Genomic DNA, 72,089 nt, shown 5'->3' with positions numbered 1-72,089 from the left:
TCCCTGGTTGAAATCCAAGAGGAGGAGACTCACGAAACTCATCACAAAGGATCTCCTCTATGCCATGCTTGGGGAAAGGTAAGAGACCATGATGCTTTTATTCTCTTTGACCCTCGTTCTACTCACAATTTTATATCTATAGAGTTGGCCACCAAGCTAGGCATACAATCCTACGAGATGGGAGATGTCCTACCTACAGACAATGCCTTCAAGGGGCAAGAAGCTTCAATCACTCCCTTAATCGGGAAATTGAGGCTTCATGTCCAAGGCTATGTGGACAAAGAGGAATTCTTTATCTCTCCTCTCAAGCAGGAGGATGTAATCCTAGGGGCACCATGGTTTGACCACCTGGCTGCAGATGTTAAATTTCCTGAAAGGAGAATCTCCTTTAAGTTCAGGGAAAAAGACATGTATATAGATGCTAAGGAAATGGGTAACACTATCCCCATTGTACATACACCATCTTTCAACAAGTCAATAAAGAGCTCTATTTCCGTGTACATGATTTTTGTTAAAGATTCTCAAAATGAACCTAATGCTTTAGCAAAAGAAAATAAAAGCAACCAAAAGGAATTAGAGTCATCCAATTTTCTCAAGGGGTTTCAAGATGTTTTTATTGACGACATCCCTTGTGAGCTACCTCCTAAACGAGGTAATGATGACCATGCAATTGAACTTCTTCCAGGAAGTTCACCGCCTAACAAACCTCCTTATAGAGTTTCTCAAGCTCAACAAGAGGAGATTATGCGGCAAGTGCATGAGTTAGTTGAGAAGGGCATGGTTAGGCCTAGCTCATCTCCATTTTGCTCACACGGGTGCTATTAGTGCAAAATAAAGACGGCACATATCGTATGTGTGTCGACTATAGAGCACTAAATAGGATCACTATCAAGAATAGGTTTCCCGTTCCATGGGTGGAAGACCTATTTGATAAGCTACAAGGATCGACCTACTTCAGTAGGATTGACCTAAAAAGTGGCTATCATCAGATAAGGATAGTTGATCAAGATATTGTAAAGACCGCATTTCGCACCACATTTGGTCTTTACGAATACATTGGCCTTTTGGCTTTACCAATGCACCAGCCACATTCAACCGCGTGATGGAGAAGCTGTTCCGGCCTCATCGAACCTTCACTGGAGTGTTCTTTGATGATATTATCATCTACTCTAATTCATTAGACGAACACAAGCAACACCTCCAGGTAATATTTCAAGTTTTGAGAGAGAATAAACTTTATGTTAATCGAAAGAAAAGTGATTTTTTCTTGCAAGAGATTCAGTATTTAGGTCACATTATCTCTCAAGATGGCATCCAAATGGATCCATCAAAGTTAGAGGTAATAAAAGAATGGCCTAAACCAAGGAATCTTCATGAACTAAGAAGCTTTATAGGTATGTGTGCATACTATAGACGCTTCATAGAAAAGTTCTCACAAATTGCGGGACCATTACATGACCTAACAAAGAAAAGCGTTAGGTATACATGGTCTGCTAAGGAGAACAATGCTTTCGAAAAGCTTAAAGAAAAGCTTATCTCTCAACCTGTGCTTACACTACCGGATCTCTCAAAACCACTTGAGGTCCAATGTGATGCTTGTGGTGATTGCCTTGGAGCTGTTTTACTCCAAGAAGGGCACGCCATAGGCTATGGAAGTCGAAGGCTTGACCTTGTTGAGCAAGCTCTAGGCATATACGAAAAGGAACTCCTTGCAGTTCTACATGCCTTAGACTCATGGAAGCACTATTTATTGGGAACTCCTTTCATTCTGCGAACGGATCACAAAGTCTTAAGTACTTCATGACGCAGACCAAGCTCTCCGACAAACAAATGAGGTGGGCAAATTTCCTTTCGCAATTTCATTTTCATATTGCTCACATTGCTGGCAAGCATAATCAAGTCGCTGATGCACTCTCAAGACGGCTGAGAGTGAATGCGGTTTCCATAGCAACTCACAATGATCTATCTTCAATGATAGATGAGTACGCTATTGATCCCGATTTTAGAGATGTGATTTCAGCCCTTGCATTAGGGAAGAAAGAAGAACCATTTACTTTACAAGATGGTTATCTTCTCTATGGCAATAGACTATGCGTTACTAACTCACTATGTGAGAAAGTAATGTATGAATCTCATGCTCCATCGTATGCGGGGCATAGAGGGATTCAGTCTACCTTAAAGGGAATTGAAACATATTTCTATTGGCCTACCATGAAAGTGAACATACAAGAGTATGTTTCTAAATGTGTGGTTTTCCAAAAAGACAAAATTTGATAGAGGGAAGCAACTTGGATTGCTTCAACCCTTGCCAATCCCTAATTCACCATGGGAGAGCATTTTATCTTTGGATTGCCTAAGTCTATCCATGGGAATACGGGAATATGGACGATAGTAGACAGGTTAAGTAAACAAGCTCATTTTATACCTGTCAAAAAGACTATCAAAGCCCATCAAATGGCAACCCTTTTCATTTCACAAATTTTCAAGTACCATGGCTTGCCAATATCTATAGTGTCGGATAGAGATCCTAGAATGACCAGTAATTTCTGGAAGGGTCTCTTTGAGAATTTAGGAACAAGGCTAAACTTCTCTTCGGCCTATCATCCACAAACGGATGGCCAAAGTGAAATAGCTAACCTAACAATTCTCGATCTACTAAAAGCCTATGTAACGGAAGTAGATCAAAGATCCCAATGGGAGAAGTACTTACCCTTAGTGGAGTATGCTTACAATAACACTGTACATACTTCCACAGGAAAAGCACCTTTCGAGGTAATTGAGGGAAGATCAAAAAGTCCCTTGCTACTTAAGGTACATGGGAAGATCTTCGCTGCAGATGAGTATAGTCGAGACCTACAAGAATCTTTTCAAAAGATTAAGGATGCTATCTCTATCTCATAGCAAAGGCAAAAGGCTGCTGCTGCTGGTACAAGCACAGAAGAGCCCAAGCCTTTAAAGAAAACGATTGGGTCTTGTTAAAGTTTCCCAAGGCTCGATTAAGGCACACGACGGGCAAGAATCCTACGGGCCACCAAAAGTACTATGCTAAACTAGCAAAAAAGTACTATGGTCCCTTCCAGATTCTTAGGCCAATCAATGAGATGGCCTATCAACTCAAGTTGCCCAATCATTGGCTCATACACAATGCTTTCCATGTGAGCCTATTAAAGCCTTACAAAGGAGAGCCACCTCAGAACCAACTATTGAAGACCCACCGGAGATCGAGGACCAAGAGGAGGTGCTGCAGCCCGAGTCCATTCTCCGACATGAAGACAAGGTATTAAGAGGCGGTAAGACTATCCGACGATATCTTATTAAGTTTAAGAATTATCCTTTTGAAGATGCTAGATGGATGTAAGGCATACAATTAAAGGATAACCTAAACCTTGTCAATGCTTACAATGCTTCCCAAGAGTAAGCAAATGTACAAAATGTTAAAAATGAACAAAGTTTCTTTTGTCTTATAAGACTCTCTTTTTCTTTATTGTGCACAAAAATGAAGTAGTATGCATGTTTAGATCAAGTTTGCGGAGACGACGTCTCCCAAATACCAAGTAGAGCTTGTCACTCTACTATGGAAGATAGATAGGACTAATGTGCAGACATGCTTGCGGCGGCAGCCTCAGGCTCTCAAGCGCCAAATGGACTAGTCATCCATTGTGGAATGATGTCGTAGGGTAACATAGGGATTCTCTACCCGCTAAGAAAAGGACTCATGAATATGATTTATCTTCTCTACACCATAGTCGAGGATGACTATGATTTCAAGAGAGAGGAAATGTCATTATAATCAATATCTAATTCTCCTAAATGATTTTCTCATATTAAACTGATCATTTAATGTGGGGAAGTGCCAGGGGAGAAAAAGCTAGAATATTGGTTCAGCTAGCAGACCGGCCACAGTAGGGACCCAAAGGAGGGAAAATAGGGATCCAAAGGGGGGGGCCATCTGCAAAAGAGCCATGTGCAACAATGGGCTAAAAAGACCCTAAGGTTCAGCCCATTAAGACTTCCAAAATGCTAAGGTTCCAAAATTCAAAGGTTATGTCCAAAGGTCAAACCTAGGGGAATTGGATGCTTTGTGTGTGTGAGAAAAAGTCTTTGCATATCCCTACATGGGAGGGGGCAAGTCTTTCTTCTAGGGGATGAGAGAGAAAGCCACACACACACACACACGTACAAGCTCCCTTTACACAAAGGGAATTAGGGACACATGTCAACTCCCTAGCCCAGATGCCCACAAGGAGTACCCAATTCCTATTGGATAGCCTTAGAGGTGGACCAATGAGAATTAGGCTAGAGTAAATCTAGTTTAATTAATTTAAAAACACTTAATAAAAGAACCAATGAGAATTAAGTCTCCTAGAAGACTATTGGACAGTCTCCCAAGAGGTCCAATGAGCATTCAGGAGCCCAATGGCTTGCCTAATTCCTATTGGCCAGGAGGCAAAGGGGTCCAATGAGAGTTTAGTTTAATTATTAAATTACCTAAAGCTCTCACAAAAGGGGAAAGGGGGACACATGTCAGAAGGCTATCACTTATGCTGCTTAATGATAGGCTTGACTTGGGGAGGTCCAATGAGGGCTGAGCAAGAGCAAATAGCAAGGGCTCTCCCAAGAGAGAGAGGGGGCTGATTTTTGCAAGGCATTATCACACACACACTCACACAATCTCATGTGTGAAGAAAGAGAAGACTATCTCTTCCCAAGCTTTAATGGAGAGCTCATCGCCTACTCCAAGCTTGTGAGATAGAAGCCTACATCGACACACACTTGGCTTGTGGATGCAAATCCAACCAAGAGCCAAGCTTCAATGCATGCTCATCTCCTCTATCAAGCTAATTACTAAGCTAAAGCTATGCTAATATGAGTGATTATGTGAGGAGATGTACATCTTTCTCGTAAGATACTCCTTCTTCCTCTCAATCTACTCTCATACCTTGCTAGCTCTCACCATCTTCGAAGGTGTGTGAGGTCTTGGGTCTGAGAACGGGGATAATTAATGTTGTGTTTACTAAGTGTTTTGCTTAGTGCATGAAGCTTTCATCTTCATTGCACTAGCTAGTCTTGAAGGAACACAAAGAATTGTATTGTACAATGTCTCTCTTGATGGTAGAAACCATAATACAAAGCCTTTTGGAGGGGGACCGGCTCCATGAAAATCCGGTCCCCAACTATTGTCAATAGCTTAATTTCTCTCTCTTTTGAAAGTATTGTTGATGTTATCTAACTAGGTGTTATGCTTTTTGTTGCTCTCTCCACCCAAGCACTCTTTGTAATTCTCATTAGGAATCTATTCTAATGAAATGCCCACTATGTTCATGCTAATTTCCACTACACATAAGTTTTTAGACCATTAAATGTTACAGGATATGCACTACATAGCAACATTGCCATTACAAAAAGCATTACAAAAAGAAAAATTTTAAGCGAGCCAAAAGTCACTATACCTTTTATGATTTTCTTTGTCTAAGCTCCCAGATGATAGTTGCTATCCCATGTTAGTAACATCTTCCCTTGTAGGTAGGTCAGCCTAACATGAAAGGAGAGCTCCCTATAAGATTCTTCATTGATGGAAAGCCAAATAGGGCCTCACTCTTTGTCGAAGCACTTTTGTTTGAGTATAGGGGGACTACACAAGTGGTACTTCTTTTAAGCAAGCAATATAGGGCCTCCTACTCCCTGCTTGCTTTGTTTGATAGGGGATGTTTGCTTCTTCACAACAATAGGTTGGTCCTAAACGTCCTCTCTTAGACCCATGGAACTTCTTGACCACAAATGCTAGTTTTTTATGCATGTTGCCGACTCGCCACCGCTCCCACACTAACAACAATCAAAGATATTGACATGTAATCCAAATCCTAGGCATCGTACACCTCTCTTGAAGAGCTCTCAAGTGAGCTCTCTGCATAGGATCACTGCTAATGAATTGCCAGCCAACCATAAGAGTCCTCTTTATAAAAGACTAGGCCCTGGCCATTCACACTTGACTAGACAAGACCCAAGGCTTTGGTGTGCCGGGCTACACACCTGTATGGCCACCCTAGACATCCTCAGATCTTGTGTGGACTCTACCCCCATGCTATGCACGAGCAATGTGCACTAGGCACTCTACCTGTGCGTGTTGCGTGTGCTCCATGGTCCCAATGCTATGGAGGACATGATAGATATTCAAGAAGCACTAATGAGAAGTCGGGGCCAACTGGAGCCTGGGATCGAAAGAGAGGGGGTGTTATTTTCAAGTGAGAAATTCCTAAAGAGCGCTTTTCTAACCCAAAGCGAGCTTCTTTCTAAATTATATAAAATATGCATAATTAAAAATACATAAAATTCTTCAAATATTTGGAATCCATAGATTGAAATAGCAATCTTCATAGATTTAAATTTCCTAAAGGAAACAAAAATTTCTTAGAGCTGGATATAGGCGAATGGGCAACATGTACTCCACTACTCAATATTAGGGTAGGTTCAAAAGTGACCAAGAGCATTTTAAACTTTCTCATTTTGAAGGATTGATTGGTGAATGAGTATATGCTCATTTTGGCTCAAGCATAGTACACAAAGAAACAAAAAGTATAAATACTTGCAAGCAAAATAAGGCTTTTCTTGCTCTTCGCATTATACAAAGTTAGGGTAATTGAAAAGGGATCTTTTTTAATCTTCACATTGTAGATATGGCCCTCCATTGTATTATTATTTTAAAGCAATTTGAAAATTTTGTGGGCTTTCTCCACTTGCACCACCTCCTTGATCACTCTTTCTTTCATCTCTAGTGCTTTGCGAATCCTCTTATGCTTCCTCTGGTATGGATGACTAATATCTCACATATGCCATTTTGTGTTGCTTCCACCTCCCTCCATAGAGGAAATTGCATTGGTCACTGGTGTTGTGGGTGCATTTCCGCTAGCCTCTTCAACCTTTCCAATTTTAACCCTATATCCATCCTCATGTAAGGACTTAATTTTTCCTCTATCAAGTTACTGCCAAGAGCTACTGGCCATATGCTTGATGGAGGATGAGAATGTGGATTGACATAGTGTTCCACTATACAACAATGCATCACATGATCCAAACAACATCACATCATACTCCACCCATGGACACAATTAGTGCTTGCATTAGCCTTCAAAGGTTCATGCCAAAACTCCTTTCGAGCAGCCAGCTATGATTTTTCCACACCTTCTTTTACCATTTTTTGTGCTACTACATGTTACCTTGCTGCCATTTGGGGTGCGTCATATCACCACAGAAAAAGCCTCGTTCACTCTTTGCTTCATGACATGCTCCTCCTTGCCCTTTGCCCTCCTATTGGGAGTCATTTGGGTGCCCGAACAGGCATTGATCTTCCCAAATACGCAAACATTGGATCCGCTACTGAGGGTTGCATACCTGAGCTGAAGGGTAGCAGGTGAGGACTAGAAACGAGGCTAAGCACATAGCGATGAAGATCTTGAACTTCCCCATGGTTGTTTTTTGAGTTTCAACAAACTAAATTATTCTAGGACGTCTTACAAGGACTACCAAAAGGACATTATGCATCCATGTCATCCTCTTTCATCGTGCTTGTGGCAATTGTAAGTAATTCTTGCATGTTGTGAGAATGACCATGGCTCGTATCACATCATGAAGACTTTCAAAAGACAAGAAAGCTAAATAGAAATTAAACCCAACCTTGGATCACATACATGACAAGCCATAGACATCCAATCAATGCAACATCTAGTGTGATCAAATTGATTTTATGATTGACGAAGGTTGCTAGTACCATTGTGCTTCATTTTTTGCTCACAAGGTCCATGCTGAATGCTACTTTAAACTTAACCTTGGATCATAGACACGACAAGCCATAGTCTCCCAATCTAGTGTGATCAAATTGATTTTATGGTTGACAAAGGTTTCCAGTACCATTGTGCTCCATGCTGAATGTTGCACCAATCATCGACATATTGAAAACAAAGCATTGCTTGGTCTCTTTACCCTTCCCTAAAAAATGACTCCCATGGAAAAAAGTCATAGAAGCATTGTTTTTTGAGCCTTAGCAATGCATCTAATCCTTTTACTATTGGAGAAAGCAGACTAACCGAATGAACTGATGACTTGACATCCATCTTCAACAAATGGTCCCATCTCCTATAAGATTCTTGGAAGCTCTTCTTACCCGATCAGATTTCTTGCACCTCCTTCTTTTAGAAATGAGCCCATCACAATTTATTTCGCCACACACATTTGCAGTTTGTTTAGGGATGATGGTGTGGAGAGCTACTGTCACTTAGGTTATTGTTGCCTTTACATGATTGCTTAGGATTTTAGAAGGACCATTTTGAGTGTAATACTTTGCTTTGAGCCTGCTTCTGGTAAAGTGTGTGTAGTTGGCGCAACCAAAATTTTCTATTTTCGGGCACAACTCATTCATACACTTTAGACTTCTTGCACATACATTTTTCTTGCATACTCCAAGAAATACAAAGTTAGATTTGTCCAAACGTGAGGATCATAGTTGGAATCCATTGCGTCCATGCCTTTAGACTTCTCTCACATATGTTTTTCTTGCATACTCCAGGAAATACAATGTTAGATTTGTCCATGCCTTTGCAATTCTCAATAGTTGGCGAAAACCCGTACATGACATCACTATTGTAGTCCTTTGTAATCTCATTGACTTGTACTACCTCCTTTGCATTGCACTCAATAATCTTGCATACTATATTCCTTTTGCCTAGGTTGAGTAGATAATCCACTAGACATTTTCCTTTCATAAAAAAGGGAGTGGATTGCGTGATAGACTCCAACGTTGAGCGAGGTTCATAGTTATTTAAAGTGGTCGTAGAGTTTGAACACACATTTGAAGCCTCCTAACGCAAAGCAATAGGTAGAACTTTGTAGTTTGAAGAAAGGGACTACTCCAATACAAAGAACAAATGGACATCTTCATTGGTTGTTATTGGTACTTGGACAAAAGCATCCTCGTTGTTGAATCAAACTTGTGCCTTTAAGCCCTCAAACTTCTTTGGCTTTTTTGCTTTATCATTTGAGAAAGTATTATTGATTATTATTTTACTACGAGTGAAGAATAGATAATGTTTTTAAAGGAAACTTTAGACAGTGTCATAAAATAGAGAAAGTAAAAGAGGTTTTTCTTTAAATACATTGATTTGAATTATTTAATATGAGCTCTAATCAATGATTTACAAAATCCAGTTGCAATTAAATTCTTGAATTTGAGATATTATTTCTTCCAGAAAATCTAAAGAAATCAATTTTAATAACAATTATTTGATATTTGAAATATTTTCTTTTCTCAAGTCCTCTTTAATTTTTTCCTCTTGAGCTTAAAAAAAAGAAGAGAAGGATGAATGTGGAGAGAGAGAGAGAGAGAGAGAGAGAGAGAGAGAGAGAGAGAGAGAGAGAGAGAGAGAGAGAGAGAGAGAGAGAGAGAGAGAGAGAGATATTTCTAGTGTGAATGGGAGAGAGAATGAGAGAGGGATAGGGAAAGGGAGAGACAGTGAAGGGGAAAGAAAGGTGAATTGAGAGAGAGGGACAGATGGAGGGAGTGTGAGAGAGAAAGGGAAAGATGGAGGGGGTGAGAGATTCTAATGCCACTCACCTTCTCTCTCCTCTATTCCCCCTCCCTCCTCTAGTGCTCCCTCTCTTTATCTTTCACTCTCTCTCTCTCTCTCTCTCTCTCTCTCTCTCTCTCTCTCTCTTATGCTCTATATCTTCTTCGCTTATACTCTCCTTTGCATCCTCATAGAGTTCTCTTTAACTCTTTCAATCCCTTTCATTCAATCTAATGTACTTTGTCTCTTGAAAAAATGGTTTTAACTCATGCAACGATGTGAGACTTTGGTGTACTCGATGTGATTTCAACCTCACAAGGGAGTAAGTACCTTTACCCATCCAAACTTCACAAGAGGCCACAATAAAGGAGAGCCTTCCAACAGAAGGGCTCTTGTGTATCCATCCGAGTCATTGACAAAAGGAGGAGATGAACCTATGCAAGAAGAGATTGGTTATTTTGTCATTGATTGGAAGATCACTGGATCGATAAGGATGCAAGGCTTTCACTTGTGCAAGTATACAAGTTAAAATTAAATCTCGTAATCCACGATCACGATGATCAAATTGATCTTCTGAAGAAAGCTTTATCCATAGCTACGATTATCAACCAAGCTTAGGAGAGTTTATAGTCTCACATTGCATACTAATCCAACCACCCTTTGAGCAAAGCTACTCACATTATATGTTGCCACTAAAAGAGGTCGGCATCACGTATGATGAGATGCTTCACACCCCCCAAAATTGGTGAAACATGGAAGACTATTACTTTGTGGTATGGGATGGCAAACATTGAGTGAAAGCCTGGATGGACTTGCTCAACAATGCATACATTGAGTAGGAGGTCTTCCCATACATTCATTGTGTAGTCACAAAGTTAGACCCTTCAAACATGGCTGATTTGTTGGTGATCCTACAAGCAATAAACGATTAAGTTGTGACAACTAGCGGGTAAACTTTAGGAGTTACAATGAATAGTTAAACATGCTCCTTAATACTATCATGTTTGATCAAGCCTAGGGCTTTGTTAGCATCCCTCGCACACCCTTCCATGATATATTCATGATGTAATGCTTAGGGTGTGCAAATCCACCTCCATTGAGCCTCCACCATGTCACGTCTATAGCCCAAATTACGTGATTGGACCCAAAAGCACATCAAGATCAAGATCCAAAATCCAAGGTACTAATCAATCAAACTGGGTGCAAATTCCTATAGCATTTGTTGTGCAACTAGTATGGGAGGTATGCTATCCTCTAAACCATTTTCCATGGAAATTACAAGCTTGTGAGTTCTCCGTATTAATTTTGTCTGGAATCTTAAATTCGCAGGATGAGTTTATGATAGCTTACCGTGTAAATACACAAGATATCCTACATAAAGAGAGTGTTGAGTACTCCCAGAAGTGGGATGAGTATGATGCTAGGAAAGAGAGAATTCTTTTTTATGCATAGAAGACTTGCACAAGAAGGGTGTACGATTATGTGGCCATAGCCACTCTCAACAATGGCATGCCATGGTTCAAGCTATGCGTGCGCTATGACAAATGTCATGATCACACAATAGGTAAGGGTCTGCATACACCTAACATAACTTTTCATGCTGAAAAACAAGGATTGCCACCATTTGAAGCAAGGGGAGGAGGCCCTAAATTGCTTCAAAAATGCTACAATTTGTCACATGGATAGAATTTTTAGGGAGTGGCTTACACCTCATGTATATTGCTTTCATCCTTTGGTGTAATAAGTCATCCCATCATGAAGGTAATACCATTTCACAAAAAAATATATTCTACAAGCAATAAAAATTTAGTGGCTCCAATCAATGTTTGTGATGGAATTAGACTTTCAACAACAGATTTGTTCATTATTTACCACGTGAACCACCAAGTCAATAAAACATGGATTTGAATTGGATATAATAGGCATCTCTAGAATAAGCGATCCTTGATGCATTGACAATAAAACAACCAAATCATAATGACTACATGACAAAATCACTAGAGAAGTGAAGCGAGGCCAAAGAAAAATTATATTATTGCTTTGTGTTTTTGGGGTCAGAGGCCCTACGATATATAACAACAAATATAATCACTTTTTAAAAAGGGACAATTGCTTATGTTATACCCTTTTTTCTTTCAAATTAAATAGTCCTTACAACGCGGAAAGGAATGTGTTGATTCAAAAGAGAAACTAATCAACTCCTTGGTCCATTTCCCATGAGAGCATGCCTTGAAAAAATAAAATTAAAGACAACTTTTAGAAAGAAACCACTCGATAACTACAAAGCCATCTTCCATAAATGCCTTGACGAGACACAATTGAAACTCTATATTGAATGCCTGGTCAAGTGCCTTGACGAAACACAATTGGAACTCTATATTGAATACCTTCCTCACAAAATACCCCTTTGCTTAACATAATCTATCACAAACTCAACAAGAGCATGACGAGACCTTGTAATTTTTTGGGTTGTTCAATATAATTCACTCACAATTGTGAGTTTTGCTAAAAAAGAAACATAATCTATCACACAATTCTCCATTAAGACAAATCGTCTTCTAATCTTTATTGGTGACTCCAACATAAATGCTTCTATAGAAAACCCACAATACAAGCCTTAAAAACAAAAGTCCATGCACATAACTTAAATCGGCTAATACTGTCCCAATAACTATCTATAGTTCCACACTAGACAACTTACGGGCTTCACCCAAAATCAAGCTATCCATAGTTGGACTACCATTCCGTTACTTGTTTGTCCTTTCCAATTAGTACGTGATACAATTTTTAAAAAATATGGAATCTAAGAAGATGCTTGCTCCCACATTTCAAAGATGTATGCAAAACAATAGTTTGGATCTCTCTCTCTCTCTCTCTCTCTCTCCCCACCCTCCACCGTGCAACAAAGCAAGGCCTTTCATCAAGAAGGCCTTTCACACACCAGTTCCATAGCTTCCACTATGTGATTTGAAAAAAGCAAGCAAACAATGACGAGGTTGAAAGCTGAGAGCGAGAGTACGTGCAAACACAAAGCAGAATTCCCAAATATGCAACGATCTCTCTATTTCTCTCTCACTCTCTCTCTCTCTCTCACACACACACACACACACACACACACACACATACATTTGGACTGCATCTGGTTGCGAAGACCTTTAGCATGTTGGGTTGGAGAGGTGTAGAGGTTAGGGAGGGACTCCAAGGCAAGGGACGCTCCGTGCTAGTTTCACTTGTGGCCTCAACTTGGAGATAAGTGTCATGGTTTTTTTTTTTTTTTGGGGGGGGGGGGGGGGGTTCCCATGTGAATAGTCGAAACATGAATGTTGCCTCCAGTCCAACATCTATGTAACTCTTGACAAACCTGCTCAAACAAAACAGATAGTCAATAGTTTTGTAATAGCCAAGCAATTTGAGGCCAACTTGGATTGAGAGTAATCTAAGGATGAGACACAAAACGGGATTGAAGTAGGCAAGCCTTGCTAGCAGGTAGTGAAATGCTGTGCACAGCGTTCTGATGCTTCTAATAATATCTAATGAAAATAGCGCTGGCGTAAATAAAGCTTTGGCGATAGCAGCAGCGCAGAGAGCCTCGAGCTGAAACGAGAGCAAGAAGGAGTGCAAGGTATGGCCCGTTGCAGTTCATCACTACAATTGAGAGAGAGAGTGAGAAAGTGAGTGGCCTAGATAGGAGGTAGATTGTGTTTCAGGTTGGAGCACTCTGGTACGTCTCGTTGATCTTCCACTCATGTAGACTGCATTACTCTCATTGTGGATACTTGGGGTCGTGGGACATTTTGGATTGAAAGCAGGAACTTCTAAAGGAGGTAGGACTGCTACTGTATGTGTGATCTTGAATGGTTGCAATTAGAAGTTGTCAGTCCTATTCTCGGGGTTGTGCAACATTTTGGATTGAAAGCGGGAACTTGTAAAAGAGGCACGATTACTACCGTATGTGTAATCTTGAATGGTTGCAATTAGAAGTTGTCAGTCTTTATTCTTGTATGCTTTGTTCCATGATGGTCGGGCGTGGGTCATCTCGCATGGTTGCAACAAATGGAGCTCAAAGAACATGTAGAGTCTTTGCTTAATCTAGTTGATCAGGTACAAATCCTGGCAGCAAGGGGCTGTGAGCTTTGGAATGCAGTCGTATAACCAATATTGGACCTTGAGATAGATATATCGTTCTATACCCAAGCAGATGATATTGCTTATTTGGTGAGTTGGGATTCTGGTCCTTGCTTTTCCCATATCTAGTGGACCATGACTAAATTCCCTTGATTAAGGTCTTCTAGCTTAGCAGCTCAACGGCTCTTCCCGTGCAAGCATGGTCACCTTAATAGCCTTTTCTGTGAACCATTCGAACACAGCTACAGTGATTGGCCAGCTTCTTGATGAAGTGGTAGGCATGGTAGTATGGAAGCTTTTGGTGCTTCCAGGGTTGGTGTCAATGAAAGAGACGACGAAAGTCAGAAAAAGAATGCAAGAGATGAGCCTGACGGGCTGTGGAGACCTTCGTTGGAGGTGCCATTGCTGTTACAAGCTTGCAGATCTAGTCGGATAATTTTCCCTTGTCTCCTTCCTGCCTAACTATACCCGAAGAGCTCCGATTCTGAAACCATCGTAGGAGCATACTCATCGTGATCATCATTAGTTGTGTTGTTTTCTTCCCTGTCAAAACTCCAGCCACTGGAAGGCTCCAAGACTGCAAGGAATTAAATGTGTGCAGAGCAGCTCACCAGAGTGGCTTCTGTCAAAACTCCAGCCACTGGAAGGCTCCAATATTGCAAGGAATTAAATGTGTGCAGAGCAGCTCACCAGAGTGGCTTCTTTCTCATGCTCTTGCCTCTGGTTGCAAAAGATTACAACAAACAAAACAAGAAACTGTAGGCTAGACGAGCCAACTGAACCAGCTTGTTCACGTGCCATACTTGAAGTTTGTGATCTCTATTTACTAACCTATGGACAGCTTCTTCTAGACGTAGCACATTCTCCAATGGATCTTCAACCTCAACTCTCTCTACATGCTGCAAAGTGCTCTCCATCACAATAGCACCCCAATTTGGGCTCTGCTGCAGTATGCGGCCAGAATTTGATAAGTTAGGTCCTTAGGCTGATCGAGATGTCATAAAGTGCTCCCACCAAATGGTTTCGCATTTGCTTCCATCATTTGGAAATTCCAGTTGTCTCTGTCACGTACGCACTTCACTTGCGCTACATGGACATGTTCTGCCACAGTCTAGCATGATCCAGTAGCTTAGGACAGAGCCTGACACCGGCAAATTGTATGGATTTCTGGATTTTACGCTGGCTGCCGACGTGGCAGAGATGTACGGATTTTTGCTTTTGTGTTGGCAGCTTTTGAGCCCCTGATTTTGGGCCAGTTGCTTTTGAGTTTGAAAGATTTTCATGTAACTGCTTTTTATGGCCAAGGGCCTTTAAATATGAGCCAAGGGCTCATTCTCTGGCATGCTTCAGTACGAAGGTGCAGAGGGTGGAGTACCGACATTCTACTGAGTTAAAGTAATATAAAGAAATACCGAAAGGGGCGCCAAGGTTTGTGGCCAATGCTCTCTGGGGTGGAACTTCGCCACTCCCCATGTCGTCTATCTCTTTCTGTTGAGTTGTTATTTGAAATGCTAAAAGTCTGTTCAGCTTGTTCTTTTCGGTGCCCGTCTTGTGACAGTGGTATCAGAGCTTCAGGCGTATGCTTTTCTGAAAGCATACCGGTCCTACCAAAGAGCAGACAAAGCAAGGTGGCGCTTCCAGAAATTTTATTGAAGAATCTTCGTGCCCCGACCCCGGACTTATTAGCCACTTCCACCCTTACTTCATCGCGCATCGGGCGCGCTTCCGTCTTCATTGCTCATGTCTTACAAGGCATAAGCCATAAAGATCACTTGCAGAGAAGGGTCAGTTTGTTTTCGAACTGCCGTTTTTCTCAAAGGATGTCTATAGCTACCAAGCCGCATGCTCCAAGGACTTGCAAGCTTTCAAGAAAATTTTTGCCCGAAGTTACATGGTTTCTGACATCTTCCTTTGGAGTGCAACTTCTGGCAGAGTGGGGTATCTTGAAATGCTTGCCACGGAAACCCTATGTAACAAACTGTTGACGTGTCAAAGCCTAAAGAATGGAGCCAACTTGCAGATGCTGGCCAAGGGGCCTAAACCCTAAGAAGAACACGTAACAGAAGAAGAAGTCCTACCAAGTTATGGGGACCCCGTCCGATGGGGCCCCAAGTGACATAAAGGAATAAAATAAAGTAAGACCCGCAAACTTATGACATGGCAGTTTTTCCGTAAATTGCACTGACATGATGACGTGGCATGTTGTACGGATTTTCGCGTTTTGCGTTGGCATGATGGCGTGGCAGTTGTACGGATTTCCGTGATTTACGGTGGCAGCTTTTTGGAATTGCTTTTTGGACCAGATGCTTTTGAGTTTGAGGGCTTTTCACTGTAATTGCTTTTTAGGCCAAGGGCCTTTAAATATGAGGTTAGGGCTCATTCTCCGGCATGCTTCCTGGAGAAGGTGCAGAGTTTGGAGTACCGGCTTGTACTGTGTTGATGCAATATAAAGAAATACCGAAAGGGGCGCCAAGGTTTCGGGCCAATACTCTTTGGGGTGGAATTCCGCCACTCCGTGTCGCGTGTCGTTTCTCTCTATTTCACTTCAGTTGTTATTGAAGTGCTAAAAGTCTGTTCAGTCTGTTCTTTTCTATTGGCACGTGGTGCCCATCTTGTGACACCCTAGCAGATTACGACTTGAAATTTTTGGACATCTCTCACCAGGTTACTCCTTGGAGGTCTGGTGTGATTGCTATGACTTTGGACTACCATCGTCGTCAGAGGAACAATGTCTGTCCAAGAGCTGATGGACCATGCTGTGGTCGGCTACGACCTTATGGAAGGAACCTAAGCCTAATTGTTGGTGCAGGTTTCAGGATGGAAAGTTAGTCGACTTTTCGATTGCTTTTTAAGTTTGAATTTTGTATGAGAATCTGTTTGAGAACTTGTTTGAAATGGATGGTATCTGTTTTGAACCTGTCTTGGTGCCGATTTGAAATGTTTGACTTTGGTTGTAATACTGGTTTCAATGAATGGTGATTTCACTCCTCGGTGGAGTAGTGAGAAATGCTGTTTTGGTATTGTTTGAACCTTGGAATGATGCAGACGGGATGTCTGGGGAGCGTTTTGTTGTATGCTTGAAAACCTCGGAATGACATAGACGAGATGTCTGGGGAGCATTTTGTTGTATGTTGGAAAACCTTCGAACGACGCAGACAGGATATCATGGGAGCGTTTGGTTGTATGCTTGAACCTCCAAGCGACGCAGGCTCCGGTTTGGGGAGCATTTGGTTGTACTTGTCTTCTGAACTCATGGCCCGGACCTTTTTAGGTTATTTGCGGGGGGAGCGACGAGGGAGTCGTTGAGTAGCTTCATACCACAGACTGTTTGTCTCGGGGGAGTGCTCAGCGGTGTTGTTCTTTGTGTCTTGTAACATGAATATGTGAGCATTTGTGTTGCATTGTGATGTGCCAACCACTGAGTATTCCGTATCGGATGAGATACTTCTGGGAAGTCAGCGACCCAGGATATCAAGAGTTCCGATTTGAATGGGACTCCTTATTGGATGAGATTCTTCTGGGAAGCCAACGACCCAGGAAATCAAGAGCTTTGATTTGGAGTGAGAAAACTGATTGTCCCTCGGAATGACCCTCGGAAAATTTTTAACTAACTTGACTTGTTTTGCAAATATGTTGTAATCACAGACGATTACTTTCTTTCAAGGAGGGATGTCACAAATTGTTGACGTGTCAAGCCATTGAAGAATGGAGCCGACTTGCAGATCCCGACCGAGGGGCCTAAATCCTAAGAGAAGCAACAGAAGCAGCAGCAGAAGATCCAACCAACTTAAGGTTCCCGTTCGATGGGGCCTAGAGTAAAACACAAAAAAAGCGTAGAAGCTAATGACGTGGCATTCTGTACGGAATTCTGCATTTTGCGTTGGCTTGCTGACATGGCAAATTGTACGGATTTTATGTTGGCTGCTGACGTGGCAAGTTGTACGGATTTCTGGATTTTATACTGGCTACTATCGTAGCAGAGCTGTACGGATTCTTGCTTTTGCGCTGGCAGCTTTTGAGCACCTGCTTTTGGGCCAGTTGCTTTTGAGTTTGAAAGATTTTTATGTAATTGCTTCTTATGGCCAAGGGCCTTCGAATATGAGCCAAGGGCTCATTCTCTGGTATGCTTCAGTACGAAGGTGCAAAGGGTGGAGTATTGGCATTGTACTGAGTTCCAAGTAATATAAAGAAATACCGAAAGAGGCGCCAAGGTTTGGGGCCAATGCTCTCTGGGGTGGAACTTCGCAACTCCTTGTGTCGTCTATCTCTTTCCTTTCAGTTGCTATTTGAAGTGCTAAAAGTCTGTTTAGTCTGTTCTTTTCCGTTGGCACGTGGTGCCCGTCTTGTGACATCCCCTCTCTACCTTTTCCCACAACCCACTAGTTCTCTCTTCTCTAAAGCTGCGCAGACACAGGGGGAGTCTTGAGGAGATCATGCAGTGGGAGACATTGACAGAGGGAGATCACTGACTTCTTTAGAGCAGGGACTGGACAGTTAGATGAGCAAGCTTCACATCAGACTTCAGAGCCCACCTATACCAGAGGTTTATTAGTTGACAGAGCTATTGAGCTCGACAGAGCTAGACGCCCACGTCTACGAGGGCGACCACGACATCAACGGAGACTCCATCAGAGGATTGGGACTATTCTAGCACGACATGGGAGATGTCCAATATGATTATTTTTAGTCGGACATTGATGATGCTCCTCAGCAACCGATGCAATACTTTCTCGAACAATGCCCGATGCCGGGCATACTCAGGCATTATTGATGATGATGATTTTTGTTTTTCACGTTACTTCATTTTGATTTTGTACCTACACATTGTATTAGATCCTCCAAGATTGTATCAGTTTGGTCTCATAGGTCATTTTGTCCTGTTGAAGACGTTTAATATAACATTTCATTTCATTTCATCTCTCTCTCTCTCTCTCTCTCTCTCTCTCTCTCTCTCTCTCTCTCTCTCTCTCTCTCTCTCTCTCTCTCAGGTGCGCGCGCACGCACAAATCCATCTCTTCTGTGTCTAGATGCAATAGCTAGAGCTTTGTTACTACTGCTATCGATGTTTATAAGGGGAAAGTGAGCTAACGAGTTGAGGTGAGGGCAAGGAATGCTCTTATGGTTGCACTCAAGCAAGGGTTGCTTTTACAACACAATCAAATTGGGTTATGTCTATTAAGTGAACGTGTGTGAGCTCATGCATAGTGCGCAATGGGTTCTAGGAGCCTTCCGCCACTGTCGATGGTGATAAGGGGAAAGTGAGCTAAGGAGTTGAGGTGAGGGCAAGGAATGCTCTTATGGCTGCACTCAAGCAAGGGCTGCTTTTACAACACAATCAAATTGGGTTATGTCTATTAAGTGAACGTGTGTGAGCTCAGCATAGTGCCAATGGACAGCAATGGGTTCCACGAGCCTTCCGCCTTTGTCTCTCTGTGAAGCACAGCAAAATTGAAACCAGCATATCAATGGGAATCATACCTAGCCAAGCCTGGAGTGGGCACGTGCGCTCTTCAAGCCTCCAACACACATGGAAAGGAAGCCCTGTGCAATCGAAGTGATAAGACTATAGCTCCCGTTGCAATTACTGAGGTGTTGCTGGAGCAGAATAGTTGGCAAGTAGAGTTCACTAGCAAATGCCAATCTCCTCTCACACAACCATTATGCCTCTCATAGCCAAATTGGCGAATTCTCTCTCTCTCTCTCACACACACACACACACACACACATTTAAGGAGCAGGGAATGGTCTCTTTGGTTGTATGTTCAAGACTCTACTGGATTGTAGATGCAAATGAGATATGGCATGCTAGGTGCAGCGGAATGAATGTTGAACTTTGCTCAAGATGAGTGCTCCGGACTGTGCTCAAGGTTCCTTTTACTTAGGGAAGGGAGAGCCTTCTGTTCTTTAATGAGAGAGTGCAAGTGATCACAAACAAAGTGGATGAACACTGGGAATGAAGATGCTGAGACTGAGAGATAGAGAGAGAAGAGAATACGACACCGGAAAGTTGTAAAACCCGCCTCCAAGTGCCTATCTCTCGAGGTCTATGCTATTGATTGCACAATTCTGGTACAAGTGTAGATGCGAAGCTAAGTAATGCTAATGCGGGAAACTGAATGCTTCGAAGACGACGTTGATGACGACGACGACCTCTATCTGCTGCTGTGGCCTTGAAGGCTGAAAACGCTTGACTCCTTGCTATTTCCAAAAACGCTAATTGGCTGTTGACAGAAAACGCTGATTTGCTGACTGTAATTGCTTGGAAAAATGTTGATCTTGCTGCTATTTTGTTCGCTAAACTGTTGCTGAAAACGCTGGCATGGTGGTGCTGAAGCGCTGCTGCAAAAACGCTGTCCTGCTGGTCCAGAAAACGCTGGTCTTGCTGGTTCTGCAAACGTTACTGAGTGGGGCTGCTGGCGAGGGAAAAGGATGCTGAAAACGCCAGGTGTATGGGCTGGTTTGCCTTGAGGGAAAAACGCGAGGTTCTTTAGGGATCTTGCTTGAGCAGTTGCCTGTTGAGCAATGCTCTTGCTGCCTCTTCTGCCAGAAAGTGCTAGCTCTGGTTTCCTTATATATTATCTTATGCAAATTGCCCTACCTAGTTCCCAACAAAAGTCTCTTAAAAATAACAAGTGAAAAATGTCAAAAAATAGGGAAATTACGTTTAATGCACTGGAAAATGCTCTGATGGATTCTGATGGATTCTAATGGTAATGTTGATGATCGTGATGTGTGTAACTAGAGGATATGCATTACTCTAAGTGTCTGGTCATGCACGGTCTGCGAACACTCACAAAAGTGCCAAATCACTTCCTATTTTAGATCAGGAATTCCATTTCATAAAGTCATCCAGCAGAATACTGTCAGCTATCAGTATCCCTGAAGCTCAAAGAGACATCAGTGACTTTAGTATCAAAATCGAGGCATCTGTTGACAAAGGAGCGGAGTGACTCCCCTCTTGTGCATCCCACTGCACCAGATCTCCGGCCAAGCTGAATTTTGGGTTCTGTTTGGAGTAGACTATGCTAAACCAAAACATCGAGGTAAAGTTTCACAATCCGAGGAGTATCTACTAGGTCCTCCTCCTCCATCCACTTCGCATCAAATGCAGGAAAGTTCTTGAAGTTAACCAAGAACCGCCTTCGGACTTTACCTTTCTTCGTATCGTTATGTGCCAAAATCTGTTCAGGAACAAGGATCTCCTTGTTTTCTTCCAATTCGGGTTGCTCATCAGGCTCCCCATCATCAGGCACATCACCCTTAACAGGTTTCAAGAGACTCACATGCAATGCATTGTGAATCCTCCAAGTATCTGGCAGTTTCAATCGGAAGGAGATATCATTTATCTTGTCAGTGATCTGGAAAGGTCCGTAGTATCGCATACTAAGCTTTGGAAAAAGCCTCTCCTTTCCCTTTTTCTTTCGTAGGCGTGCCTTCTCAAAACGTAAGAGCACCCAATCATCCTCCTTCAATTTCAAATCGCGATGATGGCGATCCGCTGCCTTTTTCTGTCGTTCTTGAGACTCCTGCAAAGTCTCGCGAACCTTGGCAAAAGCCGTATCCAAATCTCGCGAATATTCATCCGCTTCAAATATCTAATCTTTCGTGCTCAGGAAGGATGGAACCTTCGCAGCACTTTCAACAATCTCACATGGTGTCTTCCCCGTCGAAGAGTATATCGTGTTATTGTAGGCAAATTCCACCAAAGGTAAGTTCTTTTCCTATTGAGTCTTCTGATCCGAGATACAAGACTTCAATAAATCTAAAACCACTGAATTGGCAATCTCAGATTGCTCGTCAGTCTGCAAGTGGAACGATGACGAGAACTGCAACCGCGTGCCAATGTTCTCCCAAATTGCCTTCCAAAACAAACACATAAATCTGGGGTCTCTGTCGGAGACAATCGTCTCAGACGTGCCATGTAATCGGAAAATCATCGTGATCATTTTGTGTTCTCGGGAGATCAAAAATGAAATCCATTTCAATACTTTCCCAGGGACGGGTGGGTATGGGTAAAGGCTTGAACAATCCGTGTGCCTTATGCCTGTCAAAATTGACCTTCTGGCATACTAAGCAACTGCGCACAAACTCTTCCATATTCTTTTTGAGTCTCGGCCCAAAGAAGTATCTCTCTACCCCTTTCATGGTGGTAGCAATGCCACGGTGACGCGTAAAAGGTGGACAGTGGCATTCAGTCATAACCTTTTCCCTCAACGGCTGTGTAACGCACAACATAGTCTTTTTCATCAAGTAGCCTTCCTGAAGGGAGTATCCAGCTACTGTCTCCTCATCCCGTATCCGTGTGAAAATATCTACAAAATTTGTATCTGTGGCATACTGATCGACCATATCCTCGAAGCTCCTATGATGTATCGCGGAAATAGCTAGAACCAACGGTTTCCGAGACAAAGCATCTGCCACCACATTCTTCTGTCCCTGCACATGGACAATCTGGAAGTGGAACTGTGACAAGATGTTCGCCCACCGCATCTGCTTTTCCGAAAGCTGCTTCTGTGACAAGAAGTAGCGCAAACTCTGATGGTCTGTAAAGACAGTAAAATCCGCTCCGAGTAGGTAATGCCGCCACTGAGTAAGAGCATGGATAACCACCAAAAGCTCTTTCTCATAAATCTGTGTTGTCATGTCCGGCCTAGAGAACAAACGGCTCTCATAAGCTATGACATGGCCTTCTTGCATCAAGACCGCACCCAGACTACAACCACAAGCATCACAAAATACTTCAAATGACTTTTGCAAGTCCGGCAAAGTCAACTCTGGTCCTGTAGTCAATCTCTTGTTCAATATCTGAAAGGCAGTCACCTCTGTGGATCCCCACGAGAAAGGGACTCCTTTCTGTATCAAGGTATGCAAAGGGGACGCAACCTCTGCAGACTTTCGTATGAACCGCCTATAGTACGAGCACAGTCCCAAGAAGCTTCTAACTTCATGGACATTCCTCAAGTCGGGCCAATCACGGATAGTCTCTATCTTGGCCGGGTCCATTTGCACTCCTACAATGTGTCCCAAAAAAGTGTATCTCTGGTATGAAAAATTCACTTTTCTTTGCATTAATCACTAACGTGTTATCTCGTAATGCCTGAAAGACTTGAAGTAGATGATCTCTGTGTTCTGCCTCATTCTTGGAGAAAACAATGATGTCGTCAAAGAAAGTGCCAACAAATAGCCTGTACTCTCGAAAAATCCTGTCCATCATCCGGTTAAATGTCGCAGGAGCATTGGTTAAGCCAAAAGGCATCACCAAAAACTCAAATAACCCAAAAGTCGTCCGAAAAGCTGTCTTGTAGACATCTCTTGGCGCTATCTGATGATATCCACTCTTCAAGTCAATCCTGCTAAAGCACGAGGATCCCTGTAACCTGTCGAGTATATCATCGATCCTAGGAATCGGAAATCTGTTCTTGATGGTGATTTTGTTGAGAGCTCTATAATCAATGCACATTCTCCAAGATCCGTCTTTCTTCAAATCCAACAACAGTGGAGAGCAATACGGTGAAGTACTAGGCTGGACAAGACCCTTTTCTAAAAGGTCTTTCACTTGGTTCATAATCTTTTCATTCTGTACTCGGCTCACACGGTAAGGTGGCCGATTCGGTGGCGTGCTTCCAGGTATTAGATCAATGGTTTGATCTTCAGGCCCTCTGAAAAGCAATCGGCATGAGTGTGGAGAAAAATCTTGGCGTTCTTTTGATCAGGTCAAAACATATTCAACCTTTATCGATCGTTCAGTTCTCTCCCAAAAGAATGAGTAAGAAACTGAAGTTCATCAAGTACAATCTCTAAGCCCTTCATTTATCAAAGTCACTTTCTCGGCCCGGTAGTCAACCACGGCGTAGTTCTTGTGGTTGCTTCCCCTTTGCATACCTTGATACAGAAAGGAGTCCCTTTCTCGTGGGGATCCACAGAGGTGACTGCCTTTCAGATATTGAACAAGAGATTGACTACAGGACCAGAGTTGACTTTGCCGGACTTGCAAAAGTCATTTGAAGTATTTTGTGATGCTTGTGGTTGTAGTCTGGGTGCGGTCTTGATGCAAGAAGGCCATGTCATAGCTTATGAGAGCCGTTTGTTCTCTAGGCCGGACATGACAACACAGATTTATGAGAAAGAGCTTTTGGTGGTTATCCATGCTCTTACTCAGTGGCGGCATTACCTACTCGGAGCGGATTTTACTGTCTTTACAGACCATCAGAGTTTGCGCTACTTCTTGTCACAGAAGCAGCTTTCGGAAAAGCAGATGCGGTGGGCGAACATCTTGTCACAGTTCCACTTCCAGATTGTCCATGTGCAGGGACAGAAGAATGTGGTGGCAGATGCTTTGTCTCGGAAACCGTTGGTTCTAGCTATTTCCGCGATACATCATAGGAGCTTCGAGGATATGGTCGATCAGTATGCCACAGATACAAATTTTGTAGATATTTTCACACGGATACGGGATGAGGAGACAGTAGCTGGATACTCCCTTCAGGAAGGCTACTTGATGAAAAAGACTATGTTGTGCGTTACACAGCCGTTGAGGGAAAAGGTTATGACTGAATGCCACTGTCCACCTTTTACGCGTCACCGTGGCATTGCTACCACCATGAAAGGGGTAGAGAGATACTTCTTTGGGCCGAGACTCAAAAAGGATATGGAAGAGTTTGTGCGCAGTTGCTTAGTATGCCAGAAGGTCAATTTTGACAGGCATAAGGCACAGGGATTGTTCAAGCCTTTACCCATACCCACCCGTCCCTGGGAAAGTATTGAAATGGATTTCATTTTTGATCTCCCGAGAACACAGAATGATCACGATGATTTTCCGATTACATGGCACGTCTGAGACGATTGTCTCCGACAGAGACCCCAGATTTATGAGTTTGTTTTGGAAGGCAATTTGGGAGAACATTGGCACGCGGTTGCAGTTCTCGTCATTGTTCCACTTGCAGACTCACGGGCAATCTGAGATTGCCAATTCAGTGGTTTTAGATTTATTGAAGTCTTGTATCTCGGATCAGAAGACTCAATAGGAAAAGAACTTACCTTTGGTGGAATTTGCCTACAATAACACGATATACTCTTCGACGGGAAGACGCCATGTGAGATTGTTGAAAGCGCTGCGAAGGTTCCATCCTTCCTAAGCATGAAAGATTAGATATTTGAAGCGGATGAATATTCGTGAGATTTGGATACGGCTTTTGCCAAGGTTCGCGAGACTTTGCAGGAGTCTCAAGAACGATAGAAAAAGGCAGCGGATCGCCATCGTCGCGATTTGAAATTGAAGGAGGATGATTGGGTGCTCTTACGTTTTGAGAAGGCACGGCTACGAAAGAAAAAGGGAACGGAGAGGCTTTTTTCAAAGCTTAGTATGCGATACTACGGACCTTTCCAGATCATTGACAAGATAAATGATATCTCCTTCCGATTGAAACTGCCAGATACTTGGAGGATTCACAATGCATTGCATGTGAGTCTCTTGAAACCTGTTAAGGGTGATGTGTCTGATGATGGGGAGCCTGATGAGCAACCCGAATTGGAAGAAAACAAGGAGATCCTTGTTCCTGAACAGATTTTGGCACATAACGATACGAAGAAAGGTAAAGTCCGAAGGCGGTTCTTATGGTTAACTTCAAGAACTTTCCTGCATTTGATGCGAAGTAGATGGAGGAGGAGGACCTAGCAGATACTCCTCGGATTGTGAAACTTTACCTCGATGTTTTGGTTTAGCATAGTCTACTCCAAACGGAACCCATAATTCAGCTTGGCCGGAGATCTGGTGCAGTGGGATGCACAAGAGGGGAGTCACTCCGCTCCTTTGTCAACAGATGCCTCGATTTTGATACTAAAGTCACTGATGTCTCTTTGAGCTTCAGGGATACTGATAGCTGACAGTATTCTACTGGATGACTTTATGAAATGGAATTCCTGATAATGATACTGATTTGTTTCTTCACTTCTTTTGAGTGCAGGAACTGATAGCTGAAATGACTGCAGCATTTTGGTCTGATAGATCTCGAATAGACATGGTTGCAATAGGGGTTAGTCAATTGGACATCGATGAGGTCCTGATTGGACCTAGATGTGATTGATAGCTAGATTGCCGATAAATCATGGTCTAAGATCTGAATGAATGTTGAATGTCATGTGATGTCCTGTGATGTCTAGTGATGTCCTGTGATGTCGTGTGATGTGACTGTCGATTTTGTACATGTGCTAGATGTGTGTTCCTAGTACGTAGGTACTAACAGTCAGTGTCTGATAAGACGGTTTATGGCTTTTGTCGGTTTTGCAGGCGTAATCGCGGTCGATTACAATGCTTTCAAGAGGGGGGTATGTCACAAAGTGATGACGTGGCGGACAGTAGAAACCCTAATTTTTGCCAAAAACCCTAATTTTCGGAAATCGCGGAGGTGAAAAAGCAAAAAAAAAAAAAAAAAAAAAATATATATTTTTGAAATTTTCGGCGACGCAAATCTCAGCTTTTTACTATGATTTGGAAAAAGAGAACTTGCTTTTTACTGGCTCTCATTGAGAGAGAATTTGCTTTTGCTTTCAGAAGCTCTCTGTGAGAGAGAGAAAAGAGCTTTTGCTTTCAAGCTTTTGGGGCTCTGCTTTTGGGCGTCCCTTGTAACTTTAAATAAGTGGTTTGGGCATTCACTTCTCAGAGCATCTGGACGCAGAGTCTGAGAGTGAAACCCTAACCGCTCTCTTGTACTTTGAAGATTGATTAATACAAAAGAAATACCGAAAGGGGCGCCAGTCTTTGGGGCCAATATCTCTAGGCACGGAACTCCGCCGGGCCAGTGTAAAATCTATTGTGATCTGTGAATTGTTTGAAGTGGTTATTTGGTGGTGTCGTGATTGATTCTTGACTTGGAGTGTCCAAGTCTGTTACACTATACGTTGACGACATTGTTCTGATCTTTAAGTCATAGCGACACCTTGAGGCTCTTGATGACTTGTACATAGAGAGGGCTAACAGTGAACTTGTGGAAAACCAAGGTCATGATCTTTCATACTTCCAAGGCAGGCAGGAGCGCGGCAGTTTTTATGGCTGCAAGTGGATAGGTAGAGGTGGTGGAGTCTTATGTATACTTGGGAGTCACCTTTGCCAGCCCACCCAGGCGTTTCACCATGGCAAAGGCAGCCACGGACAGACTCATCTGAGGATATGCGGGTTTGGCCATGGTACAGAGGAGATCTTATTAGGCATACTTTCAAGAGCATTGTATTAAGGGCGGCTCTTCGACACTTTGGTCACCCCAGCTTTGATGTTTGCTGTAGCAGTATGGGCTAGTGGACTATCAGCCACCTCATGGACATAGATTGAGAGACCACAGATATGTATGATATCGCACTTTGTTCCATAAGCCCTTAATGTCAAAGTCGACGATGCGGAAGCGTAGAGACTTCCGCATTAGAGACCAAGGGGAGTGAGCACGAGAGAGAGAGAGAGAGAGAGAGAGAGAGAGAGAGAGAGAGAGAGAGAGAGTCATGGATGCTTGAGAGTCAGTCGTTGCCTGCATCATCGCTAGAAGACTCTAGAAGAATCTAGAAGGATCTAGAAGATTCTAGAAGTTCTAAAAGTATCAAGGAGATTCTAGAAGTTTCTAGAAGCATGGAGAAGATTTCAGAAGAATCTAGAAAGTTTTTGGAAAGCTCTAGAAAGTTGAAGAAGGATCCAGAAGGTTCTAGAAGAACTAGAAGGATCAAGAAGGTTCTAGAAGATTCTAACCTTCTCAAGAAGAACCTAGAAAGTCCTAACCTCCTCAAGTAACCTCCTCAAGCACTAGTATAAATAGGGGTCTTGGGCCACAAGCCCCTCAGTCTTGCCAACACCAGTTGTGAGGCTCTTATGAGGAAAGCCCTCTTTTAGTTCTTGTCTTATGTTCAAGTCTTGTCCTTGCAATCAAGCCTTGTCTTGTACTCAAGTCATGTAATCAAAGTCTTATATCTAGCTCTCTTAATAAAGTATTAAGTCTTGTAATCAAGATTAAGCTTATCATCAAGTCCCAAGTTCTTGTACATTGTGAGCGCCTCCACTTGCTCTCTTCTAGCTCTATACGCGCTCATAACAGTTTGGCAAGACTCCCATCTCTTAATCTTCTCAAGCCATCATGGAGCCGACGATGGAAGGTGTCATCAACGTATTGCAAAGCATCCAAGCTCAGTTACAAGAACTTCGCGAGAGTAACTCTCAACTTCAAGCAGGGCAACCCCTAATCTTGGGACGAGCGTTGCAAAATCTTCAACGTCAAATTCAAGAGCTTCAGGACACAAGCACACATCAAGCACAAGCTGCAAGATCTAGCTATTCTCAACAACATAAGAAGGAGCCGAAGGTCAGCATGCCTGAAAAATTTGATGGGACTAGATCAAAGTTTAGACCCAACAAGTGCGTCTCTTCATTCGAATGCAGCGAGAGCGTTATCCAGATGATGCCTCTCAAGTAGGCCTTATTGGGACCCTCCTCTCGGGTACGGCTCTCTCTTTATTTGCTCCCTTACTTGAAAAAGAATCTCCTCTTCTTCATGACTTTGAAGCTTTTGTGCGGGAGTTCTCTGCAACCTTTGGGGATACTGATAGAGCAAGGGTTACTGAAACCAAACTTAGAAATCTCCGCCAAGGATCAAGATCTGCATCCGTCTATGCATCCGAATTTCAACAGCTCACTTGTGATCTGACTTGGCATGAAGAATATTCCATAAGCCAATTTCGATAAGGATTAAAGGATGACGTAAAAGATCTTTTATTGACTATGCCAAAGGTTCACACTCTAAGCGAGTTCATCTCTCAAGCAATAGAATGTGATAATCGACTATTTGAGAGGAGACAAGAGAGGCGTCTTGGGACACCATTGCGACCCCAAACAGAAGTGACACATAATGGCTACACATCTCAACAGGGCTATGAATCAAGCATTGAGCCCATGCAAATTGATTCAGCACGGTTTCAACCTCTCTCAGCCCAGGAGAAGCAAGGGCGACGCATTAATGGCTTATGTATGTATTGTGGAGAGCAGGGGCACATAGTTCAACAATGTCCAAGGAAGAGAAGAATGAAGGTTCATGGTGCAATGGCCTCAACGTGTTCGGAAAACATGGACGTCCAACCCCAATAGAGACCGACTGGTTGGACAAAAGACAAGCAAAAAAAGGTCTCTTTCTTCCCGTTGATTCCACTTCAAGTTTTATGCTACCAGTCAAGATCCATATGCCGGGTAGGCACATGGATTGTGAAGCAATACTAGATTCAGGTGCAACAGCGTGCTTCATGGACAAAGAATTTGCAAAAGAACAAGGCATACCACTTGTGGAGAAGTCTAATCCAGCAACTGTAGAAGTCATTGATGGTCATTCCCTCACTTCAGGGGATGTTAGGTATGAAACTCGCCCCATAGAAGTAACATTGCAGGAGCATGTTTCAAGAATAGCGTTCAATATTATACAAAGCCCAAGCAGTCCAATTGTTATTGGGCTACCGTGGCTTGAATTACATAATCCTGACATCGATTGGAGGGCTCGGAGAATTGAACCACGAAAAGTCCAAAAGAAGAAGGGAAGGCATAATAGGCCTATATATCTTGGAGCCAAGGTCTTCATGCGTACAGCCAAAAAGTATCCAACTTTCTTGATATTTGCAACACCAACCGACACGTCGACAACAAAAATCATGGAGGCATTGCCACGTCAATATCAAGATTACATTGATGTTTTTGAGAAGAAGAATGCAGACCTCTTACCGGCGCATCGACCCTATGATTGTGCTATAGAGCTTCAGGAGGGAACCCAACCCCCTTTTGGCCCAATATACAAGCTATCTCAAGATGAATTGGTAGAATTACGGAAAAATATTGATGAGAATCTTGCTAAGGGGTTCATACGACATTCAAAGTCCCCAGCAGGAGCTCCAATACTCTTTGTAAAAAAGAAGGACGGAACTCTCCGGATGTGCGTGGATTATAGGGGCCTAAACAAGATCACCGTCAAGAATCGCTATCCCCTTCCCTTGATCCCAAAGCTTCTTGAGCTTTGGCAAGGCAAGAATATTTACAAAAATAGATCTTCGTGGTGCTTACAACCTAGTCAGAATCAAAGAAGGTGATGAATGGAAGACAGCCTTTCGGACAAGGTATGGCCACTTTGAATATACTGTCATGCCATTTGGTCTCACAAATAGCCCATCTGTTTTTCAACATTTAATGAACGATACCTTTCGGGAGTATTTGGATTATTTTGTGGTAATATATTTGGATGATATCTTGATATTTTCCAAGGATCAAGAAGAGCATGAGCACCATGTATGATTAGTGCTTGAAAAGCTTCGTGCATCATGGTTATATGCAAAGTTGGAGAAGTGCTCTTTTCATCAATCTAAGGTGGAATTTCTTGGTTATGTAATTTTTGAAAAGGGAATCTCCATGGATCCATAGAAGGTTCAAACCATCCTTGATTGGGAGATACCCACCTCGGTAAGAGATGTTCAATGTTTCATCGGATTTGCAAATTTTCATCGTATCTTTATATAGGGATACTCCAAGGTGGTTACATCACTCACAAGGTTGACAGGCCATAATAAGTTTGTGTGGGACTCAGAGGCCGCGAAAGCATTTCAGACTCTCAAGCAAGCTTTCACGACCGCACCCATTCTAATTCACGCAGATCCTACAAAGTCTTTCATCCTAGAAACAGACGCTTCAGATTTTGCCCTTGGCGCTATTCTATCCCAAGTAGGAGAGGATGGTCGAGTACATCCAGTGGCTTTTCATTCTCGCAAGTTCTCAGCTGCAGAAATCAATTATGAAATCCATGACAAAGAGCTCTTAGCAATCATCGACTCCTTCGACACTTGGCGTCACCTACTTGGAAGGAGCTCCTCATAAGATCACTGTCTATACAGATCACAAGAATTTGGAATACTTCATGACATCCCGCGTCTTGAATCGTCGCTAAACCAGGTGGAGTGGTATCCTATCAAGGTTTGATTTTCTTATCTCTTATAGACCTGGCCGTCAACAAGCTAAGCCAGATGCCTTATCAAGAAGATCCTACCTTGCACCTAGAGAAGGCGATGCAGCATTTGATCAACAAGAGTCAGTGATTTTGAAACTTGAGCAGCTTAAGCTAAACGCCACCATGAGCCAAGCTCCTGAAGATTCTACTTTTCTTTCTAAGGTGAAGACGCAAATTGCAAAAGACCCACTTGCTCAGAATATTAGACAACAACTACAAGGACAAGAGGTTAATGAGGACTTTCAAGCAATTGATGGACTAATTTACTATAAGGGTCTTCTCTATATTCCGCGAGGACCAACACGCTTGGAGGTACTCCAGCAATGGCATGATCTTCCATCAGCAGGGCATTTTGAGGTTAATAAGACAATTGAGCTACTCTCCCGTGACTTTTGGTGGCCTCAAATGTGGAAGCTTGTCAAGGAGTATGTAGGCACTTGTGACACTTGCAATAGATCAAAGGCCCCTCGTCATCGTCCTCATGGGTTACTCCATCCCTTGCCCATTCCAACCAAACCATGGTCATCCATCTCCATGGATTTCATTGTAGAGCTACCCTTGTCGCAAGGATTTGACTCCATTTTAGTAGTCGTGGATCGGTTTACAAAATGGCACACTTCATTCCAACCACTAAAACCATCACCAGCGAAGGTACGCCCAAACTCTTTCTAGAACATATCTATCGTTATCACGGATTACCGGATGACATAGTTTCTGATCGAGGCCCACAATTCATCTCTAGCTTTTGGAAAAGCTTATTCAAGCTACTCGGAGTACAAATCAACCTCTCCTCAGCCAATCACCCACAAAGTGATGGACAAACACAGAGAGTAAATCAAGTTTTGGAACAGTATCTCCGCTGTACTATCAATTATCACCAGGATAATTGGGTCGAGCTCCTACCGCTAGCAGAATTCTCCTATAATAATAGTTTTCATGCTTCCACCCGTCACACCCTATTCTTTGCTAATTATGGTCAACATCCCAAACAGGATATCCACAGACACTATCAAGTCAAGAATCCAGCTGCTATTCATCTTACACAACAATTATCTGCAATTCACAAAGAACTTACAATTCATATCAAAGAAGCTCAATCCAAGTATAAGGTAAGTGCAGATCTCCATCGCATGCAGCATCCAAAATACAAAGAAGGGGATAAAGTGTGGCTCCTCCGATGTGATCTGCGTTCATCTCGTCCCTGTCAAAAGCTTGATTATCGAAGGCTTGGTCTGTTTAAAATTATCCGTCAAGTCAATCTAGTTACCTATCGACTCCGATTGCCCTCATCCATGAAAATCCATCCGGTCTTTCATGTCTCAGTTCTAGAACCTTGTCACACATCTAAGATCCCAGGAAGAGCCCTACAACCACCTCCTTCGGTTGAGATTCAAGGACATGACGAATATGAGGTCGAGAAAGTCCTAGATTCTCGAGTTTCGTGTGGCAGGTTACAGTACTTGGTGCATTGGAAAGGCTATGATGTTAGTGAACGAACCTGGGAACCACTGGGAACCAGCACACAATCTACAACATGCATCTCTCAAAGTCCAAGAGTTCCATCAACAACATCCATGGAAGCCCAACTCAAGGAACACCATTGCTCCTCGTGGAACTCGTCGCTGGAGGAGGGGGTATTGTCATGGATGCTTGAGAGTCAGTCGTTGCCTGCATCATCGCTAGAAGGCTCTAGAAGAATCTAGAAGGATCTAGAAGAATCTAGAAGGATCTAGAAGATTCTATCAAGGAGATTCTAGAAGTTTCTAGAAGCATGGAGAAGATTCCGGAAGAATCTAGAAGTTTCTTGAAAGCCCTAGAAAGTTGAAGAAGGATCTAGAAGGTTCTAGAAGAACTAGAAGGATCAAGAAGTTTCTAGAAGCTTGGAGAAGATTCAAGAAGAATCTAGAAGTTTCTGGAAAGCTCTAGAAAGTTGGAGAAGGATCGAGAAGGTTCTAGAAGAACTAGAAGGATCAAGAAGGTTCTAGAATATTCTCCTCAAGAAGAATCTAGAATGTCCTAACCTCCTCAAGTAACCTCCTCAAGCACTAGTATAAATAGGGGTCTTGGGTCACAAGCCCCTCAGTCTTGCCAACACCAGTTGTGAGGCTCTTATGAGGAAAGCCCTCTGCTAGTTCTTGTCTTATGTTCAAGTCTTGTCCTTGCAATCAAGCCTTGTCTTGTGCTCAAGTCATGCAATCAAAGTCTTGTATCTAGCTCTCTTAATAAAGTATTAAGTCTTGTAATCAAGATTAAGCTTATCATCAAGTCCCAAGTTCTTGTGAGTGCCTCCACTTGCTCTCTTCTAGCTCTATACGCGCTCATAACACACACACACACACACACACACACACACACACAGAGAGAGAGAGAGAGAGAGAGAGAGAGAGAGAGAGAGAGAGAGAGAGAGAGAGAGAGACTCTTTAACCAATCAACCTTGGCTATGAATAACTGAATGTGTATACAATGGAGGCAAGGGGTTGCTTTTATAGCAATTTCAATAAATTACCCTACCCAAGACTTTGACAAATAAGTAAAATAAATACCTAAAAGCCAAACTAAATAATGGAATCATATTGGGCAGTTCACTTGAGATGCCTAAACTTTAACACCCTCTCTGCAGCTCATAGTGGACATCAATAGTGAGACCAAGTTGATGAAGAAGCTACCATGGACACCCTAGCACCGGCCGGGATACTGGATACACCTCGGTGTTGCTCTCCTCAACTTTGTACATGAAAGTAATGCCATCTTGAGCATTGGTTGCCTTTGTAGAAACTTTGAACTGTAGTCCACACTACGTCCAATAATCCCCATTCGTGAACTATGAACACGTCACGTCCAAAATATAAAACTCCAAGATAATGAACTGTTGTGTAAGGTGCGGCAGAATGAATGTTGTATTTTCTCAAGATTAGTGATCTTTATTGCTCAAGGTTCCTTTTAGTTCTTAGGGAAAGAGAGAGCTTTCTGTCTTATGGGGAGTGCTATGATCACGAACAAAGTGAGTGGATATTGTGCGTGCAAGTGAATGAGACTGAGAGAAGGAGAGAGAAGAGATACGACACCGAGAGGTTGTAAAACCCTCCTCCGAAGGCCCCACTCTCGTCGGCGAGAGTGGTCTAGCAATGGACTGATGCAATGGGACTATGCCGATGACGACGACGACTCGATGGCTGAAATCTGGGATCTTCTAATCGCTGATTCTCGGGACTGTTCGGTGGCTGAAAATGTCTGTTTTGGCTGCGTTTTTATGGCTGAAAATGGGGGGAACATCTGCAACCGACTAGGGGCTGATCTGCTACGGTACCATAGGCTGAAAACTGCAAGAATCCAACTGCTGAATTTTGCGTTTTTGCTACTGCTGAGCTGGCGTTTTTGACAAGGCTGAAAAAACGCTGAATCTGCAAGTGATGCGGGCGTTTTTGTCAAGGCTGAAAAACGCTGGCTGGGATGTATCTGCTGAGGTTGGAAAACGCCAGGCAAGAGGACTTGTAGGCGATGGTTTGCTGGGAGGAAACGCCAAAGGGAAGGAGTGGATGGCGAGGGTCGACTGCTGAGGGGGGGTACTGTTGAGAAGTTGCCTGTTGAGCGGGAAGCTCCTACTGCCTCTTCTGCCAGAAACTGCTAACTTGGGTTTGCTTATATATTAACTTAGCAAAATTGCCCTACCTACTTTTGTTGGAAAGTCACTTAAAAATATTAAGTGAAAATAACCAATAAATAGGAAAATAGGCTAAATGCACTGGAAAATTCCCCTAACTGATGCTAATGGATTCAGACGGGAATTCCGATGATCATGCTGTGTGCAACCGGAGGATATGCATCTATGCTAAGTGATTGGGCATGCACGGTCTACGATGTGGGGGAGCAGGAGAGAGCCCACTTGCTGCTCTATGCCATGAGAGTGAAGGAGAAGAGGAGATTGGCGCAGAAGGAGCACACGCTGAGGAAGAACGTGAGAGAGAGAGAGAGCTCGTTGAAATCTGGGAAAAGCCACGCTATTGTTCTTTTGGGCTTCACATTTGAGTATATGAGTAAGTGACTAGGGGGCCATTCACACTTGGGCCCCCTCACTTATAAGTCTTTTAACTTATAAGTTAGTAAGTACAAGGCACTTAGGCCTTTATTCTCTAACAACCTCCCACCTAAAGGCAATGTACCTTGGGAGATCAAAGAATCAACTAACTATGATACATCAGCTGATCATGCACTTACTCATCCAACACTCATCATCTGTCGGCAATATGCAAACCGCTCTGCTGGAAGACTCTTGGTCAAAAGATCTGCAGGGTTGTCATCTGTGTGCACCTTGACAAGTGTAATGCTCTTGTCATCAAGCACACTCCTGATAAAATGATACTTCACCTCTATGTGCTTTGTCTTGGCATGAAAAACAGGATTCCTTGCAAGCATAATAGCACTTTGACTATCACAGTGTAGCACAGGAACCGGTGACTTAATGCCAAGCTCTTCTACCAAACGCATGAGCCACAAAGCTTCTTTGCATGCCTCAGTGGCAGCCACATACTCAGCCTCAGTGGTAGACAAAGCAACACATTTTTGCAGTCTAGAAATCCAAGAAACTGCACCTCCTGTGAATGTAAACACATATCCAGAGGTAGACTTCCTGCAATCTGGATGTCCAGCAAAATCTGCATCTGTAAAGCCATGCACAGATGGCTCACTCTTCCCAAAACAAATGGACAAGTCTTTAGTGCCTTTCAAGTATCTCAAGATACACTTCACTGCTTCCCAATGCTTTTTGCCAGGATTGCTCATGTACCTGCTTACCACTCCCACCGCAAATGCAATGTCCGGACGTGTAGCAACCATAGCATACATCAAACTGCCAACGGTTGATGCATAAGGAATCTTGGCCATTTCAGCCCGCATATCATCTGTGTTTGGGCAGTCATGTGTAGTCAGTTTTACATATGGAGGCAGCGGAGTACCAAGTGCCTTTCCCCCATCCATATGAAAACGATGTAGCACCTTATTAACATAATCTCGTTGAGATAGATACAGACGCCTGTTTGGTATATCTCGAGAGATACGCATGCCCAAAATATGATTAGCATCACCAAGATCCTTCATGTCAAAGCGATGCTTTAAGCTTTGCTGTAATGCATCCAACTCCGTGACATTTTTACCCGCAATAAGCATGTCATCAACATACAAAATCAGCAATAGAAGAGATCCATCACTTGCCGTTTTGATATACAAACAGTGATCAAAATTACTTCTTTTGTATCCTTGAGACCTCATGAATGTATCAAACTTGTGATACCATGCACGGGGAGACTGTTTCAAACCATACAAGCTCTTCAAGAGTCTACATACTTTCTTCTCTTGCCCCTTTGACACAAAACCTTCTGGCTGCATCATATAGATCATCTCAAGCAAATCGCCATGCAAAAACGCTGTTTTGACATCCATTTGCTTTAACTCCATATCTTCAGAAGCAACCAGGCCTAAAACAAGACGTAATGTGGCAAGCTTTACGACAGGAGAAAAAATCTCATCAAAATCCACACCATGCTTTTGCTTGTACCCTTTAGCAACCAAACGTGCCTTGTACTTCGAAGAAGCATCAGATGTGACCTTGGTCTTGTAAACCCATTTACATGGCAGAGCCTTATGCCCTTTAGGCAAATCAACCAAGTCCCATGTATGGTTTTTCTCCAAAGACTGCATTTCCGAAACCATTGCTTTGAACCATTTCTTACTGTCTTCCCGTTGCATAGCCTCTTTATAGCAAGACGGCTCACCACAATCGGTAAGCATGACATAGTCCAAAGACGGTTCATATCTATCGGGGGGCCTTGTCACCCGAGTAGACCTACGCACCTAATGATCCATAACAGGTGGATTTTCAGCCTGTAAACCATCAAAAACAGCAGGCTGTTCAGCCGGTTGCATCGCAACAACGGGCGGTCTAGGAGCATCAACCTGTTCCCCTACCTGTGGTGCATCAATGGCAACTTGTTGGGGCTGATTTTCAGCAGCTAATGGCTGATTTTCAGCATGTAAAGGCTGCTGAACATTGGGCCTTCTTGGCTGTCCATATGTAACATCTTCACGAAAAACAACCCGGCGCACTTCCTCGACCTTTGTGGGCTGTTTGTGCATGCAATTCTCATTGAAGATGACATCATTGCTGCGTATGATTTTCCGTAATGCGGGATCCCATAATCTATACCCCATTTCACCATCCTCACCATATCCTAGGAAAATGCATTTATGAGACTTTGGTTCTAGTTTGGTGCGCAGTTCACTCCGGATGTGAACATAGGCCTCACAACCAAACACTCTTAAATGTGCATATGAGGGTGGCTTGCCAGACCACACCTCCTCAGGCACCTTTCCACCCAAAGCCTTGCTAGGTGAGCGATTAATCAAGTGAATAGCTGTTTGCACAGCTTCTGCCCAAAAACCATGAGGTAATGCAGCATGTGACAGCATACTCCGAACTTTCTCTTGGATAGTCCAGTTCAACCTCTCTGCAACTCCATTCTGAGAGGGATTAAAAGGAGCCGTGAGCTCTCTTTTAATACCTTTAGTAGCACAAAAGTCAATAAATGCTTTTGATACATACTCCCCCCCATTGTCTGAGCGCAAAGACCTAAGCTTCTTGTCAGTTTGATTCTCAACAAACGCAAGAAACTTCTTGAAAGTATCCAAAACATCGCTTTTAGCACGTATTGGATACACCCACACCTTACGTGTAGCATCATCGATAAACGAGACAAAATATTTCTTTCCCCCTAAGGACAACTGTGGCATTTCACATACATCGGAATGCACTAAGTCTAACCTGTCAGACTTCAAAGAAAGTGACCTTTTGTGCGGTGTTTGACTGTGCTTACCGTAAATACAGTGCTCACAATGAGAAAAATCAGCATACCTCAAACACGGCAAATAACCACAACGAGACAGAGTTTCCATTCCTCTTTTACTCATGTGTCCCAACCGGCCATGCCACAAAGAAACACTTGGCTGCTCGGTTACGGCGACAACATGGTCACGCACACTAGATACATGCAAAGGATACAAAGTGTCCGATTTACAACCCTTGGCTACAATCCGGGCCCCTTTACAAATTTTCCACTTGCTATCACCAAAAGTGGTGTGATAGCCTGCATCATCTAGCTGCCCTGTACTAATCAAACTCTTCTTGAGTTGTGGCACATGGCGCACTTTGTGCAAAACAAAAGTCATACCATCAGCAAAGGAAAACTGGACACTGCCAATACCTGCAATGTCACATGCATAGTTATCTCCCAAATAAACAGTGCCTTGCACCTCACCTGAGTACTGTGTAAACCAATCCCTATGAGGTGTTACATGAAAGGAGGCACCTGAATCAAGAATCCAAGTATGCATGTCCACATCAGAACCCATAGCAAGGGTATGTGCATCCACAGAAGAGGCATTGAGTACATCAGTGCTGCTGTCACTGTCACAACTACTAGCAACATTGATTTCCTCAATCAACACAGTGCTCTTCTTGGCATTTCCCTTGTCCTTTGCATCAGTTTCAGCACCCTTGTTCTTCTCTTTCTTCCACTCATAGCATTTCCGTTTATAATGCCCTTTCTTTCCACAATGATGACACACAGCATCTTTCCTACGAGATTTGCTGCGTGCCCTGTCCTTACTGTTAGATTTCTCCCTCTGTTGAGACCTGCCTCTCAAGTGCAATGCATTAGAAGACCCACCTGTGGTGTTCTTCCTGTTCATCTCTTCCATCAAGAGAGAACTCTCTACATCTGCATACTTAAGTGACGCACTTGAGTTACTAAGAGCTGTCCGGAATACATCCCAACTCTCGGGCAATGTGCATAGCAGAAAAGTAGCTTTGAACTCCTCATCAATCGTGAATTTCAGCTCTGTCAGTTGGCTGAAAATAGAATTGAATTCATTGAGGTGCATTGACATGTGCGTGCCCTCTTTCATGCGGAGATCCATAAGCTTCTTAAGCCAATACACTTTACTGGCAGCACTCTGCTGTGCATACAACTCGTCTAAACGCTTCCACATGCCCCATGCTGTCTGCTCATTCTCTACATTGAAGAGTAAATTGTCAGACACCGAAAGCATGATCGTGGAGCGAGCCAACTCGTCCACTTCTTCCCATTCTTCAACCTCCATATCAACCGGTTTCACACCCTATAACTTAATAGGTTTCGCCTGTTTCTTCTGCAACATCACATTATAACATTGCTTCTTCCATATAGCAAAGTTATGGGCACCTTCAAGCTTGCGAATGTGCAACAAATTGCCACTTTCACTGCTAGAAGCCATTCTGAGTGATTGCAAACACTGAAACCCTGTTTTGCCGACCTAAACACGCCCAAATGTGCGCAATCGGGCAAAAAACAGCTTGCTGTTACAGAAAAACAGCGAGCAAATTTCACGCGAAATCATCCCAAAACAGCATACATTCACTGCCAAACCCTTACCAAAGGTTTCCACAAGGTGTATACATCATTTGCTTGCTGAAATTCCCTGTTTTAGGGCAAAAATCAGACCTGTAAACACCTGTTTTGCTGAATTTTCAGAACCTCGTTGGTGGAAACACCTGTAAGATTGACCTGTGAGACTTGCCCTAATGAAATTGCATCAAATTGACCCCGAAATTGGTCAATTTCAGCAGAAATAGGCTGCTGTTCGCCAGTTTTTGAAACCCTAATTTTGGGGAAACTGTCACCGGAGGTCGATTCTACACGGTGAGAGGATCCCTTCGCGACAGAGTTGATCGAAAACGGTTGAATATCCTTCCCGCAGCGAGCAAGAACAGAATTCTGATCTGTGTTGCGAAGATGGCTCTCTTGGAAACCCTAAAGCTCTGATACCATGTGTGGGGGAGCAGGAGAGAGAGCCCACTTGCTGCTCTATGCCATGAGAGTGAAGGAGAAGAGGAGATTGGCGCAGAAGGAGCACACGCTGAGGAAGAACGTGAGAGAGAGAGAGAGCTCGTTGAAATCTGGGAAAAGCCACGCTATTGTTCTTTTGGGCTTCACATTTGAGTATATGAGTAAGTGACTAGGGGGCCATTCACACTTGGGCCCCCTCACTTATAAGTCTTTTAACTTATAAGTTAGTAAGTACAAGGCACTTAGGCCTTTATTCCCTAACATACGAATAGACTCACAAAAGTGCCAGATCACTGCTAATCGAGACTTGACTGAACTAACTGAATTGACTGAACCCTGCTGTGGTGTAGCTTGTCCACGGACACATAGGGTTGGTATGTGTCACGTGACATGTTGGAACACATCCTGTCCATGATCTGACCAACAACAATGAATTGGCGCACCCATCCATAGTGTTTGACGTCTGATTGGTTCCTTGCCGAATGCATGTGCATTGAACTCCGACCTACGGGTCCAAACACCAATAACTTGAACTCCAACACGAGTCCAAATTCATATAGGGAGCAGTGCTTGCCCCTCTCTGCCACTCACAAGCCTCTCTCTAGCTGAAGCTAGTGGTGACACCTGTCATTTGACTAGAAATCTGACGTCGAGGCCACTGTGGCTACGAGTGCCATGTCGATCTCCTCTGTCAAATCTTTATTACCGTAATCTCTGTCCAGCTTGCCTTTGTCGTTGTCAATCTGTGAGTTCCTACTTTCTTTGGCTTCAAACTCTCGAGCCAAACAAAGCGTCGAATCACATTCATGACAAATGTGGTCATACCTCGTGGGTACCAAGGCAGCTAACTGAGTATTGGTACTGCCATCCTCCACCTGACCTTTGCCATTGTGTTCTAGCGAACTTTGCTGGTTGCTTTTGACTTCACAAACTCGAGCCAAACAATTTGTCGGGTTCCTTGAGAACTGTGCCGATGCATAGACCGCTAAACGGATGGTTGAGGATCTGTTATCCATAGCTTTTGGTTGGGTTTGGTCGATGTCGTCGAGGGTGCTCAAGCAAGGGGACGCCATTTTGAAGTTGCAAGATCTCGAAACTGGTACTCCTCGCACTCCAAGGGCCATACAAGTCCACCAAGCCTCATCGAACTTCCAAGCAATTCCACCCCACCGGTACTCCCAAGCCGCTACACACCCTCTCTTGAGCTCCAATCTCCTCGTTCCTTTTCGAGCCACTCCACAGCTCTTCGACTCCCAAGTCGCTCCACAATCTGCCACTTTACCTTGCAAACCTGCCATAGTGCCACAAAATAACCCAAGTGACAGCCGCACCAAGACACCCTCCTGCTGTTGCATTTCAAAACGCCAAGGGGGAAGTGTGTCAAAGATGTTGTCCAAGGAGGGGCTCTATGGCTGTCAGCGGAGCACATAGGCTGGCGTTTTAAAACGCTAGCCCAAAACGGTGACGCACCGGCAGAACCCGGGGGGGGGGGGGGGGGGGGGGGGGGGCGGGGCGCCTCAAAACGCGAGCTCAAGGGGGCGAGACTGTTGCTGGAAGGGGACGTTGGGGGCAGCGTTTTAAAACGCTTCCGTGGGAGTAGGGGGGGGGGGCTTCGACGTTGTGGCTGGGGCACTTGCAAACGGACAGTGTTTTAGAACGCTTCCTCCATCGCTTCACAGTCAGCAACGGGAGAGAGAACAAGGGTGTTGCCTAGCGTTTTAAACGCTCACGACGGCGTGTGGGAGGGATTGGACACCGGCGACGAAATTCTTCTCTTCTCTTCACGGGACAGCTCCTTCACGCCAAGGCCTTCAAGCACGAGCTACAGCAAGCTCTGATACCATGTCAAAGTCGACGATGCGGAAGCGTAGAGAGAGAGAGAGAGAGAGAGAGAGAGAGAGAGAGAGAGAGAGAGAGAGAGTCTCTTGAACCAATCAACCTTGGCAATGAATAACTGAATGTGTATACAATGGAGGCAAGGGGTTGCTTATATAGCGAGCCCAATAAATTGCCCTACCCAAGACTTTGACAAATAAGTAAAATAAATACCTAAAAGCCAAACTAAATAATGGGATCACATTGGGCAGTTCACTTGAGATGCCTAAACTTTAACACTTAGTACCACACAACATTGTTAGAGCAGTTAGCTACTCCATCCATGCTAGTCGAGTCTATTGTCGAGACAATTTGCCTCATTCAGAGGATGAGAGAGATACAATCAAATAGACTCACACGTAGAGCCTTTGAGGCCTCTAGACAGACCTAAAGTCAAGTGGGCAAGATTCTTGGTACCGGCAGGTGAGAGTTGTTTGGAGAACATGCACTAGACATGGATAGATAACCACCCTTCCAATATGACCTGGATTCACCCTTCATCTAGCTCTCACATAGTGAGAGGAACATAGTACTCGGAGAGGATCTATGGCTACTCTACATTAGGCAGACACGGACCGCACGTAGTCAGCCTCTTGTCGTCGTATTGCAGTGAGTACTTCTTGACCATGCTAGACGAGGGGTTCATTTAGAAACCATGCTACATGGATACGTAGATGCCACAGGGCTCATGAGTGGAGATTAGTCAGCTCCAGGTATCGTCACACCCGGCTAGAGACAGAGGCAAGAACTTTTACTTGTACCCCCTAAGCTGAGAGGTTCTGCCAGCTTTGCACAAAGATTGAGGACGAAGAGAATTTTGTTTGCAGATGTAGAGCATATGAGAGTATCAACGACAGATATGAGGCTCTTTTCACGGGACAGCCCCCCCTGCAACAGATCATGGAGTCTAGAGACCATCACCTGTTTGGCTGTTTTCTAGTGGAGATGCATCGACATAGAGAGACATTGCTAGCACCTATAGTGGCACTAAAGGATGGCAAACAGTCTCAGCTTACAGACTTCAAACACAACCCTACCGCCACCCATCACACTAACATAGGGAGGGGTCACCCTTCAGCAAGCTGAGTGGTCTGGGCTAGGAGACGCCCCCGAGCTCCAAGATACAGAGCTTGAAAAGCATGAAGGACTCTATCCTCTTACCTCTTGTGAAGAGAGATATAGATGGATACAAGTGTATGGAACGAATGATACCCTGCTGAATTTTCTCTCTCTCTCTCTCTCTCTCCCTCTCTCTCAAGCTCTAACCAAAGATTGGTATTTATCCTATGTGCAAAGTGTTAATAGCCTTCGGTGTATCAAGGGCGAGTTTCATATAAGCATCCATAGCGCGCGCGCCCCCCCCCCCCCCCCCCCCCCCCCCCCCCCCCCCCCCCCCCCCCGGCTCCATGAATCACCCACTCCCTCCCTACCACAGGACCACATTTTATTACTTTGTATTTTTGTCCTTTCCCGATAGAAGGAGGACACACACGTATATACTTGAATTGTCTCATAGGCCAACTTCGGCCTCTAATAGACATTGAAAGATCAAGATCTCTCTCTCTCTCTCTCTCTCTCTCTCTCTCTCTCACTCAAGAGTGTTTGTCTTCTCTATTTTCTCTGCTCTTTTGATGACATGTTTGTCGATTGATTTTGTGGTTTGTGTAAAAGTGTTTAGTCTTTTTTTGAATCTTCTTATAGTTTGTGAATTCAGATCTTTCTGACCTTAATTGCAAAGGTATATTATCATAAAGGGAAAGGTCGAAGATTACTTTCAAAGACAAGTCATGAAGCTAGATGTACCTTTTTTTGCAGGGCTGATTGCTTCTTGCCTTGACAGAATCTAGGAGCGTTTCCAATGGCACTTACCTGGAGTGCAACTTTGAGTCCCACCCTGGTAGGAAGTGTAATGTTAGTACTTGTTATCTTTATATGTGTGTGCAAAGAAATAGCTGGCAAGGTAGGTTTGTTTTGTTTTAAAAGATAAGATGGATGGAAGTTGAGAAATGGAGGACAAGACACGATATGGATAAGCTAGTAGAGAAAGTTTTAGAGGTTTCCAAACTTCTAAGAGTCTCAAAGAACATTGCAGGGTTCTACAGAGTGTCAAATGTAATAAGTAAGTCATCATGGGCACTGCTGCATGCAGATCTCAAGACGACATGGTGTTCCAGACAGAGATGTGCAAGCTCTTATGCTTAATCAACAGAAGAAGGCTCAGTATGATTTGCACAAGCTCAGGCAGAGAGGCATCAGGTCAAAACAGAAGGGAAGCATTGTCCTTCATGCTTCTCTAGGTGAAACTGTCGAAGAAAAAGGCACAGATTCAAGCAAAGATGAAGAGCCTTCCCAGAAAATTGACCAAGCAGATGCCACAAAGCCTGCGAATGTTACCGCTGCCAACCCATTTGTAGGTGCCAAAATTTCATCTCGAATTGCTGCCAGAACAGGTGGTACGACGCCCCCAGCCCCTACAAGCTCCTTAGCACCAGGCCCTCAGGGACTTCCTCCTTTTGACTTCAATATACCAAAATCTCAAGGCAGTTCTCCTTTTAGCCCTAAACCTTCAGGCGCTCAAACTTTCAGCCCCAAACCCCTGAACTCACAAGGTAGTCCCTTCAGTTCACCCACAGCAGGAACAGAGAAGCTCAAGGGAGCAAAGCCAAGTGTATTTCTTGATTCTAGAGCTGGTGGTACTTTTAAGGAGCCAGGTCCCAAGGGCTTGCTAAATACTCTACGCCAGTCTGAAGAGAGAGCTACAAAATTTGGTCGGCCTGGAGTGCCTAAAAATCTCTTTGATGAGCCTGAGAAGCTTACCGCTGAAGATAAGAAGAGGTTTGATTTCACCTTGAATGTTGGTCAGCTGGTCCTCATATTCTCATTTCTAACAATTATAGGCATTATGCTCGGTACTGCCTTCGTGGTTTGGAAGGTAGGAGCAATTCATTACAATGAATTTTAGAACGTTGTGTTCTGTTTTGTATTGTTATGTAGTAAAGGGCATTCTTCCTTTGCAACTTACAGGTTAAAACTGTACATTGTCATGCTACAGTATGTTAAAAGAGCTCTGTTGTCAAGGCTTGGCCTAGTTATGCCTTTGCCAAACCTACAAGATGGAATTAGATCACATGGTCAATAGCATTGTACGAATATCGTGCTGCAAATCTGTTTACGCTCTTCAACACACGCAGTATGCCCAGGTTTATTGTCAGCAAGACCGCAAATGTAAACAAGATGTGGATAAATAGACTAAAGACTATATCTGGGCTTCTGAGTTGCTTGGTGAAGAGAGAGGCATAGCCAAAGCAATGTGCTCCCTTCCTAGTGAGTTGTTTTATATAAATGGCTACAACATTCTTTGGTATTGTCTTCATTCTTTGCAGGCCTTGTATGTATGGGACCTACATGAAATTTTAGTTGATATATTTGTATGAATCGCAATGTAGTGCGCTTTGGAGTCATTGATTAACCAAAGACGAAAGGAAAGGACTGCATTTACCTAGTCCAGGTGTTAAACTATGAAGGAAAATGAAGCAGCAAAATTGGCACACTGTGCTACTGAGACATTCTTTGGGAGAAATTAGAGTGTAATTCTGGTGCCGTTTTGTAACATTTCTTATAGGTAGTATACTAGTATGGGAGTCTTGTAGATTGTAGGCCACTCTCTCTCTCTCTCTCTCTCAAGAGAAGGAGAAATCCCCAAGGTCTTCAAGGAAGAGCTCACCAAAGGTGATCGCTACAAGCATAGAGGAGAAGATTGAAGCCGAAAAGATGAGGAGACCCTTACCTTTAGTAAAGCTTAGAAAGCTGGCAAAGACAGCCAAGGAGAAGGCTCTTTATCCTACAATCTCCGAGTGAGATAGCAAGGACCGCTTCCGCGGGGAAGAGGATGAATTACGCTTTAGTAGCATACCGCAGATAGAGCATAGATGCTATGTATGCATCGAGTCCTACATGCCCTCAAAGAAAGCAAGAGAGCTGTATACCAAGTCATCATTGATGGCAAGGCCATTGAATAGGGACTCATGGCCTATGAGTCACCTTACTCAGAGACACACATGGTAGTATTGAGTTTCAATGGTTCTTTATGGACAAACCCAAGGAGACTATAGCCAGTGATGGAGGGTAAAGACATTGCACTACTCACCAAGACACATGAGAGCCCGAGTTGAGGATTATCAGGGGTAAAGGGGTATGTGTGGAAGTCCTTACAAAGGAAGTGTGTAGTGCACAACACCCACTACTGGGAACTGACAAAGTTAGTGGGGATGTCGTGATATTTAGTCAATACTATGCATGATGGAGCTGATGGTTATACTGTCTTGTGGGTGACTACCACGGGTCTATACTTTGTACTGTCCTTTAAGGGTGAATATGGGCTACAAATTATTGGAAGGAGGAGGAGAGAGAAATTGAGAGAGAAGAGGCTGGTGAAGGGTAGGTCAAGAGAGCCGGATAGAGGTGGTCAAAAGGGGTAATCAAAAAATGACGTGTAAGTTTGAATAGCCCAAGAGGGTAAAAAGTGAAGGAAAAAATAAATAATAAAAAAGCTTAGGGGCAATAGCGACATCAATAATGCCCCCCCCTCCCCAAGTGCAAAAGGGAGAGAGAGAGAGCAAAGGAAAAAAGCAAAGTGGCTACCCCTTCCAAAAGATACTAAATTAGAGTACCAAAATGGATCAATAAGAGGGTAATTTCCAAAATTGAAGGTCCCCCTATAAAAGTCAAATTCTTATAAAGTTAAGGGCTTTTTTCTGGGCTTTTGGTGTGCCGTTTGAAGCTTGCAAAGTGGAGTTCTCTGAGAAGTTAACCCCTTTGTAACTTTTCTTGAAAATGGCCATAGTGATGGCAGTGCAAGCCTGTGTACATGCCTTTTGAAGTGCAATCAAGCCACTGTTGCTGCGTCTTGTTGTTGTTTCCCCTTCCCCCCTCTCTTTCTCTTGCTCTGGTGTTTCTCCTCGGTGCCAACAGTGTAGAAGTGTGTTCCCCCCCGGACCGACGGAGTTTTGTGTGAGAGAGTGAGATTGAGTGGCTGTGAGCGTGTGTAAGGGTGGAGACAGACCGTGGCAGAAGGTATGCATTGTGTGGTGAATTTGGGGAGTGTGAGAACAGTGGAAATTGAGCAGGCGGTGGTCTGCTAGTGTAAAGTGTATTTTTGAAGGTGTTTTTCGAAAGGATAGGGGTGCTGTGGATACCTTGAGCTATAAAGAGGCCCTTGTGTTTGTGCCGGGTGTGTTCCCTCATTCCCCCTCTCCAACGTCTCTTATAAAAATGGCACGATGTATGGTCAAGAGTCAAGATTTGTTTTGGCTGGAGACTGTCATGTGTGCCACTTATGTACTCAACAGGTGTCCTACGAAAGCATTGAATTCTATGACTCCATATGAAGCATGGCATGATAAAAAGCCATCTATTGAGCACATGCGTGTTTTTCGATGTTTGGCTTATGGTTTAGTGCCATAAGCGAAGTGCATAATTTTCAATGATAATGTTGTCAAATGTATTTTTGTTGGTTATAGTGCTAAAAGCAAAGGTTTTACAGGTTGTGCAATCCACAAACAAAGCGTTTTCTTGTCTCACATGATGTTGTGTTTGTGGAAGATTTTGTTCAGCCTTTGCTCTCATGTACTAGAGATAGTAATGTAAGCTCACACGAAATTTATGACAGTTTATTGCCTCTTTTCAGTGCTGGAAGTTCGAATGTAAATTCAAATGAGGCACATGTAGAGTCTATGGGGTTTTTTGAAAATGTTACATATCAGCCTATTCCGGATGCAGATGTTCATGATGTACTTGATGAGGAAAGGGCTGAAAATGAGCAGACTAGAGGTATGCCAAAATGTACAGTGCTACCTACGCCTCAACAAAATGGTGTTGCTAAGAGGAAAAACACGACTCTTATGGAAACGGCATGATGTATGATCAAGAGTAAAGCTTTACCACACTTGTTTTAGCTCGAGGATGCCATGTGTGCCACTTATGTACTCAACAGGTATCCTACAAAAGCATTGCATTCTATGACTCCATATGAAGCATGGCATAATAGAAAGCCATCTATTGAGCACATGCATATTTTTGGTTGTTTGCCTTATGGTTTAGTTCCACAAGTGTAGCACAAAGAATTCAATGATAAGGCTGTCAAATGTATTTTTGTTGGTTATAGTGCTAAAAGGAAAGGTTACAGGGTGTTACCATCTGCAACCAAAGCATATTTTGGTCTCATATGATGTTGTGTTTGTGGAAGATTTTGTTCATCCTTTGCTCTCATGTACTAAGATAATAATGTGAGCTCGTAGGAAATTTATGATAGTTAATGGCCTCTTTTCAGTGGTGGAAGTTCGAATGTAAATTCAAATGAGGCAAATGTACAGCCTATGGAGGTTTCTGAAAATGTTACTGATCAACCTATTACTGATGCAAATGTACATGATGTACTTGATGAGGAAAGGGTTGAAAATGAGCAAGCTAGAGGTATGCCAAAATGTACAGTGCCATATACGCCTTAGCAAAATGGTGTTGCTGAGAGGAAAAACATGTCTCGTACCAAAATGGCATGATGTATGGTCAAGAGTCAAGCTTTACCACATTTGTTTTGTCTTGAGGTGTTCATGAATGCCACTTATGTACTCAACAGGTGTCCTACAAAAGCATTGCATTCTATGACTCCATATGAATCATGGCATGTTAGAAAGCCATCTATTAAGCACAAAAAAATCAATGATAAGGCTGTCAAATGTATTTTTGTTGGTTATAGTGCTAAAAGCAAATGTTACAGGTTGTACCATCCGCAAACAAAACATATTTTTGTCTCAGATGATGTTGTGTTTGTGGAAGATTATGTTCAGCCTTTGCTCTCATGTACTAGAGATAGTAATGTAAGCTCATAGGAAATTTATGACAGTTTATTGCCTCTTTTTAGTGGTGGAAGTTTGATTGTAAATTCAAATGAGACAAATGTACAACCTATGGGGGTTTTGGAAAATGTTACAGGTTAGCCTATTACTGATACAGATGTACATGATGAGTAAAGGGTTGAAAATGAGCAAGCTAGAGGTATGCCAAAATGTACATTACTGTATACGGCTCAGCAAAACGGTGTTGCTGAGAGAAAAAACACGTCTCTTACGGAAATGGAACAATGTATGGTCAAGAGTGAAGCTTTACGACATTTGTTTTGCTTGTGGCTATCGTGTGTGCCACTTATGTACTCAAAAAGTGTCCTACAAAAGAATTGCATTCTATGACTCCATATGAAGCATGGCATGATAGAAAGCCATGTATTGATCACATGCGTGTTTTTGGATGTGTGGATAATGGTTTAGTGCCTTAAGTGTAGCATAGAAAATTCAATGATAGGGTTGTCAAATGTATTTTTGTTGGTTATAGTGCTAAAAGCAAAGGTAATAGGTTGTACCATCCGCAAACAAAGTGTATTTTTTTCTCACGTGATGTTGTGTTTGTGGAAGATGCTGTTCAGTCTTCGCTCTGATGTACTAGAGATAGTAATGTAAGCTCACAAGAAAATTATGACAGTTTATTATCTCTTTTCAATGGTGGAAGTTCCAATGTAAATTCAAATGAGGGAAATGTATAGGGTGTGGGGGTTTTTGAAAATGTTATAGATCAGCCTATTACTCATGCAGATGTACATGATGATGTAGTTGATGAGTAAAGGTCTGAAAGGTATGCCAAAATGTACAGTGCCGTATACGCCTCAACAAAATGGTCTTGCTGAGAGAAAAAACATGTCTGTATACGGAAATGGCATGATGCATAGTCAAGAGTCAAGCTTTACCACATTTGTTTTGGCTCAAGGCTATCATGTGTGCTAGTTATGTACTCAACAGGTGTCCTACAAAAGCATTGCATTCTATGACTCCATATGAAGCATGGCATGATAGAAAGCCATCTATTGAGCACATGCGTGTTTTTGGCTTCTTGGCTTGGCATAGATTATGAAGAAAATTTTTCTCTCACTTGTCGTATGACTACTGTTTGTTTTATGTGCATTGGCAGCTCATTTTGGTTGGGATGTACATCAATACCATACTGTTATTGCTTTCTTGAATGGTGACATTTTTGAGGAAGTCTATGTAATGCAGCCTCGACTTGTACACATATGGACCCCACGTAACCACCTGGCTCTGGAAAATGGGCAATTCTTTATTTGACGCACCGTGCATGTGTATGTACATATGCGCAACAATTCTTCCAAAAAACTACTAACATAATTTTCCCATCCCATAGCCTCCTAGATCATTCATGATCAACAACAACAAAAAGAGATATGAGACTCGCCGCGTCACAAGTCTCCTCATCCCTCATAGACACTACTTGTTCTCCAGACAACTCATCTTGATCCACCACCATTAATCCATCTACCCTTGACTTATGTAGAATCCCATCCAGGTTAGCCAGCTGATATGTACCATTCGGAAAATACTCCACTACCTTGAAAGGTCCTTCCCACTTAATTTGAAACTTCTTTTGGAATGTCTTGTCCAGCTTATTCTTGTAGCACAAAACCAAGTCATGTTTCTTGGTACCCTTGCTTTTGACCTTTTCATTTATCTTTGCTAAAGCCTTATCTTGCATCTCTCCATATTGTTCCAATGCGCTCATTCTATCCAGCTAAACCTCTTGTAATTGTAAGAGCCTCTCTTTGAATGCATCACTGGACTGCCCAAGCAACTTCTCTAACATCTTGACCACATGCAAATCGACTTCAACAGGCAATAGTGCTTCCTTTCCATACACCAAATGAAATGGAGTAAACCCTGTACCTGTCTTCGCCGAAGTATTGTAAGCCCATAATGCGCTAGGCAATTCCAAATCCCAATTCTTTCCTTGGTGCTCTGTCACTTTCGAAAGAATTTGTACCAACTCACCATTGAATCTTTCATTTAGTCCATTACATTGTGGATAATAAGGAGTGGTATGTTGGTGCCTAATCTTCATCTTTGTGCATAAAAATTCTAATAGTTTAGCTCCAAATCTTGGCCCTTTATCTGAAAGTAGCTCCAGTGGCACCCCAAACTTGCAACATATTTCATCGTACACAAATTCTTCCACATCCTTTGCTATGATTTGTTTTAATGCTATAGCCTCTACCCATCTAGAGAGAAAGTCCACTGTAGTAAAAAATATAGCTTTTGCCCCTGCTTGTGATAGGTAACAAGCCTATTGCATCAAATTCCCATTTTTCAAACACACCAAATGCCATAATGGTTTTTGGTAGCTCTGGCTTCAACACCCTCTTCCCAAATGCTTGACATTTGTTGCAAGACCTACACCAATGGTGAACTCCTTGTGCAAACTAGGCCATACATACCCTCTTGCAAGATCTTATGCAAGGTGATCTTTAGAGAAATATATCTACCACATGCGCCTTCATGGTTCTCTTCCAACACTCTATAAAGCTCCTCCCGCCAAGGTACACGTCTCAACAGGAGATCAACCCCTTTCATGTACAGACGTCACCAATCAATTTGTACCTGGATGCTCTACGCACAAAACCATACTTCTTAGACTTCTCAATGTCCTTCAGAATGATTCCTGTTAGCAAAAACTCCTCTTCTTAAGCCAAACCCCCCCCCCTCCTACGGCCCCCAACCCTTTGTGATAGCTTTTGAGTGTGATGAAGAGATTTTTTAAAAGAAAAATTCATAGAGTTTCTTTTGTAGCCACGCTCTCATGCTAGTTTTATCATTATTATTTTTCAATTACATAGAGTTTCTTTTATAGCCATGATTTTATACTAGTTTTATCATTAATCTTTTTAAATTTCATAGGATTTCCTTTGTACACACCCTCTCAAGCTAGTTTTCATCTGAAAAGAAAGTACCATCTATTGAGTATATTGTTATCACACAATTTGAGGCTTTGAAATCTAAACTTCTCTTTGTTGTATCTCAATTATAGACTCGCACAAACCCAAAGCTTTGAATATCCATAAGGTGCACAAAACTCGCACATCCACATTATAACTGGAAAGAATTTAAAAAAGAGGATAGATGCCACCACTTGTCCACTTGATCATATTAAATACACTAAAATATGATAATAGCCTCGCCTTGTTTGTAATGGAGTATGGCTATAACATTGACTGTAGCGGAATTAAAGTAACAATAGTGAGCATTTCCTTAAGAGAATTCTTAAAGAGCATAAGGAGAGCACTTGATTAAAGGTAGAAAAATGAACATTATACCTAAATAGCTTGCCATGAACAATACTTGTAAGAGAGAGAGAGAGAGAGAGAGAGAGAGAGAGAGAGAGAGAGAGAGAGAGAGAGATTGACAACAGTTGAAGATGGGATTTAGTTGAAGCCAGTTCCCCCTTCAAAAGGCTTTTGTATTATAGATTCTCCCTTAAAGAGAGACTTGGTACAATACATGCTTTGTGCTCTTTGAGACCTTGTTGATGCAATGAAGGTTTTTCCCAAGACCTCAAACACCTTCAAAGGCTGAGAGAGCTTGGAAGTAGTGAGGGAAAGGAAGAGGAAGAAGAAGTGGCATACAAGAAAGAAGTACTTTCCTCACCATAGATTACTCTTGGAGCTTAGCTTAGCATAGAAATATAGATGGTAGAGGAGATGAGCATGCTACTGAAGCTTGACTCTTGGTTGGATTTGCATTTCATAGCCAAGAGGTGTTGGTGTAGGCTCTCTACTTTTCAAACTTGGAGAAGAAGATGGAGTTCTTGCTCAACACAATGAGAGAGCATGTGAGTGTGTGAGAATGAGTCAAAATGAGTTCCCTCCTTGCCTAGGTAGACCCCTCTCTCTCTCTTTACTCATGCTTGATCACTACTGGCCCTTGCCAAGCCTGGCCAATCACAGGCTATGGTCATTTCAAGCAATAGGGTAGCATTGGACAAGTTTCCTTCTTTCCCCTTTTGAGAGAGAGAGCTTAGTTAATTAATTAAATGCATCTCAATTCTCATTGGACCTCCCTAAAGACCATCCAATAGGATTCATGCACACCATATGGACAACATGGGTAGGTGCTTGACATGTGTCCTTATTGCCTCTTAAGTCTTGGTCTTGCCTTGAGTGTGTGTGTGTGTTCTCTCTCATGCCTCTACCTTTAGGATTCTCCCCCTTCTTTTGTAGGAGTCATGCTTGACTCTGAACACCTCAAGAACCTTAGTCATGAAGAACCTCAAGCCCCTAATTCATCAAGTGCAACAAGCACCTCAAGAAACTTAGTCATCAAGCACGACAAGCACCTTAGTCAACTCAAGCACGACAAGCACCTCAAGCACATGCCTAGCTTGCCTAAGGTTTAAAGTACCTAAAGGTCCTAGGTCTAAGGACATTTAACACTTATCTTTGGAGGTCTTTAACACTAGAATGGTAACCTAACAGGACATAAAAGTGTCTTTTCAGGGTTTTGGTAAAAAATTCCAAAACCATAGTAGATCCACTCATTTTGAAAAATACTTTCATGAGCTTATAGTTCAATAACTACTACATATGGAAAAAATGAGAAACTTGTAATTTTTCTCATCCCTTGGTCACTACAAGCGTCCAAAGTTGATGGACCAGTGCATTTTGCCCAAAACAACAATTTCTTACGGTTGATTGCATATAACTAAGAGTGGAGATTTTTGTAGGAAAACATATGGTTGGTGACCAAAACATATGGTTGATTTTACCTCACTAATTTTTTTTTGGGCAAAAAAAATAGGTACAAAAAAGTTGCATTTTTGCCATTTAGTGGACCTGTCATCAAAGTTTCTATAGTCACGCTCAATACAGATACTATATACATGTTTTCTTAGTTCCTTTTGGGCCTCTGGATTCAAAAGGAGACATGGATCATGTCAAAAGGATAATGGATCTCTTACAATTGGAACCTTGGGGGCAATGATAAAGTGCTAAATACTTTTTAACATAAAAAAACTGGGTTTAGCATTATGACCTCTAGAAACCCATAGAAACTACTCAATATCTAGCCAAGTTTGTAGTCTATGATTAGATATGGTCACTACCTACAAAATACACACAATTGACCTAAGAAACTAGCAATATTGAGAAAGTTATACTTGCTACTTTAAAATGTATCGTATTCTTCAGCAATCAAAAAACTCAACCATCATCATATACTATGCTATATAGCATATTAGGTCCCCCAAAACTCAAGGAAGATTAGCTTTATGTTATACATTATACTTGCACAATCAAAATTGAATTTGGATATCAAGAAAGCCACCAAAAAAATCATAAAAGTGCTAATTTTGGCCAAAAAACAGGATTATGCAATTCTTGTAAATTGGTCATAACTTTCAATTTTAACACTTAGCTCTCCCTACAAGCATCAAAACATGTTGAGAACTATGAAGGCCTAACCTCTAGCCATCTAAACCTCACAAACATGAAGTTTAGAGTGGTATAGTTGCCAAAAATTGAAAAAAAGCCAAAAACAGGACCCGTTTTTTCACACAGTTTAGGTTCAAAAATGTTGTGCAAGAGTAAGGTTAATGGTGAGATCGATACTCAAAAAAAAAAGCTAAGTTTTTTTCAGCTCATAAGTCAACTTTGTGGATATATAGCACCTAGAAATTCATTTTCATATCCTTCAAATAATTCAAGCAAAATGGTCACTTAACAGGACACAAAAGTTTCCAAGGACATAAAAGTGTCCTGTTACCATTCTAGTGTTAATGAAGCTAACCCTAAGGTATTTTAAGCTCCAGTATCTGCTCATTTCTCTTTGATATACCATCTCCCTTTTGGACCCTTAATGAGAGGTAGCATTCTCTTCTTTTTGGTCTCATGCTGAGATAGATCTAAAAGCACATATCTATATTCTAACTCTTGTTCCCACATTAAATTATCATCTCAATACGAGAAAATAGTTTTGGGATATGTAGATATTAGATTTTATGACATTACCTTGCTCTTGAAACAATAGTCATCCTCGACTATTAGTCTATGTTTCTTAGTGGGTAGATGATCCTTTTTTACCCTACGACATCATTCTAGAATGGATAGCTAGTCTATTTGGTGCTTGGGAGACTTAGCCCTCTCAAGCAAGTCTGCTCTTTTAGTCCATACCATACTCCCAAAGTAGAGTGACAAATTCTACTTGGTGTTTGGGAGATGTCCTCATCACAAACATGATTCTAAGCATGCATACAACTTAAATTTGTAAGAGAAGTAGTCTTATAAGACAAAAACATTGCTCATTTAAAAAAACATCTACATTTGCTTACTCTAGTGTAGCATTGTAAGCATTGAAAAGGTTCGTACTATCCTTTAGATGTGTTCCTTGCGTCCATATACCATCTTCAAAAGGATAATATAAGATACAGTTTGATAATCTTACCATGTCTTAGTACCTTGTCTTCATGTGGAAGGATGGATTTGGATGGAAGCACCTCTTCTTAGTGGATCTCCTTTGTAAGACTTAAGCAGGCTTACATAAAAAGCAATGTGTATGAGCCAATGATTGGGTAACTTTAGTTGGTAGGCCATCTGGTTGATTGGTTTTAGAATTTGAAAACGACCATAGTATCTTTTTTTCTAGCTTAGCATAATACTTTTGGTGGCCCGTAGAATTTTTGCCCATCATTTGCCTCAATCAAGCCTTGAGAAACTTGAGTAGGACCCAATCATTTTTCTTGCAACTTAAGGCCCTTCTGTGCTTGTTAGTAGCAGTAGCTTTTTGCCTTTGTTGTGAGATAGATATAGTCTCCTTAATATTTTGAAAAGATTCTTGTAGGTCTCGGCTATACTCATCAGTAGCAAAGATCATCCCATGTACCTTAAGTAGCAAGGGACTTTTTGGTCTTCTCTCTATGATTTCAAAGGGTGACTTCCCTGTAGTAGTATGGTCAATGTTATTGTACGCATACTCTACAAGAGGTAGGTACTTCTCCCATTGTGAGCGTTGATCTACTTCCATGACATAGGCCTTGAGTAGATCTAGAATGGTAAGGTTAGCTATCTCACTTTGGACATCCGTTTGTCGGTGATAGGCTAAAGATAAATTTAGCCTTGTACCTAGATTCTCAAAGAGACCCTTCTAGAAATAATTGGTCATTTGAAGATTTCTATTTAGTTTGACACTATGGATGTTGGCAATCCATGGTGTTTGAAAGTGGGTCGCAACTTGATGTGCCTGAATAGTCTTTTTGATAGGTATAAAATGTGCTTGTTTGCTAAACCTGTCAACAATTGTCCATATTTCCATATTTCCATGGATAGAATTGGGTAATCCAAAGATAGAATCCATGGATATACTCTCCAATGGTGAATTAGGAATTGGCAATGGATAGAGTAATCCAACTTTCTTCCCTCTTATCATACTTGGTCTTGAAGAGTAGGTTGAATCCCTCTATGCATTGCATAGTGAGGAGCATGGGATTCATACATTACTTTCTCACGAAGGAAGTTAGTAACACATAGCCTATTGCCATGGAGAAGATAACCATCCTGTAAGGTGAATGATTCTTATCCTTCCCTAAGGAAATGACAGACATTATATCCTTGAAATCAAGGTTAGTAACATACTCATCTATCATAGAAGATATATCATTGTGAGTTTCTATAGACATTGCATTTACTTTTGGTCATCATAATAGTGCATCGACCACTTGATTGTGCTTGCTAGCAATATTATAAGCAATATGAAACTTAAATTACAAAAGAAAATTTCCCAGCCTCATTTGTTTGTCGGAACACTGCATTTACTTTTGGTTATCATGATAGTGCATCGACCACTTGATTGTGCTTCCCAGCAATATTATGAGCAATATGGAACTTAAATTACAAAAGAAATTTTTTGGGAATCATTTCTTTGTTGGAAAGCTTGGTTTGTATCATGAAGTACTTAAGACTTTGGTGATTTGTTCATAGGTTGAATGGAGTCCCCAAAAGATAATGCTTTCATGTGTCAAGGGCATGTAGAATAGCTAGTAGCTCCTTTTTGTATATGCCTAACACTCGCTCATTGGAATTGATTCTTGGAATCCCGTATGCTATGGCATGTCCTTGTTGAAGAAAAAAAGTCTCCAAGGCAATCTCCACGAGCATCACATTGGACCTCAAATGGTTTTGAGAGTTCCGACAGCACAGGTTGAGAGGTAAGCTTTTCTTTGAGCTTGTCAAAAGCATTTTTCTCTTTAGCAGTCCATATATACTTAACGTTCTTCTTTGTTAAGTCATGTAATGGTCCTGCTACGTGCCACAATTTTTTAATGAAGCGTCTATAATATGCACACATACCAATAAAGCTTTGTAGATCATGTAGATTCTTTGGGTTAGGCCATCCTTTTATTACCTCTAACATTAGGAGAAATATGAACCTTGCATGGGCCTTGTAAGGAATCCTAATTTTTAGGGATTAAGACTAATGGTGTGTAGGGTTAAGGGGACAAGGGCATTCAATCAAGAAGCTAGTTTTGAGTAGGCTTTTCTAGCCTTTTTTTTTTAGACACATGTAGGATGTGGACCTAGGAGGTCACCTTCTCTCTCTAGCTTTTTGAAAGTGAAGGGAGTAAAGAGGTGTGGCCACATCATCAAAAACGTGGATCACTAAGAGTCAAAATTTGACTTTAAAAAAAAAAAGTTATTTTTACTTATTTTTGACTTAAAACTCCCCCCCAACATATATCCATATCAAAAAAGTATTTTTTGACCTTTTTTTAAACTTACAAGCAATAAACAAAAAAAAAACTCCCCCAAAAAAAAAAACCTTTCTTCTCTCTTCCTCCTCTCTCCTTTCTCCCTCTCCTCTCCCTCCCTGCCCCCTTCTCTCCTCCTTCTCCACTCTCTCTCTCCATTAGGAAATTTCAGAGGTCATTTGGAGGGCCATATGAAGAGAGAGAAAAATAGAGCGTGTTCAATGAGCACGAAGGCTACGTTACGTAGGAAAGTACATGGAAAGACTCAAAAAATAGGAAAATATCATAAAAATTTCATGAATCTAGGATTGTAGCATCGTAATTTCCTTCCTTTTACCGAGCTTTTAGGTGCTTGCATGTGGTCCCACTTCTGATATTCTCTTATGGTCATTAACGTACTGGAGGGTGACCATTAAGCCCGCACAAGATATTGGAATTCTAAAACACTTTCCCTCCATTAGAATGCTTTCAAAGTGAATCTCCCTCCACTAAAGCTTTTCTCTGAGAGCTATGGCTTCCACGTCTTCTAGCCCAAGAAGCTCCAGGTGTTTACTGTCTCTCACACCAAAAACCAACAGCTGCACTTTGCCTAGAAGGCCAAGTAGTAGCATATCCTCAATTACAATATCAACTTCAATAAGTGCAGAGAACCAATGGGTTGGACAAAGGATAAACAAAGGTTCATGGGTCCTCATGCAACCAAGAAGACCCAAGAGGTCTACTGGTATCAACGTTTATCGCTCAGCATGGAAGGCCAGAGTGTTGGATTTCAAAGTTGAAATCGGCAAAAGATCTGTAAAGGAAGTTCTTGTTCAGCATGTGTTTACCCATCCAGAGGTGATAGCAAACGGTGAAAATGTATCAGATATACATCAACCACGTTGCAATTGTAAGTACTCTTGACATGTGAACTTACTGATACTCTCATTATAACTTTTCTTATATATTTTGCAATGTTTCTCCCGCTTGTTATGAGCAATGTCTCCATTATTCACAGCTCAATTACATTAGATTTGTCATTTTTACTTATTGATACTCTTAGTTTAACTCTTCTTATATATATTGCAGATGTTTATCCCTCTTCTTATGAGCAATGGGAGCCTGTGGAGTGCATAATAGGCCTCTTCCATGTTGTTCATGCCCACATTGGTTCTCTACAGTATTCAGGGAGGAGCAACAAAAGATTGGCTGATGAGGGAATATTTTTTTATGACCACTTCTACCAACTCAGCTCAAGGAATAAAAATGGCATGTTGGTAAAAGTGCCTCTACCAACCGATTAGAACACTGTGGACTGGCCAGTTCCCGAGGAAACAATGGTGGAAGCAATGTGAAGTAAGCTCTACAAGGATATACAAAGGTCTCTACGTAGCTCTATTCCCACCAAACTGGTTATAATTGCAAACTTTTGTCTTGTTGCACTCTTGATAGAGTTGTTTCATAGCTACAACATCCGTGTTACGAAAACTATATTCATGTGCAAGTCATTTCAGCAGTCATCCTGTGACAAACTTCTTGACAGAGGATGGTATGCAAAGGAAGAGATTGGTTTACGGTGCGAGGTCGCGCTTGATACTCTAGTTGTCAAGTACATGATTGCAAGCCAATCACTGTTACTCTCGTTTTGGTATATGCGATCACAAATGCTCAATGGTAAGTACATTCCTATGGACCAGGTTTCTATAGGTTTGGAAGATAATCCTACTGTGGATGTGGAAGTGATTGATAAAGAGCATGGCCTACTGTTGGTGGTTACAATAAGGGAGCTATGCAGTCTTCAGCATTTGCGGCATGACATAATTGAAGAGTCAATAGACAAGGACCTATCAGATTTTTCCTTTTTCCTAGCTGGCCGTAAGGTGATGCGGCGAAGGGAAAAAGATATTTTGTGCAAAGAGTTGGATGGTCGGGTTGAAGTAGTGTCAATGTAACAGATATTCTTGTGAACCCAAGTGTATACAAATGACTTTCAATACATGAAGTTTATTGAGCTCATTTGTCAATTGTGCCCTGTGAAAAAGTGTGCTTGAAATACATTTCTTTACCATGTCAAATCTCTCTCTCTCTCTCTCTCTCTCAATGTTAGACAAGACAAAGACATGATAGAAGAGTCATCTTAATTCATTAGAAAGTACAAACTCGTCCGTGAACAATGGATTGAGATACGATTTCTGTAAGTATGGAATCAGAATGTCTTCAAGGTAAAAATCAAAGGAATGCCCCTCGAAAGAAGGTGGTGAGATAGTTGTTCCTGGCGGATTTAGTTCTCCCTTTTCAGGAGTATCATCAATCAGTAGTGTATTAGTTGCATCAAACGGTACACCGATTTGGCTAAACGGTTTGTACAAAAGAGGTAAGTGTGGTTTTTTAGGGTGGTAGTGGCCCTCAACGGTAACACATTTTCTTTGATCATACAAAAAGGCAAAATCTGACATGTGAGCGTCGCATACACTGCAAACTATTGTAACTAATGGCGACAAGTTTTGCCTTTGCATTGAAGACCATATGGAAACTCTGAAGCGCGGAAGAAGAAACTGAATAAATTTCTTGGTTCCTGGACGAACCACGACTCGACAAGTTCCCATCCGAAACGTTTGCAAATCCTCAAAGGGTTCTGTGTCACCGAGAGGCACCTGCATCAGTAGCAATCCATTGACGTCCAAGATAATCAACCTCTGTAAAAGTTGACAAGTACATATAAGTAGTTAGAAGCTGAACATATTTTGCCATACTTGAATAGACATTACCGGAACAACCGTATCTACAGGTAGCAAGGGTCCATACTGGGTCTCTATAGTGTTGATGTCGTTGTTGCTCTCCTCTACTTTAGCTTCATCATTCACATCTTCATAGTCATCATTCACATCTTCATCAGGGGTCTCCCCCATGGCTCTTTCTGCCTCATTCAAGGTTTCCTCCAAGGTCTTTTCCTCTCCCTCGGTTGACAGGCTTGCCTCATACATCCTTGCCTGATCCATATCAGTTTGCTCATCCCTAGGCCTGCTTTCCTCATCCATATCCTTTTGCTCATCTATAGGCCTGCTTTCCTCATCTTGGGTTTCAGCCATAGGCTCTTTTGGCTCCTCCACTGGCTGACTTGGCTCTTTCATTGTCTTCTCTGGTTGTACACTAGCACCTTCCATATGCTCATTTGACCTTTCCTCATCCTCGGCTCTTTCATCTTCTGCTGATATGACCCCCTCGGCCCGTTGTGATTCCACTGTATCGGATGCATGGGTTTGTCCTGGTGGCACGTCATGTATTGTTAGATCAATAGTGCGGTCATCCAAGCCGCTATCTTCAAGCTCTCTGGGGCTAGACATCGTAAGAAGGTGTTGTATTAAACTTACCCGGTATCTTTGCAAATAATCATATGTGTAGTTTTTTAAAGCACTCTACAAAATTGAAAGACCACATGGTGAGAATTCTTTTATAAACTAAACCAAAATTAACTGAATGCATTGCCAAATGGGTACCTTAGTCATGAAAGGTTTTAATGCAAAGTAGCTTTGCAGGACATATTCTGCATGGAGAAGACATCTCCAGCCGCAAGAATTTCCATCGGTTTGATTTGGGATAGGTACATCTTTGATTGGGGCCTTGTATAGTTCATACCTTCCACATAGCTTGCCATAGGCAAGCAACAACCTCTTTATACAACTGCACAAAGCAATGTCAAGATGTTAGCATGAGGCTTCAAATTTACATGGATATCTATAAGAAACACTTTCTGATACAAAACACTTATAGCCTAATTTCAGGGTGGGTTCCTTTTATTGAATTGAACACCCACAGTGCTGGCTGGTCAACATCAAGGCATATGAGACTCCAGTGATGGTTGTTCTCATATGGAAAGATGATGACAGTAACTTCTAGCATAGCACAGTGGAGAAACCAACTCTCAAAGGTCCCAGATGGATTGTTATTTTGTCTAATAATCACTGACATTTGTGGATCAAGAAGAAACACTTCTGTGTGGGTGTGCAGTGGGAGTTGACTTTTGATCAGGCTGCAGAGACTTTACCTGAGTTAGCAAACCAATTATCTGAGTTTTCAAAGCTAGCAAGATAGTAACACTTACTTAAGACAAGCATAGATAATTGTGTTTGAAATCTGAGCATCTGGATTCTGCAATAAATTAATGTCCACTTTTTCCAGAGCTAGCTTTCTGGCTCCATCTACAAATGGTATCTCTGCAAGCAAACCATCCTTCATTGAAAGTAGAGTTTATCGATTGCTTGCCTCTATGGACAGGGTCACATTGCATTCTGTTTTCCTCTGGGACTCCACTGCTACTTTTGGTTTCTCCTTAAGCTCTGCTTCCCTCATGTCCTTTGTTTGGCGAGCAATAGTCTCTGCCCTTGCCCTTGTATTCACATCATGTGTGACATCTACAACTGTGAGTTGTGGCACTAGCCTAGGGGGGTATAACAAAATTTCCCTCATTTTCTTATCCCTGCAGACATTGGGGACCAGTAGTTTGTCATACCTCCACCTTATTCTTTTCAGTGTCTCACTATCTTTGTCCATTATAGTAACCCTGTGGGCATGGGCTGCAACAATGGTCATGTCACTGAAGTACTCCAGTAAGAAGTCCTCTGCTGCTTCTTGTAGAGCCATTAATGCCACCACCTTCCACCTTTTGGTGCCCCAGGTAGCTTCTTCACATATGGACCTCACCATCCTCTGAAAGGGCAGCTTTGGTATGCATAAATCTACACATTTCTGTGCCTTTCTGATTTCTCTGAAAAGTCCCATACAGGTTTGTAACTTCTTCACCCTTCGACCTTTCAGAATTTTATTGGGTTTTCTAGGTCTTTTCTTTGGGGTTGCAGATCTGCTACTTGCTTTAGCTGCTAATCCTGGTCCCTTGCCTGCGTTCCTTGCAGTGTCTTTTGTTCTAGCCATTTCACTGTATACAAAAAGAGGACTCTCTCTCTCTCTCTCTCTCTCTCTCTCTCTCTCTCTCTCTCTCCCCTTTCTATAGCTTAGCATATTTAAATAGAGAGAGAGTGAGAGACTCCCATTACTAAAGGCGTGCGTGGAGCACGTTTTGACCTCAAAAAACACCTCCGCACGCTGTTAGTATAAGGTAAAAGAAATACTCACTCTCTCTCTCTCTCTCTCTCTCTCTCTCTCTCTCTCTCTCTTCTCCCCGCCTTACATCCTCTCTCTATAACACTCACACATACACTGGTCAATGCACAGTACTAACGGCGCGCATAGAGACATGCACACCGGTTATGCCTCTCTACGCGCGCCTTTAGTATAGAGAGAGAGAGAGAGAGAGAGAGAGAGAGAGAGAGAGAGAGAGAGAGAGAGAGAGAGAGAGAGAGAGAGAGAGAGAGAGAGAGAGGCTATGTGTGTGTGTGTGTGAAAGTTATATTTGTGTGTGTGTGTGTGTTTGTGATTTGTGTGTGTGTCTCTCTATGTGTGTGTGTGTGTCTGTGTGTGTGTATGTTATATTTGTGTGTGTGTGTGTGTGTGTGTGTGTATGTTTTATTTGTGTGTTTGTGTGTTTGTGAGTGTGTGTGTGTGTGTGTGTTGTGTTTGTGATTGTTTGTGTGTGTTGTTTGTTAAGACAGAGCTTGATACTGTGACAGAAACAGAGAGAGATAGAGATAGAGGCAAAGGCAGAGGGAGAGAGAGAGAGGGCCAAACCTCCTGAGGACGCAGACCTTCATTATGTCGATGGGTCGGCTTGCTGTCGGAGACGCAGAAGACGGCTCTTGCACTCTCTCTCTCTCTCTCTCTCTCTCTCTCTCTCTCTCTCTCTCTCTCTCTTTCACTCACTCTCTTTCACGAGGTGTGGTTTTTCTCTCTCATGACCTCTATATATGACGTAAAAAAGTATACGGTCTCAATAATGACCGCACGTGTGACAACATGCAATTATACTCTAATTTATAGTAACACATGGGGCGCCGCCGTGTGTATCCGTATTAAGTGTGATTTTGAGAGAGAGAAAGAGAGAGAACAATAGAGGGAGAGAGAGTGAGAGCATTAGGGAATTTCGGAGGTCATTTGGAGGGCCTTCTAAGAAAATGTATTTTTTGCACTCTCTCTCTAGAAAAAATGGCAAATAAAAGAGCTGGGTCTTTCATAGTAAAAGTTCAAAAAGTGTACTTTAAGTAGATTCCTTACTCTTCTGAACATTCGTTCGTAGTGATTGAGGGATAATCCTCTTTTCAGTTGCATTGAATGAACCTCGTCAATATGGAGGGAATGAGGCTAACATGGAGGGACGAAGGCGCAGCCGCTATTCACTTTCCATTAAACCTGCACATTTGGCTAATGGCGCACTCCTCAAATGGCACAAATGTTACCCAGAAACGAGCCAAATATCACCTTCACATTGATTTGGACAATGAGTACCAACCATTGATTAAGCGCAGTAAAACAAACACACATATACCTCCCGCTTCCATAGACACGCTCAGAGCTCTGGGAGCTAAACACATAGATATCTGGACGAGAGGCTCTCTCTACCCTAAGAATCCAATGACTAATGCGTCTCCACCGTTTATCAATCCTACAAGCTTATTGACCTTTACTGGTGATGGAGAAAAGGGCCTTCTGGGTTATTGTAAATCTCTTACAAGAGAAGCTGAAACTTACAAGAGCATTCTCCAAGCTCAACAATGTGAGATTGTTCGCCTTTCACATTTACATTCTACAGATCAGGTTACCATTTTGCAACATAAAACAGAGGTACAAGAACTGAAAGGAAAGGTGCGAAGTTATCAAATGAAGGACACCATCTTGGGTGGTCGTATCCGAAAGAAGAAATTGCGCAACCTTGAAACATTGTAGGTTGCATCAGAAGGTCTCAAGAAAAGAATCCGAGCATTAAGGTGATGCTTCTTGGTTGGCTACATTGTCTTAGTTAAGTAATCTTTTTGTTTTTTCTTGTTATGCATTGTTTTCATGTGCCTAAATAGTGTTAGTGAAGCAAATATTCTGTTATTTACTTATGCATTGTCTTCATGTAGAGGTTCAATCTATCCTGACAAGGAAAACATTGACCCCAAAGCCAATATAGGAAAGAGATTGAAGCCACTTATAAGTAGAAGCCTCGTATCAGATATAGTACATGACAAGAAGTTTAAGGTCCTACAACGAAATGTAGTGGACCGCTTTATTTCAGAGAACTCAGTGCCTGCAAAAGAGATACAAGGCACACTTGATTCACTTGGTGTAAGCAAAAGAGGATATTCGGCTATCCAAAAGTCTGTCTCATCCATCTTTGTTAAGAAGGGTATAAAATCCAAACTTCTACCATCAGCCTCAAGTGTTTGGAAAGAGAGTCTTCAGCTTAACGAGGCACAGGGAGACTATCTTGGACAGCCCTTTCATATTAAAGCAACTTACAGTGGCCATGGAGCAAACATGGCATATGATGAGCTCAATAATATTTTTATGGACCTGCGGATATTACTGAAGAGAATGGTGGAGTTTTACAACATCACATTTGAAGAGTCACGAGGGGTATTACATTTTGTGTTAAAACTGGATGAGTGTGAGCTTGTTAAAGAGAAAAACCTAGAGCGTGTTACTATTACTTTAATGAATAGAGCCCTCTCAAAGTGTCCCAGTGATGATCCTTTATATTTTAGTGTTCAATCAGAATCTAACATATGGTGGCTTGGTGCGTTTGAGGTAAGCGAGATTCTCAGGTAAGCTCAAATGTTCACATCTACTTAAGTCTCATTTATTTTGTGTTGCAGGTAAAGAAAGAAGATCATGAGATTCTATATTGGGTGTTCCATCAAACTAATATTCCGGAGGTGATTGATCGACAGACTAACCAGGGAGAGGTACTACGTCTAGATGGAAGGGGAGACTTTCAAGTTCAGTGGTATCTTGCAGGTGACCTCAAAACATTAAAGTGCATGTATAATTGTGGAATGGGTGCAATGGCAAAGTCGCCGTGTTTGTTCTGCATGGAGCCTGCAAAGGTCATGGACCCAAAGTGGTGGAGAAAAGCTCCAACACGTCACATTGAGGATCCTGCTTTTCGACCGGTTTTGAAAATACCACTTGTGAATGTCCACATTTGTACAATGCATGCCCTTTGTAGAGTTGTGGAGAAATTGGTCTACTTATACATCGGGTTTGCTTGGAAGATTAAGAACTCGGCAGAACGACAAGTAGCCCTGCAGTGCTTAGAAATGGTACTGTCGGATATGGGGCTTCATGGTGGCAATGTGAAAATCCAGCGGGATGAAAAGAGATCAACTGCTGAGAAGGATGTCCCATGCAAACCATCCATCGGTGGGGTGAAGGCACAGAGGTTTTTATCTAAGCCCCAAGGTACAAGAGATCCGAAGCTAACAAAACATGGAAAAATATATAACACATCTTATGTTAGCAAGGTAGAGTATCAGAGCTGGAAAAAGCTACATATTGCAGTCAAAGACCAAGAACCAACTACTCGTAACGCGAAGGCTGAGGTTTGACGATCAATAGACATCCTATTTTTGATGTGCGACATAGATGATTGGTCACAAGGTGATATGAAAAAGTTCAAGGAAAATCTCAACCTTCTGAAAAAATCATTCAAGACAGCATGGACAGACACCCAGATTACTCAGTACATGGTATTATCGTGTATTTCATTCTCTCTTATGTGCAAATATGTGAGTGTAAAACATTCTAACTAATCTGTTTTCATATCCAGCACATCATCTTCAATCATTTACCATATTTTATACAAAAGTATGGGAACCCGGCAATATGGAATACCCAAGGTATGGACAAGTCTCATTACATGGCGAGAAATGCTTATTTCAGGCACACACGACATGGTGGCTCTCGAATCAAGGCTAACAGTTTGAGAGAACTATTTGAATGGTTCTATTGTAGAATCATTCATCGAATGCAGGCAAAAGAAGTCTTGGAAAATTCAGCAACAGCACAAGCCATCAGACATTTACAACAACAAAAAGTTAAAAGATCAATGGCATACAACAACTCCGGAGCTCATGAAAGTCAACGAAGGCGGAGAGAGACAATGGTGTATGTGAATCACAAGTGGAGAAAGATACTCTGAGTGGACGACATTGTACAAAATTTATGTAATACATGATCTTATACAATTGCTACTTGAAGTGTATCAAGATTTTGAAGGTTCAATTTTGTTTTTTGGCACGTCACCCTTGTAACGAATCATGAGATGTTTGCCATACTCTAAAAGTTCATCTGGGTTTTGTCTACCAAGAGCCAGTGCCCTTGCTGTGTAGGTGTAGTAATACGCTGCCCGACCACCTGTATAGCCCGGGCAGTAACCAAAACAATCTCTAGCAAACACTTTGTCCACAAGAATGACTTTATCTGCACTTTTGGGCAGCACCGGTCCACCCAAGAAGCGTGATAGTGTCTTGAATGTGTAAGTTGCTATTGAACCCTCTTGTGACATGGAAGTGTGAAAAACTACTATCGGCGACTCGCAAAGCTTTGAAAGGTACTGCGCTAGGGCCGCATCCCTTCCACGATACTCTCGAGTCCGCCGCCGAAGGAAGTCATCCTTGTCAGCAATCCAAGACTGCACATATCATGTCAGAAGTGACACAAAGAGAGAGAGAGAGAGAGAGAGAGAGAGAGAGAGAGAGAGAGAGAGAGAGAGAGAGAGAGAGAGAGAGAGAGAGAGAGAGAGAGAGAGAGTTACCATGAAGCTCTCATCCTGCAGAAAGAGGTTTTCCTGCCACAGGTCTACAGATGTAGTTGACCCCTGACCTGAATGGTTAAACCAATCCTCCACTTCTTTGTTACTTGTTGATGGTCTTAGGCTTTGTCTTATTGCTTGGAAGGTGGCTTCATCAGGTAGTGTCTCCTTGTATTTTTTAGCTTTTTCAAAGCATCTTTGAAGGCATTCCATTGGTATGCTGGATGTTTCCATTGCCTCATCATCACTACTATCCTCTGAAACAAATCCACTCCTCTCCTCTTGGACTCTGGAAATAATAGCCAGGGAGAAATCCTCCCTTAAATAAAAGACACTTTGCACATCATGTAAGAAGATATAGGTCCTGTCTCCAATCCTGAAGTCAGGCACAGCAGGCAACATCATCTGAGCATGCTTCTCAGTGAAGTTACTGACATCCAATGGAAGTTTGATTTCTGTGGTTTTCACAGAGAGCATCTTACTTCTTTGTACTTCAATTGCCTCAACCTCAAGGTCGATTGTGTCTTCAACCTCCTGGACTTCTTGTATATGAGTTGTCTCCTCGCATTCTTCATCTGGTGCTGCATCCTGCTCCTCTAACACCTCATCAGTATTCTGAATGAGGAATCCAAACAGGCTGTTCAAGTAAATCATAAAGCCAAAGGCTTCCTGAATGAGTTTGCATTCTTTTTGATGCAAAGGGCAGGCTGAATGTCGGCAAGAAGGTGGTAATTCCCTATAATTCTTTAGTCCCTGTCCCTTTCCACCACAGTCATTTAAATGCACAAGAGTCATAGTAGGCAGAACAACCCTCCCTACCTGCACCATCACTTCAAACTTATCTCTGTAGGACTGCAAGAAATTACTGTGCTGAGCTAACAGGTCTTCAATGTCAAACTTTGGATTAAACATAGAATGAACTAGATCAAACTTGTCCCCATCACCACAAGATGCTGCAAAATCAAAAAGCCTCTCATCAGTTGCAGCTGGGTCTTCCGGAGAAGACACATCCTCTTTGGCTTTACATTTAGTTGCACAGGGACTACTTTCTAGCACATCTGCATCATCTGAGAAGTCTATATTCCTCTTTCTTGTATTTTTCTTCACAAGTACTATACATGGCACCACAACCTTGTAGGGTGAGGGATCCTCTTGCCCTGGTGACCTCTCTGATTGATCTTCACCAATTGACTTTTCTTCAGATATGTCCTGACAAAAGTCAACAGTTCTTTTGGCAGAAACATTAAGCAACTGAGCCTGCAAAGGTTGAAATCCTGGCACAAGCTCTGGGTCTGGTTTCAGCCTCTTCTGCCTACTGGACCTTAATCCTATTCATCAGGAAACATGACAAGTCTCTCTCTCTCTCTCTCTCTCTCTCTCTCTCTCTCTCTCTCCATATAAATAAATAAATAAATATATATATCTGTCTCTCACCAAAGCACAAACAAAAACACACATAGTCTCTCTCTCTCTCTTTCTCTCTCTCTCTCCAAAGAACACTAAAAAAATACACATAGACTCTCTCTCTCTCTCTCTCTCTCTCTCTCTCTCTCTCTCTCTCTCTCTCTCTCTCTTTGTATGTGTCTATTTGTACTAAAGGCGCGCAAGGACGAAAACGTGTTTTTTGCAACTCTCTACACGCGCCTTAAGTACAATTGAGGGAAAGGCGCGCAAGGATGAAAACGTGCTTTTTGAGAGAGTCATAACTATACTATAGGCGCGTGGAGAGAGATGCAGCCAGTGTTTGGTTGGCTCTGCGCGCCGTTAGTAACGGGGACAGAGAGGGGAGGGAGATAGAGAATGTGTATATCTCTGTGTGTGTGTGTCTCTGCGTATGTGTGTATGTGTGTGTGTGTCTCTGTCTATGGAAGTATGTGTTGAGGTGTGTGTGTGTGTGTGTGTTGAACAACAGTCTGGGTTTTTCTTTGTTTACACACACACACACACACACACACACACACACACAATTTGTACCAACTGTTGGAAATATAGAGAGAAAGAGTGAGAGATCACCTTTTGTTGGTGGGGTTTGCAGAAACTCCAAGGGAGGTGTCTCCTCCTGTAACATTTAATGGCCTAAAATCTTTTGTGTAGCGGAATTTAGCATGAACATAGTGGGCATTTCATTAGAGTTGATTCCTAATGAGAATTACAAGAGTGCTTGGGTGGAGAGAGCAACAAAAAGCATAACACCTAGTTAGATAGCATCGACAATACTTTCAAAAGAGAGAGTAATTAAGCTATTGACAACAGTTGAGGACCGGATTTGCATGGAGCCGGTCCCCCCTCCAAAAGGCTTTGTATTATGGTTTCTCCCATCAAGAGAGACATTGTACAATACAATTCTTTGTGTTCCTTCAAGACTAGCTAGTGCAATGAAGATGGAAGCTTCATACACCAAGCAAAACACTTAATCAAACACAACTTGAATTATCCCCGTTCTCAGACCCAAGACCTCACACACCTTCGAAGATGGTGAGAACTAGCAGGGTATGAGAGTAGATTGAGAGGAAAAAGAAGTATCTTACGAGAAAGAAGTACATCTCCTCACATAATCACTCATATTAGCATAGCTTAGCTTAGTAATTAGCTTGGTAGAGAAGATGAGCATGCATTGAAGCTTGGCTCTTGGTTGGATTTGCATCCACATGCCAAGAGAGTGTTGATGTAGGCTTCTATCTCACAAGCTTGGAGTAGGTGATGAGCTCTCCATTAAAGCTTGGGAGGAGATAGAGTGTTTTCCCTTCACACATGGTCAAGTGTGAGAGTGTGTGTGTCCATGCCAAGCAAAAATCAGCCCCCTCTCTCTCTTGGGCGAGCCCTAGCTGCTAAGTTAGGCTGGCTTTTGCCTCATTGGACCTCCCCAGATCCAGCCAATAGGGATTAAGCAGCATAAGTGATAGCCTTCTGACATGTGTCCCCCTTTCCCCTTTTGTGAGAGCTTTAGATAATTAAATAATTAAACTAAACTCTCATTGGACCCCTTTGCCTCCTGGCCAATAGGAATCAGGCAAGCCATGGGGCTCCTGAATGCTCATTGGACCCCTTGGGAGACTGCCCAATAGTCTTCTAGGACACTTAATTCTTATTGGTTTCTTTTATTAAATGTTTTTAAATTAATTAAACTAGATTTACTCTAGCTTAATTCTCATTGGTCCACTTCAAGGGTCTTCCAATAGGAATTGGGCACACCTTGTGGGCATCTGGCCTAGGGAGCTGACATGTGTCCCTCATTCCCCTTGTGTAAAGGGAGCCTGTGTGTGTGTGTGTAGCTTTCTCTCTCATCCCCTAGCTTTGGGGCTCGCCCCCTCCCTTGTAGGGATGCAGAAAGACTTTTTGGACACACACACTAAGCATCCAATTTTCCCTAAGGTTGACCTTTGGACACAACCTTTGAATTTTGGAACCTTAGCATTTTGGAAGTCTTAATGGGCTGAACCTTAGGGTCTTTTTAGCCCGTTGTTTACCATGGCTCTTTTGCAGATGGCCCCCCCTTTGGATCCCTATTTTCCCTCCTTTGGATCCCTACTGTGGCCGGTCTGCTAACTTAACCAATATTCTAGCTTTTTCTCCCTTGGCACTTCCCCACATTAAATGATCAGTTTAATATGAGAAAATCATTTAGGAGAATTAGATATTGATTATTATGACACCTCCATTGCTTTTTGTCTGTCAAACTGACTCTGTCTCTCTCCCTCCCTCTCTCTCTCTCTGAGAGTAAGGAGTCCCTCTCTCTATCTCTCTCTCAATCTGTGTCTCTCCCTCTCTCTATCTCTCTCACAATCTGTTCTCTCTTTCTCTCTCTCTATCTCTCTATCACTCTCTCTCTCTCTCCTTATCACTCTCTCTCTCTCTCTCTCTCTCTCTCTCTCTCTCTCTCTCTCTCTCTCTCTCTCTCTCTGTCTCAGTGCAGCCGTTTTTTGACCTAATAGACAGCAGTCCACTCTTTTGATCATAACTTCTTCATCCGAACTCCGATTTGGGTGATCTATAGCCTCAATCGAAGAGCACGAAGTCCTCCACGCATTGATGTAAAGACATAAATTTTTTGAGTTATGGAAGGCATTTCTGTAGCAGCATTTCCGAAGTGAACAGGTTCAACAAAATTGATTTTCATCTCCTATTTTACATACAATGTCTTCCGGCACTCGCAAGGGTTCTTCTTCCTCAACAAGATCCACAACCATTGTGGAAAATGATCCAAAATCTCCTAAGTGTGGAGATAGCAACACAACCACCCAACCAACGACATCGGAAACCATGATCATGGCGTACTTGGTATCATTGCAAGAGACCGTAAACAAACAAGGCGAAGACTTACGAGCACTTGCAATGGAGAATGACACACTAAGGGTACTTGTGGTTGAGAATGAGAATCTCAAGAGGACACTTGAGATGCAAACAACACGTTTGATGCAACTTGAAGAGAAAGTCAAGGAATGTAAACGCTCTCTTGTGGACTTGAATGCTTTGAAGGAGCGGATGAGCAAAGTAGAGCATGACCATATATTGAAAGAGGAGAAATTTGACACTATGAGCCGGGATGTATGCGACATGAAAAATGTATGCACAAACAAGTCTTGGGCTGATGTATGTGGTAGCAATGTGGTTTCTAATTCCTCACTCATGCAAGCTATGGTTCAAACAAAGAATGTTGAGAATGTGGATGTGGAGGAGTTGAAGGAACGGGAGCGACGTTCCAAGAACATTGTTATTCGTGGAATTCCCGAAGAGAAGTTAGAGACACCTCCTTCTCTTGCCATTGTTAGTGAAGATTTCTTCAAAACCCACTTTGGCATGTCCGGAGTTATGGTCTATGGAGCACATAGAGTGGGGAAGGAAGGAGCTCCTCGCTCTGGAGAACGGCCAATTGTATGCACCATGCCGGATTAGACCAAGCGAAAGATTCTTGATAATAGTTGGATCTATTTGAGGGATACAAAATGTTTTGTATGTGAAGATCACACTATTAAGCAACAAAATATGCGTCGCAAGGCATATGAGAAAAAGAATAATAAAAACAAGGAGATCTCTCATGAAGAAAATGTGTCCAAGGAGGAGGCAAGTCTCTCAAGCAAATAGGGATGCGTGACCTATGAGACCGAGTTACAATTGAAAATATGCTTTTGGAATTGTAATGGATACCCATGGAATGCGGGGGTTGGCATTGATGAACTAACAAGCAAAGCCGATGTTGTACTTCTTGTTGAAACTTGGGAGCATGATACACAAAGGATTAACGGCTTGGAGGATTACAATGTACATTCATTGATGTGGTCAAAGAATCTCAAGCAACGAAGAGGACAAGGAGGGTTAGCATGTATGGTTAAGAAAGGATTGGAAGATTTTGTATCAATTG

General features: G+C 42.4%; 1 protein-coding gene across 4 annotated transcripts; it reads left to right on the top strand.

Moving 5' to 3' along the window:
- Positions 1 to 12,936: 12,936 nt before the first annotated feature.
- Positions 12,937 to 44,801, top strand: LOC147420437 (uncharacterized). 4 transcript variants are annotated; one of them, XM_086504400.1, is made up of 4 exons: positions 12,937 to 13,179; positions 13,265 to 13,381; positions 43,280 to 43,336; positions 43,589 to 44,801. In XM_086504400.1, exons 3-4 carry the CDS (start codon positions 43,298 to 43,300, stop codon positions 44,399 to 44,401), a joined length of 852 nt encoding a protein of 283 aa, XP_086360526.1. In that variant the 5' UTR covers positions 12,937 to 13,179; positions 13,265 to 13,381; positions 43,280 to 43,297; the 3' UTR covers positions 44,402 to 44,801. The 4 variants fall into 4 exon arrangements, with proteins under 4 accessions (XP_086360526.1, XP_086360527.1, XP_086360524.1 ...); XM_086504398.1 differs by having other exon boundaries at positions 12,939 to 13,179; positions 43,255 to 43,336; XM_086504401.1 differs by lacking the exon at positions 13,265 to 13,381.
- Positions 44,802 to 72,089: the final 27,288 nt, after the last annotated feature.

Source organism: Adiantum capillus-veneris, chromosome 28 (genome assembly GCF_014529385.1).
Source record: "Adiantum capillus-veneris isolate H3 chromosome 28, ASM1452938v2, whole genome shotgun sequence".
In the NCBI taxonomy this organism is placed as follows: domain Eukaryota; kingdom Viridiplantae; phylum Streptophyta; class Polypodiopsida; order Polypodiales; family Pteridaceae; genus Adiantum; species Adiantum capillus-veneris.
This window is presented reverse-complemented; position numbering and strand designations above follow the sequence as displayed.

Bases quoted from the DNA above. Each gene is read 5' to 3' on its own strand.
- LOC147420437 (XM_086504401.1), top strand. From the start codon at position 43,298: ATGGCACTTACCTGGAGTGCAACTTTGAGTCCCACCCTG. The intron at 43,337-43,588 runs GTAGGAAGTGTA...TGCTGCATGCAG, and splicing joins CAACTTTGAGTCCCACCCTG to ATCTCAAGACGACATGGTGT.